The 60,942-nt window shown below is 38.9% G+C and overlaps 2 protein-coding genes and 1 non-coding gene across 7 annotated transcripts; all 3 read left to right on the plus strand.

The window, feature by feature from the left end:
• The first annotated feature begins 4,815 nt into the window (after positions 1 to 4,815).
• chd4b (chromodomain helicase DNA binding protein 4b) lies at positions 4,816 to 31,033 on the plus strand. 4 transcript variants are annotated; one of them, XM_042489286.1, is made up of 40 exons: positions 4,816 to 5,037; positions 5,307 to 5,520; positions 5,952 to 6,079; positions 8,173 to 8,427; positions 8,548 to 8,663; positions 8,797 to 8,896; positions 9,001 to 9,211; positions 9,337 to 9,458; positions 9,590 to 9,713; positions 10,600 to 10,772; positions 11,146 to 11,391; positions 12,314 to 12,517; positions 12,667 to 12,878; positions 13,887 to 14,018; positions 14,099 to 14,198; positions 14,414 to 14,605; positions 15,777 to 15,977; positions 16,584 to 16,721; positions 16,830 to 16,951; positions 17,040 to 17,213; positions 17,965 to 18,106; positions 18,246 to 18,495; positions 18,601 to 18,725; positions 18,817 to 18,909; positions 19,024 to 19,165; positions 19,789 to 19,958; positions 20,045 to 20,234; positions 21,295 to 21,381; positions 22,309 to 22,400; positions 22,512 to 22,645; positions 23,377 to 23,521; positions 23,621 to 23,777; positions 24,863 to 24,948; positions 25,038 to 25,290; positions 25,370 to 25,426; positions 26,456 to 26,626; positions 26,736 to 26,844; positions 27,563 to 27,695; positions 27,794 to 27,989; positions 29,769 to 31,033. In XM_042489286.1, exons 2-40 carry the CDS (start codon positions 5,457 to 5,459, stop codon positions 29,969 to 29,971), a joined length of 5,949 nt encoding a protein of 1,982 aa, XP_042345220.1. In that variant the 5' UTR covers positions 4,816 to 5,037; positions 5,307 to 5,456; the 3' UTR covers positions 29,972 to 31,033. The 4 variants fall into 4 exon arrangements, with proteins under 4 accessions (XP_042345220.1, XP_042345222.1, XP_042345221.1 ...); XM_042489288.1 differs by having other exon boundaries at positions 20,045 to 20,222; XM_042489287.1 differs by having other exon boundaries at positions 5,955 to 6,079.
• LOC121946391 lies at positions 14,671 to 14,814 on the plus strand. The gene has a single exon (XR_006106015.1).
• A 4,403-nt stretch (positions 31,034 to 35,436) lies between the features above and the next one.
• On the plus strand, positions 35,437 to 59,483 carry ptpn6 (protein tyrosine phosphatase non-receptor type 6). Of its 2 annotated transcripts, none has more exons than XM_042489338.1 (16): positions 35,437 to 35,784; positions 36,160 to 36,185; positions 38,113 to 38,235; positions 41,333 to 41,527; positions 47,273 to 47,456; positions 49,219 to 49,335; positions 49,595 to 49,723; positions 51,019 to 51,115; positions 51,255 to 51,334; positions 51,477 to 51,623; positions 53,407 to 53,538; positions 53,644 to 53,798; positions 56,307 to 56,374; positions 56,505 to 56,656; positions 56,989 to 57,053; positions 59,218 to 59,483. In XM_042489338.1, the coding sequence occupies exons 2-16, from the start codon at positions 36,178 to 36,180 to the stop codon at positions 59,312 to 59,314; spliced, it is 1,749 nt and encodes a 582-aa protein (XP_042345272.1). In that variant the 5' UTR covers positions 35,437 to 35,784; positions 36,160 to 36,177; the 3' UTR covers positions 59,315 to 59,483. The 2 variants fall into 2 exon arrangements, with proteins under 2 accessions (XP_042345272.1, XP_042345274.1); XM_042489340.1 differs by having other exon boundaries at positions 36,163 to 36,185.
• The last annotated feature ends 1,459 nt before the right edge of the window (positions 59,484 to 60,942 follow it).

Below are 60,942 nucleotides of genomic sequence, written 5' to 3' on the forward strand. Positions count from 1 at the left end.
TGCCACCTGTGGTGCAACAGAATTTTTTATTCATATGAACTAGAAAAGACCAAAATAAATGTAGTTAAAATGTTCAAGGTCCATGAATGCAATTCTGGCCTTCAGGGAGCAAAGCACGAACCCACGAAGTCAAAGGCTGTTAGCTCTGAGATTACTGATCACATCTGTGTTTAACAGTGAATAAATTAATATTGTTGCTAGTGTAAACCATTTTATCATCTGAAATGAAAGCTCATATCAGGGGTGCAAACAATAACAAGTAGCAAGGCTGCACATGAGCTATCCAACAATATGTTGGGCAGAAAACATGTAGAATTACAAATGATATTTTAGAAAGATGCATATTTTCAAACAAGAACTCACATTAAATCAAATTTTGTGCCATCTGCTATTTATACCATTGAAAAGACAACTTCATCATGGTTTTCACTTTTTTAATATATAAAATGGTTAGTGGCAACCTACAACAAAAAATGTTAAAAAATAATACTCTGATTCTAAATAATTTATAAAAATCCCCACAAAAAACACTGCATTAGGGCCCTTGATAGTAGCATGCACTAGTGCCCATTGTAATTTCCTTACGCCATTGACTCATACACATCTTTAAAACCAAAACACCCATGTAAAATGCAGGAAACTGGCTTCAAATGCTTTGTGCAGTAGTAATCCATGGTTGTCCGCCTCAAATTTGTCTTTTTGCCTTACTCAGCAGCAGCCTTCCAGTGGGTCAGTAAGCCACAACAAAGCTCCTGATGTGCAGCCAAACATTGTTCAAACCAGCAGAACTGAATTTCAAATTCTATCAGAGATCCCAAACTTTCTCCACGTACCACGACTGAATTTTGGGTAAATGTTCATAAAACTATGCTTAAAACATCAGTATGCTGCCATGAAGCACATGGAGTCTTTGGTTGTAGTTTTTCAGATTTATTTACTGTAGACCACAAGTCGCAAACAACTAGACTAAATTATTAACACAACCTGAGTCATTACTTAAAAAAGCACCCATGTGAACATCAAACATTGACGGGTTTTAAAAATATTTTGGCAAGTACTTCTTCCTATTCTTGACAATATTTGTGTTTTTACATTCAAACAAAACATGGTATTCATCCCTCAGATGGTTGTCAGTACGCAAATGATGGATCATTTAATTCTTTTCCGAGCCTTTTTATCCTCCTGTTAATTTTGGAATTCTGCTATTAGAGACTCGAAGATTACAAATAGCCCAGGCATTCCTCCGGTTTCCAAAAAGTTGATACTTTTCAAATGTTGGAGCTCATCGTGCCATTTCTGCAGGAACTGATCTTTTAACCTCTGCTGGACTGCTAACTTCAGCACCTGTTATTCAACCAAAGAAAAGCCGAATACTCAGTATTACGATCGTAAAGCTTCAATAAAGAGCTGAAACAAGATGGTACGAAATACATACTGTGTATGATACTGACAGAAAATGGACTGTTTAACTGTTAACTACTTAATGGGAAATCAAGTGAAAAACATGCATTTTAATGGGTTAATTCCTAATTTACTTAATTTTTTGGGAGGATTTTGTCTGATAGCAGCCAAAAACACATTGTACTCATCTTGTCACATTGTAGTAGATTGCATGCCCAAATCAGATTCAGTGTGATCAAGAAGTGGCATCAATGACTGAATGCTTCTCACAGTGTATGAGCAGGTCTGAACGCAGCATCATTAGACTCTTGCATGGCCTTAAGTGCTCCTTCAAAGCTTTAATTTGAGTTTTAACATTTCAAATACGAAGCATTGAATATTTAAGTGTTTTCGCTTTAAAATGCCGGTAAAGCCAAAAGCATTACGTGGTGGCGATTTTAATTTATTTATTTATATTTTAGAAATCAAGTTGCACAGGGCCTCCATGTGCTGCTGCGCCACAACCAAATGGAGAAATGTAAAGAGGCAGCATGTCATAGATATTTTAATTCATTATATGACTTTTGTCAGTAAATTTTGCCATCTGTGGTTGATATGCACCAATGTGCTCAGATCCTTGAGCGGCATTTCTGAAGAAGAAGATGAAAAACAGAACTTTTTATGAACCTCAGATGTGCTGCAGCTCTGGTTCAATTTTTTTTTCTCAGACAAAACATGGAGGCAGCAATTTGTTTATTTATTTTATGAGTTATTTTAACACTTTAGAGAAATGTATGCACCTCTGATCTGCACTTACTGATTCGACATAAACCTGTCATTACTTTTGTGCTCTTGTACACCGGTTTGCCTAGTTTGCTGTTAAAGAACAGTGTGTCTAAACTCGTGGATGTGTTGCTGTCTCGCTGTCAGCCTAATAAAACGCTGTGAGCAGGGTTGTAAGTATTGCACACACCCAAATCTGATTCAGCATGATGAAGAAGTGTAAGCCCGAGGGGGAAAATGAGTGCGCCTCTCTTGTTGTGTATCAATAAGTCTGTGTTTAGAAGGATTAAACTTACACAAGGCCTTCAGGTGCTCTCCCTCTGCGCTCTTATTTGGACTTGTTGCACATTCAAGTGCTTTTATTTCAGAATGTATAAACAAAACAGAACCCGCTGAACCAAAATAATCATTTGGCTGCCACCTTCATTCATTTTTTAAAAGACAAAGTAAGCAGCTGAAAGTTACAGTGTACTGCAGCACCAGAACTACTTGGACAAATGTGCAGCTGGAGCAGGCCTGTAAATGATGTTTGTTAATTTATTTGACACTTTTTCTCTTAAACAGTGGCCTATAATTGCCATCCACAACAAATGTGTTGAATGCCACATCTTGGTAACTCTAGTACCATTAAAAAATAATGTCAGAGTCATATTTACTGTTTTGAGGTGTTTCATGGCATATTTACTATATTACCTTGAAAGGAGCATTTTGTGTGTTTATGAATAAATTTTTGACCTGCATGCTACCACATCAGACCAAGATACTGGTATGCTGTACACCTGCCATTACTCTTGTAGACTTGCACACCTGTTGCCGTGTGTTGCACTTGAAGGACTTTCAGATGGTCAGATTACAGTCCTCTTGGTCCAGATGTGGTGCAGTTTTTCTCACAGCATATCAATAAGTCTGTATTCAGAATGATTAAACTCACGTGAGACCTTCAGGTGCTCCCTCTGTGCTCTTATTTGGACTTTTTAAGCATTCAAGCGCTTTTACTTTGAAATGTTGGTATAAACAAAACAGAACTTGCTTAACCAAAATGGTAATTTAGCTGCCATTCATTCATAAAAAAAGATCTTGCAAAGTAAGCAGCAGAAATCTAGGGTGTGCTGCAGCACCAGAATTACTTGGAGAAATGTGCAGGATGTTTTTATTTATTTGACATTTTTTTCTTTTTTACCGTAGCCTGTCATTGCTATCAGTAGTTGATGTGTTGTACCTTGAATGCCACATCTTGGCAACTCTAGTACCATTAAAAAAAACTTACTTTCAGAATCATAGTAACTGTTTTGAGGCAGCTCAAGTCTTATTAGCTTGAATGCAACATTTAGTGTTTTTATGAATCAGTTTACTCACTTTTGACCTGATTGCTCTCACATCAGGCCAAGATACAGGTACCATGCACACCTGCCGCTGTTACTTTTGTGGACTTGCACATGAGGCCCTCAGGTGCTCCCTTTGCGCTCTTATTTGGACTTGTTGAGCATTTGGGAGCTTTTACTTTGAAATGTTGTGAACAAAACAGATCTTTCTGAGCCAAAATGACAATTCAGATATTCAATTTCAAAAGATTTTACAAAGTAAGCAGCATAAAGCTAAACAATGCTGCAGCACCAAGAAAAATGTGCAGCTGGAGCAGCCTTGTAATGGATGTTTGAGTTAATTTATTTGACATTTTTTCTTTTGTATAATAGGCTGTAATTGCCATCTGTGGTTGATATGGTGCCTCTCGCATGTCACATCTTGGCAACTCTAGTACCATTTAAAAAAAAGCTTACTTTTGACACATGTTTACTATTTTGAGGTGTCTCTGATGTGCAGCAGCTCAAGTGATATGTTTTATGAATCACTTTACTCAGTTTGACCTGCATGCCACCACATCAGACTGAAACAGATGTGCGTTATGTGCGTTACTCTGGTGGACTTGCACACCTGTTGGCCTGTGTTGCACTTGAAGAACTTGACCACACACAGACAGTCAGATCACAGTCTTCTTGGTCGGTGAGACAGATGTGTTGCGGTCTGTCAGTAAACGCAGTGACAGGAGGCCTCAGCCTGCGTCAGGGATGCTGAGCTGCATCATCAAAGTATTTGACACACATCCAGTTCTCCAGCCTCAGCCGCAGGCCTGTGTGACCTGCACGCAGCACCGTACCTGCGTTTGGATCACAGGAACAAAACTGACGGCTCTTTGACTTCTTGGCATAGTCCTGCTCACTCCCAGGTGGATGCTCGGTGACTATTATGGTCTGTCACCAGTGGACTTGAGCTCCCCTGGAGACCATGTGACTGTTTTTTTCCCCTCTTTCTTGTCTTTTTAGGAGTTGTATATTATGGGATGTATGCTGCTACTGCTGGAATATTATGGTCTGTCTAGGAGCACAGGGGAGGGGGGGTGTCGCCATGACAACGAGGTTGCTAAGGGGGCTGGGAGTGGAAAGGGGAAGGAGTGTGCATGCAATGAGCCTGGTGCATGCATGTCTAGTAGGCTTGTGCGTGCGCGCGCGCGTGGTGGAGGGGGGTGGGGGCAGGCTGAGTATTATGGTCTGTCCGTTGCGAGGTAACTATGCAGAGTCCTGTGTGAGTGTGGGAGGGGGGGATTATTATGGGATGTCTGCCCCCTTTGTGTGTTTGTGAGGATGTTAGCTAAGCTCTGCCTGTAAGGTTGGGGGAGAGAGAAGAGGGTGACGGAGCAACGTGTTCTGGGTCATTGACGGTTCATTTTGTTTTTGTTTTTGTTTTTAATTTCGCCGATCATTGATCTGATAATGAATGAGCACTAAATGACAGCAACACAAACAGACTTCATTCTTGCACCGAGAGAGACAGAGAGAGAGAGAGAGAGCACCTCGACCCGGGACTACACACACTACAGTAAGTTTCCAATGTGTTGCAGAGCTTAAACTTTTATATCATGTGTTGTTTTAACTCGACTGGAATAATGATGGATGCCACACATAACTTCATTCACTCCTGTGTTGAAAAATACCTGCAAATCAATGACAGATAATGTCAAATCATGCATAATCTACTTATCCAACTTGTTTGCAGGTGCTCAATTAGATACTGTTTAAATAACAAAAAAATGAGGAAGGATTAGCCACCAGCCAATGCCATTTGTTTATTTATTTATTTATTTTCAGCACCCACCACCGCCCCCCTCCCTTCCTGGACACCCCCGGTCCATTCTCCAACAGTCCCACGTCATTTTCCCTCCTCCCTCGCCGACCGAGGAGCAAGGTTTAGGAGGGATTAATCCGACCAGCAAGACATAAAATTAAAACGCTGCGAAAATGTCGGGCAGCGAGGATGAGAGGGAAGACTTTGGAGCCGCGGACGAGCACTCACTTCTTCACGGTAAGCTCGTTTTTTATTCCTCTGAAGGAGGTCCATCTCTCTTTGTGACTTGAGCTCGCCGAAGCTAACGTTAGCTCGAAGCTAGCCAGTCCGTCACCCGCCATAACACACTAGTTAGCTAACTTGTCAGGCAACTGTTTATAGTTTTATCTTGTATTTTTTGGCACGTCTCGTCCCGTGAGCCCCCCCGCGTGTGTGCTCGAGTGCGGTCGTCAAGTGTCAAAGTTTCAGAGCCAGAGAAACAGACAAGTTTCAACCTGTTCTGTTATGGCATTCACAGCGCGCGCGTGTGTGTATGTGCGTGCACGAGCGTGTGCCAAGTCGTGCCAGTGCGCGTGTCTGCTCTGCTCTCCCCTCTGGCCTGCAGCACGAGCTACCGTCCGCGTGTCTACTCCTCCTCCTCCTCATTAATGACAGCATGTCACCCGCAGCAGGTGAGGACGAGCCGGAGGATGCTGTCTCTGACGTAGAGGAGGTACCCAAGTCCAAGAAGAAGAAGAAAGCCAAGAAGAGCAGCCGAGAGAGCAGGAGCAGCAAGAGGCAGAGACCCATCAGAGAGGTCAGCCTCATGCACTTTTCATTTAACCCTTGTGTTGTCTTAACTCTCTCTATACACCACTTGTGCCAATTGTTAAATATTACCTTACTTCACTAAATCCCTAAAATGAAGCAGCTTGATTGAATTTTAAACCCCAATTCTATTTTGCATGGAGAAACAACTTGTCATTCATCACAAACTTTGCGGATATTGAGGTTTTCCTGCTTAACAGTGTAGAAATACTGCATTTAAGCAGTGGAATCTGCTCGTTTTTATTAAAACACACCTGCCATAGTCATTTTCTTTACTAAAGTAGAGGTTTGTTATCATTATTATTATTATTATTATTATTATTATTAGGGGTAGACTGATATTGGTTTTTCATGATACCAATACCGATAAGTAGTATTTAATGAGATCAACAACCGATATTTGGAACCGATATGCTATACGATATAAAGTAAAAATGAGAATATTTCTGTCGAAATTTAGAATTTGGAACATAAACTCCAAAACAAAACTTTGTTCAAATGCCTTTAACAAAACTGAAACTTTCAACACCGTATACAGCAAGTTCCCAGCAACTTCTTTTTTTGAAGTTCAGTGAAAATTTAAACAAAAAATGAATGAATAAAAATAGCTCCCTGAGGTTTTATAAATAAAAGTTCCTCCCAGGCTGACACTTTCCTTGCATTTATTGCAGACTGCCCTCCCTGGTGTTTGTTGAGTGTTTTTCATTAACTGATTTTATCGGTGATCATAGATAAAACACTGATACAGATAATCAGCAAAATACCAAATATCGGCCCTGATCATCATCAGCGAGGACGATAATCTGTCGACCCCTAATCATTATTATTATTGCTAAAGGTGCTGCATTGGTTAAAACATATGTTTTTAGCAAGATATATCACTTGTGCAGCCTGAGAGTAGAAGACATTTGCAAAATGTAGTTTTGAATGCATTTTAATATAGGGAAACAATAACAGTATGATGCAACTTAGTATATTTTACTGTACAATGAGGACAGTATGCAATGTTTCACTCACTCATCAAATATCAAGTTGAAAAACGATCAAGTGGGGTTGTATAAGATTCATTTATGTCACCCAAACGGAGTGGAAAGAATGAAAAGGTGCCTTATTTGACCCCGCTTCAAAAAAATCTGAATTACACTTTTGAGGCTCTGACTCAGGGAGCCCTGTCAATGCTGTCAAGACGCCACGTGGATTCACATCTGGAGTGCATCTTACATTAATTAAAAGTGACTGTTGTCTCAGTTTAGGATCCCCAGATCTGCATAGACATGCACAAACATCTTAATGTGATCTCTGTTGATGTATGATTTAATTAATATAAAGGGGTCTGGTTGAAATAGGATGAATAAGCCACTTTCCCAAAATTTGGGCTGCATTTATCCTGTTTTGTTATTAATTAATCTACAGATTCTTTCCTGAATTTATCAACTAATGGTTTTAATCATAAAATACATGCAAATAGTAAATAATGTCCAGTGTAATTTTACGGTGACCAAGATGAAATATTCAAACTGCGTGCTTTGTCTGATAGTCCAAAACCCAAAGATAGTCAGTTTACACTGGTATGATATAGAGCAGCAATGATTTGTCATTTTGTCAATCAACAGAAAATAAATCCTCAACTATTCTGCTGTTAAATTCATCGTTATGAGACATTTTTTAAATAAAAAACCCCAAACTTCTTTGGTTTTAAGTGTGAAATTGTAAAATTTTCAGTGTTTGTTGTCTTAAATGACATTAAAATATTTCATATATTTGCTTCAACAACTATTAAAACCTTAATTGAATATTAACATAGTCATCAAGTAATTTTCTGCCAACTGACCAGTAGATTTCGTGACTGTTTGCTTCAATTATACCTAAAAAATGAATGATGAACCATGCACTAATGTAGCTCCATGGACAACAGTGCAGAGCAGTGTGGCTTTCCATGCGAAAGTCCCCATCAAAATATAGTGACATAATTATCACAAGAAATCAAATAAGATGGACAACACTAATTTAAATTTAACGCGATATATAAAAAAAATAGTGCCACTGTCTGTGTGATTTACGTAGTGGCTCTATGTTTTGCAGGAGTTGCCAGTCAGCTCCCCAGAGCACCTGATCGGAGTAGAAGCGGCAGAGAGGGATGCAGAAGAGGGAGGTGTGCGGTCAGAGAGTGAAGGAAGTGATTATGCCCCTGGGAAGAAAAAGAAGAAACGCTCCAGCTCGGCCAAAGATAAGAAGAAAGGAGGTGCGGCAGCAGAGAAAGGAGGCTCATCCAGCTCCAAGAGCAAACGCAAAGATCCAGAACCAGAAGACGATGACGACGATGACGATGATTGCCAGGTACGGATTCATTTAAACTCAGCTGCAACAAGCTGCAGAGTGGATAATTAAATCCCTCGGCTAGAGTGACAGACTAACCTCCCCGGCTGTTGTTTTTTGACCCCTCTCCTCCTGACTCAGCCTAAAAGCTCCACCCAGCTGCTGGAGGCCTGGGGCATGAAAGACATTGACCACGTCTTTACTCAGGAAGACTACAGCTCCCTCACAAACTACAAGGCCTTCAGCCAGTTTGTCAGGTGAAGACACCCCTTTTATATTAACATTAACATTAACAGTACATTAATTTTTTGCCTCCACCTCATTTAGTGAGATATGTGTTTATTAAAATGTAAACAATCACCATATTTCTTGTAAATTTTATGTCCTCAGGCCTTTAATTGCAGCTAAGAACCCCAAAATTGCTGTGTCCAAGATGATGACTCTAATGATGGCTAAGTGGAGAGAATTCAGCACCAACAACCCTCTAAAGGTACCCTGAACTACTGTGGTTTGTGATTAATCGTATATCGCTGTCCTCCTGTGCGTTTGACAGTAGAGAGCAGTTTTCTCACTCGGTGCTGTGTCACCCTGTAGGGTTGTGCCACTGCCAACGCAGCCCTCGCAGCTGCCAACGTGGCTGCAGCTGTGGAGAACATGGTGGTGGCAGGGACAGACGGAGGGGCAGAAACCACTGCTGCCTCCTCACCCACACCTGCTACTGCCCCCGCCGCTGCCCCGACACCTGCCACACCCCCAGCAGCCCCTGCACCGCCGCTCCGCAAGGCCAAGACCAAAGAGGGCAAAGGTAATGTAGGATACATATGGGGCGTAACAGGGATAAAGGTGTTTTTTAATTCATGAACTCTTTGAGATTTGTCTTTTTGATTATACAGTTTTCTTGATTAAACTTAAATGTCTGTGTTTTTTCAGGTCCCAACGCTCGCAAGAAGTCAAAGTCAACCCCTAAGCCTCCGCCCAAGCCCAAACCTAAGAAGGTGGCTCCGCTCAAGATCAAACTGGGGGGTCTCAATAGCAAAAGGAAACGCTCATCTGTAAGACATTTTTGCCTCCCTGTGTTTTGGTTGTACAGTATAATCTTTGCACTTGAGAATTAAAGGATTATTGATATTATTGACATACAACATAACAGTTATTTTTCTTGTTCTCACTGTTTCTCTGTCAGAGTGATGAAGACGACCCTGATGTTGACAGCGACTTTGATGATGGAAGTTTCCCTGTGTCAGATGGCTCCAACCGCAGCAGCCGTCCTAAGAAGAAACCCAAGAGTGCAAAGAAAAAGAAGAAAGGTTAGCATTGAAATATTATTAAAATAAAAAAATATCAGTTCTGTTATCTGTGCATCAGTGTGGGACAAAGATTTAAGAACATCTTAATGTAGGAGGTTTGTTTTATTGAATAAGACCAAAGCCTTAACTGTTTATGATGGCCTTATGCCATGAATTTTCAAGCAATTTCATTTTCAAAGTTTTACTATGGTGTTCGCTCCCGTGAACTAGATTCTTTGGTGTAAGGTGGTCATAAAACTCGCTGTCTCAAGCTTTTCTTTTTCTCATCTTGAAGCTCTGACAAAATCAAACGTGTTTTTAGTCTTAGTCTTTGCAAAAACTGAAGTTCAGTGTGAACATTGTCAACAACCGATAGCTGTAGGTTCTCCAACACCAAACAGCATTCAGTAAACTTGTAAACATGTAGGGAACTCTGGGAAAATACAAGAACTTGAACAAATATCGGTTGAAACAGGTCGCCTCTCATTCCCACGGTCTCCTTTCACAAACAGAGGCTGGTAGTGAGATGAGGCAAAAAAATCCAAAATGCACAGTTTTTGTGCAAATACAGTTTCTCATTATTGCTTATATTGATTACAATTTCACAAAAGTACTGTCAACATGTGCTTTTTATCTTGAGTTTCTAGAGTTTTGTGTTTTTGAGGATTCAGAAGAAACTGTGTAATATTTTGCTCCAGGAGCATGGTGGGAAATAACTGTCGTCTTGCAAATAATGACCCTGCAAGGTCCCCCGTCTTCGTGAAATCGTATTGTGTGTGACTAGAAACTCACATTGTCTCCACATGTGTCTGACTTCAGTCTTTTCAAAGTCTTCTAGTGTTTGTTCGGCATAATGTGTCCTGGTTCCATTTTTTCCTGCTGATTTCCTGTGGATGTCCTCTCTTAGTGGAGACGGAGGATGGCGATGGCTACGAGACAGACCATCAGGACTACTGTGAGGTGTGCCAGCAGGGAGGAGAGATCATTTTGTGTGACACCTGTCCCAGAGCTTATCACATGGTCTGTCTGGACCCTGACATGGAGAAGGCCCCCGAGGGCAAGTGGAGCTGCCCACACTGCGTGAGTACCCGTCAGCGCTGTGCAGAGACGGCTGTTAGGTCCTTCATTACAAAACACTGAGTGTGATTCCCGGAGTACGACAGAAAATGACACCTGTCTGTGAAGTATTGTTGTTGTAACATGGAGGGAGGGGGGGCAGCAAAGGACAAAGAGAAATGGAGAACACAATAACATTTTTAATCACCATTAACAAAGTCAATTTCCCAACAGGCTCCTGTCAGTGCAACTTTCCAGTAAAACACCTCCACCCCTCTTGAAAATCACCCCACACCCCTCCCTTTTTTTCCTTTCACTCCGTTCCGCATACCTTCCCTGCCTGTCTGCCCCCCTCCTCCCCCTCGCACACTCACACCACCTCCCTGTCTGCCAACAGGAGAAGGAGGGGATCCAGTGGGAGGCCAGGGACGATCTCTCTGAGGCCGAAGGGGAGGATGAGGAAGACAGGAGGGACGAAGGGGTGGAGGAAGAAGACGACCACCACATTGAGTTCTGCCGGGTGTGCAAGGATGGAGGGGAGCTGCTTTGCTGTGACACCTGCCCCTCCTCCTACCACATCCACTGCCTCAACCCTCCTCTCCCCGAAATCCCCAATGGAGAGTGGATCTGCCCCCGCTGCAAGGTGAGTGCTGCGCACCGGTGCCTGTGAGTGTGCGCGTGCATGTGCTCACTTGAGCGTGCACGCAGATGCAGATTCCATCTTGTGCACGCCTACAGTGGATAAACCATGTCAGCTTCTGTTACACAGATTTTTCATGTCTTGAAAATTTAAATGTTTTTAAAAATTGAATTCCCTTGATTAGTGTCAAATTGTTTCTGTCATTCAGATCCTTTACTTAAGTAAAAGTACTAATGCCACAACTGTGAAAATACTCTGTTACAAATAAAAGTCCTGTATTGCAAATGGTACTTTAGTAAAAATTAATTAAGTATAATCAGGAAAATGTATTAAAGTATTAAAAGTGAAACTATGCAATTATTAAACATCTTTAAAAAATGTGTCTAAAAAGCTCAAAATGATTAAAAATATTTGAAAAAAAAACACCACTAAAAACTCAAAATATTAAAAAAGAAAACAACTTAAAAAACCAATCCCAAACCTCAAAACTCTAAAAAAGAAAAAAACCCCCCCAAAACCTCAAAATTATATGTTTTAAAAAGAGAAAAAACTTCCAAACAAATTCAAAATTATAAAACTTTTTTTTAATTATTAAAGAAAAATATTCCATTCTATCTAAACTATTCTAAACACTTCTAGAAATATTTTATAAACACCTCATATTCTTGCAAAAATCATATTTTTTTAAGTAACTAAACGTGTTAGATAATTGTGGTAAAATAAAAAGTACAATCTTTCACTAAAATGTAGTGGAGTAGAAGTATAAAGCATCATGAAAAGAAAATACTCTGGTAAAGTACAAGTACCTTTGATTCACCTTTATTTAATACATACAGAACTTGGGTAAATGTACTCAGTTACATTCCACCACTGCAACTAACAAGCGTCCTATTGTAAATGAGTTTCTCTCCTGTCCTCTCAACAGTGTCCACAGATGAAGGGCAAAGTCCAGAAGGTTTTAACATGGAAGTGGGGCGAGCCGCCCGCCCCCACGCCCGTCCCTCGGCCTGCTGACCTTCCTGCTGATGCTCCTGATCCCCCGCCGCTGGCAGGCCGCAGGGAGAGGGAGTTCTTTGTCAAATGGTGCAACATGTCCTACTGGCACTGCTCCTGGGTGCTGGAGCTACAGGTACCACACACTGTGAAACCTCATGCACCTAAAGTTTAGAGTGTGGATTTTTTTGCACATTTATTTCATAAATGCACAACACACACACGCACACACACACAAACCTCAGGGTCCCTCTTTCTACCCTGTTCCCTGTTGCTCGTCCCCAGTTGGAGCTGAACTGCCAAGTGATGTTCCGTAACTACCAGAGAAAGACTGACATGGACGAACCGCCTCCTGTGGACTTTGGAGGCGAGGGCGATGAAAACAAAAGCACCAAGAGGAAGAACAAGGATCCTCTTTTTATCCACATGGAGGAGGAGTTTTGCCGCTATGGCGTTAAGATGGAGTGGCTGATGATTCATCGCATCCTCAACCACAGGTAGGGCACAGACAACCTTATATGATATTAGAGCTGCAACAATTAATCAGTTAGTTGTCAACTACTAAATTAGTCTGCGACTAATTTGATAAGCAGTTATAATCTGTTTAAAGAATTGTTTTTTTAAAGAAGGTCAAAATTGTCTGATTTCAGCCTCTGAAATGTGACTGTTTTCTGGTTTTTATTACTTCTCTATGACAATTAATGGAATAACTTTGGGCTGTAAACAAAACAAGACATTTCAGGATGTTGTTTTGAGATTCCAGAAACTCTGATCAATCTTTTTCATGTTTTTCTGACATTTTATAGACTTTGTAGACCAAAAAAAAAAAAAAATCAATTAATCGAGAAAATAATAATCAGATTAATTGACAATGAAAATAATCGTTAGTTGCAGCCCTATATGAAATACACAGTTCAATCTAGTACAAATATAAGAAGGAAGCATTCAGTAAATTTAATTTACTCTGAAAATGTGGAACAGTTAGTATATAAGGTGTTTGGAAATATGCCAAATATGGTGTACACTTAAACCGATATTGATTTTTTTTTTTTTTAGCTGGTTAAAATATGTTTACTTGCGGCCCCCGTCCACAACAATATATGCAGAGCTTCCATGTTGGTAGTTTTGCTCTATTAAAAATGACAGCAAAGCAACATAGTACATAAAATAGGCACAGCAATAACATCAGTGAGGTTGAACTACCATGTTAAATCTTCAAACTTTATCTTAAAACATTACAGTTACGGCTAAAATTGACAACAGAAAGATTTCACATATCTCCGCAATTCAAACCAACTGGCAGTTGTTCACCTGGAAGTGTCCCAGTGATTCAGTCTGTGGATCGCAAAAAGCATAGAATTGCCATATAATTTAATGCTATAAGAATAATTAGTAAGAATATAATGTTGACAAAGAGAATTCATCGTGTCAGGACAAAATGTAAGATGATAGTGCTTTATCCTAACGCCATCTTTCTTGTGTGTGTTGTTTTTTTGTCATGTTAGTGTTGATAAAAAGAACAACGTGCATTACTTGATCAAATGGAGAGATCTGCCTTATGATCAGGCGACCTGGGAGAGTGAAGACATGGACATCCCAGAGTTTGACACCTACAAACAGACTTACTGGAACCACAGGTATGCAGAGATTTTTAGATATCGGATAATTCTCATCTCATGGTAAATCCAGTTAAAAATCTGTTTTCATCTTCTTTAAGAGAGCTGATGATGGGTGAGGAGGGCAGACCTGTGAAGAAGCTGAAGAAGACGGTCAAAGTCAAAAAGGCAGAGCGTCCACCTGCTAATCCAGTTGTAGATGTATGTATTATGAAAATTTGAACCAAAGAAAACTTTTTTCCCAAACACAGTCGTTAATGTGAAACCGATCCTGCTATACATATATCTTTTTTTCCTCATGGACTAATAAATTATTAATGATAAAATGAAGCATCGCTGTGAAGTGTATTCCCTTGGCAGAATAAAGATAGCTTGAATCAGGTGTGGAATTGATATTCTTGGTTTCTTCCTTCCAGCCCACCATCAAGTTTGATCGGCAGCCCGACTACCTGGACAGCACAGGAGGCACTCTGCATCCCTACCAGCTGGAGGGGCTGAACTGGCTGAGGTTTTCTTGGGCTCAGGCCACAGACACAATCCTGGCTGATGAGATGGGTTTAGGAAAGACTGTGCAGACTGCTGTCTTCCTCTACTCTTTATACAAGGAGGTAAAAAAACAATACAAGTGACTGTCTTTAAAGAATCTCAAACATTTTTTTTTGTGGGTGTCATCCTGTCATGATTTGTCCAGTCTGCCCTCCGCTGTCATTCAGTTGTAGTGGGCGGGGTTTCAGACATGTGACACACAGTAACTCTGTCCGTTAAAGGGGATGAGTTCCAAGTAAGGAGCTCTATCCTAAAGGCAGGGCAAGACAAGCACAGCTGCATGCAGATCTTCTGTTTATGGCATATCTGAGAATGAGGCAAACTGTAAAATGCTGTCAGGGCTCAAAATACCATTTACATATGCATAGCAGTGCACCTAAAATTTGAGCTGTGCACATAGTTCTCAGCTCTACATGCACCGGTGCACGTAACTTGATATAGAAAATATGTTGTACATGGCTGTTCACTCTCGTCTTGACTGAACACTCACACAGTTTACATTTTTTTGACGCCACACGTCCATTTTCACAAATTTATAATGTCGCAGTGCAAATTCCTGCGTGTAAATTCCTGTTGTTACGTACTTGGAGCGGCCAAAAAGGACACAGAAAAACACATTACAGCAATAATTTATGACACATTATATCTACTCAGTCCTATTATGATAAAATACATTTCATATAAGGTTTGCTGAGAAGCATAATGGATTTCTGCACAAAATGTTCCTCTGACCATATAATATTTGAAATAGCTTCACTGTACATTACTCTTCAGGAAATGTCAGCTCAAATGGTATTATAACACGTCGGAAATGCTGAAATTTTAATGTAATCTTGTTCAGGATGATGCGGATTCTGACCATATAACATTAAAAAAAGTTATTTACTGTACAGTTTTTGGGAAAATTAAAAAGAAATCATCTAATTACGTCATGACACTGATTTTTTTTCTCATTTTTGAACCATCATAAAAAAATAAAATGTTGCAGCAGTTAATGTTGGGTTTCTTTTGGTCAATTCATGCGTGTTGGAAGTGCCAAGAGGGAAGGACAAATATATCAAATAGTGGAGTAAAAAACACTACAAAAAGTGTTGCATGTAATTTGAAAGTTGCATGCATTTAGAAAAAAGTATTGTGAGGCCCTGGCTTTGGATAAAAATGATATATAAATGCAGCCATGTAATAATAAATCTATAAAAATGCTTACATGTTAATGTTGTCTTCCTTCTACAGGGTCACTCCAAAGGTCCCTTCCTGGTTAGTGCTCCACTGTCCACCATCATCAACTGGGAGAGAGAGTTTGAGATGTGGGCCCCTGACATGTACGTGGTGACCTACGTAGGGGACAAAGACAGCAGGGCGGTCATCAGAGAGAACGAGTTCTCCTTTGAGGGAAACGCCATCCGAGGCGGCAAGAAGGCCTCCAAAATGAAGGTAAGAAAGAAAGTGGAAAAAAAGGGCAGCAGTTATGATACGAAATAAAAATATGAAGATCTTTAATAGTTGAATATTGATGGAACTGTTTTGTTCAGTGCCGTTACGAAAAGAGGCGTGTGTGTTTGTGTGTGTGTGTGTGTGTGTGTGTGTGTGTGTGTGTGTGTGTGTGTGTGTGCATGTGCATGTGCATTCAAACTTCAGATTTTGTTTGTGGAACTGCAGTATATTATCACTGGAAACATTTACTTTCAGTCTTAATAATTGTATTTTTGCATTCTGTTTATTTGCCTGTTTGGCAGCTTAACCATTGCCTCGGTCTAAATTCAATTCAATTCAATTCAATTCAATTAGCTTTATTGGCATGAATGTTTGTAAAACAATATTGCCAAAGCCTCAGATACAATTAAATGATGATATAAATAAATACAAGAAAAAAAGTAAATAATTATATTCAAATCAACAGCAACTGGATAAAAAAAATAGATACATAAATAAAAAAGAGAAAGGATATTTTGTTTTGTGTGTGCTTGTGTGTGCTTGTGTGTGGTATGTCTGCTGTGTATAAATGTAATATACCTCTCTGTCTCTCTCTGTGCTTTACAGAAAGACTCAACAGTCAAGTTTCACGTCCTGCTGACGTCTTATGAGCTGATCACCATTGACCAGGCTGTGCTGGGCTCCATTGAATGGGCCTGTCTGGTTGTGGACGAGGCTCACAGGCTGAAAAACAACCAGTCCAAAGTAATGACGCAATACTTTGGAGAAGTGTTTGTTCTAAATGATTCTAAAAATTTTGAAAAATCAGTTTCATCAATCCCCAAAATATTATGTTTCGTCTTCTTCTCGTAGTTCTTCCGCGTGTTGAACAACTACCCGCTGCAACACAAGCTGCTGCTAACCGGCACTCCTCTTCAGAACAACCTGGAGGAGCTCTTCCACCTGCTGAACTTCCTGACTCCAGAGAGATTCAAGTCAGTCGCCACCACAGAATATCAGCATGTATTGCAGTTACAATGAAGAAACCCACCCCATATTTATGTATTTTCTTTTTCTCTGCAGCAACCTGGAAGGGTTCCTGGAGGAGTTTGCAGACATTGCCAAAGAGGACCAGATCAAGAAGCTCCATGACATGCTGGGACCACACATGCTCAGGAGGCTGAAGGCTGATGTTTTCAAACACATGCCCTCAAAGACCGAGCTCATTGTCAGAGTGGAGCTGAGCCCCATGCAGAAGTAAGTTCCTGTCCCAGATCTGCAGATACTCTCTGAAAACAGATATTTTCCTCTTTGTGTTGGCCTCTCGTCCGAACTGAGTTTTATGTCACTTAAACAGATTTTTTAATACGTACTCCAAGATGCAGATTTACAAAACTCCAGTTAATTTTTATTCGTATAGACATGCAAAACGGAGAAACAATAACGTCATGTCCTCAATTAGGATTTGCCCATTGTCACTTTGTGTAATGAGCACACCAGAAAAAACTGTTTTGTCGAACCACTAGATGGGAGGACAATTTCGAGAGCTTGATTGTTGTTGATGAGGATTTAAAGAGTTTGTTTGTCCAGAGCATCACTGGTATCTTTAAGTCAGCTCCTCTATTGTTAAATCTAACTGATACCAACAGTGATGTAGATGAAAAAGATTTGAAAAAGGTAACTTTCACCTGAACACTTCACTGCCTTTTCAAAGAGTGGAGACTGCAATAGACAGCTAATGCCAGCATGTGTTTGGGGTTGTTTTTGCGACCTAGTGTGAACAGAAATATGTTTAATAGGAGGGTTTATGGACATGATTTCTTTTTTTAGCAGAGGGGGAAATTTCTGTTTTCAAAAATGTGTTTGTTTTTAGACAGTATTTTTAGAAAAATTCAGAGAAGATATGTAGCAATTCTGACTTCTGAACAGGTGTATAGTATGTTTCGCTTTGCCTAATCTCTGACGTCTCCTCGCATTTTTTCTACTTTTTTTCTTTGTTGTAACTAAGGAAATACTACAAGTTCATCCTAACACGTAACTTTGAGGCCCTGAACACTCGAGGAGGAGGAAACCAAGTCTCTCTGCTCAACGTGGTGATGGACCTGAAAAAGTGCTGCAATCACCCCTACCTCTTTCCTGCAGCTGCTACGGTAAGATCTAAATCTTTTCACACAACAATATGAGAACAAACACTTTATTTCTGGACTTCATTTCTGGGGGTGCACATTGTGTCGTATTGAAACAAATTAAATGCTGTCAGTTCATCCAAATTTCTCTTTCTAATTGTAGGAGGCGCCAAAACTTCCAAACGGCATGTATGAGGGTAACGCTCTGGTCAAGTCTTCAGGAAAACTGTCGCTGCTGCAGAAGATGATGAGGAAGCTGAAGGAAGGAGGCCACAGGGTTCTGGTCTTCTCCCAGATGACCAAAATGCTGGACCTGCTGGAGGACTTCCTGGAGAACGAAGGGTACAAATATGAGAGAATTGATGGAGGAGTCACCGGCAATTTGAGACAGGAGGCCATCGACCGCTTTAATGGTGAGCCATATATATTGACGCCTAAAAAAAGCTGCTATTGTTTGCTATCAGTGTTCTAATTTTCTTTCTCTCCGTGTTTCTGTTGCTGTTTTTTTATCCACACAGCTCCTGGCGCACCCCAATTTGCTTTCCTCCTCTCTACCAGAGCTGGCGGTTTGGGCATTAATCTCGCCTCCGCTGACACCGTCATCATTTACGACTCCGACTGGAACCCCCACAATGACATCCAGGTATGCAAACGGTGTTAACGTCAAATCCATGTCAGCGTGTTTGTGTGTTTGGATGATTATGCCATTTATTTCGTGCGTGTGTACTTTGTAGGCGTTTAGCAGAGCTCACCGTATTGGCCAAAACAGGAAAGTGATGATTTATCGCTTCGTCACCAAAGCCTCTGTGGAGGAGAGGATCACGCAGGTCTGTGAAAAGAAACACAACAAAAACATCACTCATACATCTTATCGACTATGTCAGGTTTCTGCGATCACCTGCTCATCACTTGTCTGTTCTCCACCTACCTCCATCAACCAGGTGGCAAAGAAGAAGATGATGCTGACTCATCTGGTGGTGCGACCCGGTCTCGGCTCCAAGACAGGATCCATGTCCAAACAGGAGCTCGATGACATCCTCAAGTTTGGAACTGAAGAGTTGTTTAAGGATGAAATCGGAGAGGGTGAGTCGACTTTAACCCACTGACAGGGGTGTCACGATTCCCCAAATACATAATTTGGTTTGCCTTCGATTTTTTGAGATCAAGATTCAATTTATTTCTATACCATTTTATGTCTATCGAGTCATAATTTGGAAAGCTCAAATTATTTGTGGTTTAATGCTCTGACTTTTTTGAAAAGATAGGTTACATGGTGTCGTGTAATAAATTTCTTTGGAACGCTCCACACCAAGGCCATATGGTCAAATTAAAATAATTTATTTAAAATGGGATAAATAACAATCCCTTATTTTATCAGTCAACTGGGAATAAAATGAAGAGCCACTAGATGGCAGAAGGGTACTTAAAAAACAACAGCCTGAATTTCCTCACCTGCAGACAGCCACCAGGCTAAAGTCTTCACTTCCCCCCACAGTACAGAAAGGAAGCCAAAATATGGCTGATTTGGCCGCTGCCGTCTTGCACTGGCAATTTCATTCATAACGTTAAAATCCCTTTTCAGCATCAAATAACTAAATGAAACCATACATGAACAGTCAAAAATACATCTGGGCGACGAGAACTAACTAAAATGACAAAAAAGTAACAGTATATGTTTTTTTATTTTGGCTTATTTTGCCCTTCAGGAGACAACAAGGAGGACGACAGCAGTGTGATCCACTACGATGATCAGGCTATTGAGCGTTTGCTTGACAGGAACCAGGACGCCACAGATGACACTGAACTCCAGAGCATGAACGAATACCTCAGCTCCTTTAAAGTGGCCCAGTATGTTGTCAAAGATGAGGACGATGAGGTATGAGCGCAAATATATAACTGAAAGAAACACTTCACCCCCAAAATGCCCATTTTCATGTCAATTAATTACTGTTCTCCTTTCAGGAGGAGGAGGTTGAAAGGGAGGTGATCAAGCAGGAGGAAAGTGTAGATCCCGACTACTGGGAGAAGCTGCTCCGTCACCACTACGAGCAGCAGCAAGAAGACCTCGCCCGAAATCTGGGCAAAGGCAAAAGAACCCGAAAGCCAGTCAACTACAATGACGGCTCCCAGGAGGACCGAGGTATAAGACAGGGTACAGAACAATATATAATGCAACCTCTTTTTGTGTGTGTGCGTGCTGTGCAATGCTGTTGGTGGAGTCTGTGGTGTAACAGTGGAAGATCCAGTGAGTGTAAAGCATGAAGTTTAATGTTATCAGTATTATAAGCCTGGATATACTGTAGAAGCGTTGTAGTTGCGTGTTATTTAGAAATTGATATTTTTCTTTTTTTCTGATCAGGCAGATAATATGAAAGAACAAGTGTGGATTGTAAAAACAACAAAACACAAAAAACTTTTTGAAATTTGGGACCAATGCATTTGAGGCAATAAAACAAAATTGTTAAATAACTAGACCAAAGAACTAGATAAACATGGATTTTTTAAAAATGATAAATTATAGTAAAATACATATAATACCAGAAGCTATAATACAAGCTAATAATAATAAGAATGTAATAATGTAATAATAATAATAATTACTATTATTAGAAAATAGTTTGATTAAAACTAGACAAAAAATAGATAAAAATGTATTTAAAAAATGATGACAAAAATACAATAATATACATATAATACTACAAGCTATAATACTAGAGCTTATAATAATAATAATAGTGATAATAATATTATATTACATAGTTAGAAGACTAAAAGGCTAGACTAAAACTAGATAAAAACAGATAAATAAAATATTAATAAAATAGATAAGAGAGATTACAAAAGACATTCATTAAAGATTTAAACAGAAAAAAATACAGTACAGTACAATAATGTCTTCAAATCTTTCTTAACTCCAAAACCAGGCTGAATAGCAAGATTTTACATCCCCATTTAGTCCGTTTGATACAGACTTATTTAAGCAAAGCGAATACAGAATTACAAGGGCAGCCGCAGCTGGCTGGTGAGCTATTAAATACAACAAATAATGAAAAGATATGAACCAAAAAATGGTTTTATAGAAACTGTGAAGCATTAGCTCCCTCTCCTGGCTAAAAGCCTGGTCGACAGTAACTCAGTGGGACTGCAGCTCCGTTGGGTTACGCAAGTTTATTTTGTCCGTCCTGAACAATTTTGTCTGTGCTCCCTTTTAGACTGGCAGGAGGATCAGTCCGATAACCAGTCAGATTACTCGGTGGCCTCGGAAGAGGGCGACGAGGACTTTGATGAACGGACCGAAGGTAAGGCTCACTGTTCAGATCAGTGCCTGTAAGAAAAGAGGTGTGTGTGTGAGTGTGTGTGCGAGCGAGCTTTGGTGGTAAGACAGTACTGTGAATGCCATTCAGTATTTATGTAGTTATATAGAAGTTGTTCATTTAAGTTGTTTGAAGTTATTACTTGAGTTTACGTTTTGGTCCCAGTTATGTTTGAGACACGGAGGTCGACCCTCCCGTTCGAACCGACTAACATTCTTCAAACCGCCTCTACAGATGTGTGCGCAGATTCAGACGACAGCTGTGATATCCTCATTGACAACTTGTACAACATGTCGCAAAAGGGCCGTTGCTGCTGCATCGTCTACTTTGAGCGTACAGAGAAAAGACAGTGCAGAAAGAGAAAGAGAAAGGAAGAAAAGAGAAGGTGAAAAGCAAAGAAACAGGCCATGGAAATTAAAATCAGTGGTTTCTCGGCCAGCTGAACTGTCTACATGCACTTTACAGAGATTGTTGGTGTTGAAGTTGTTTTGAAATGCACAGAACAGGATTTGTTTCAAAAGGCACTTCTTTCAGATCAGATTGTTTCCTGTGTGTTGATATGAAAGTTATCTATTTGGCAGTTCTTTTTTGTGCGTAGAAAGATGTATATTTTGATTTTATTTTGATTTTTTAATTAAATTATGTCTGTTTTACTTCAGTTTCATTAAATGAAGTATAACGCAACACCGCTTTCAGTTGTAAATGTTCTGAAAGCTTTAAAAACAATCATTTAATGTGAGAGTGCGGAGAGTTTGAGAGGAGGGAGAGCCTCAGCAGTGGAGCAACTTCAGGTCGTTAAGAGCACACGTGATGATAACATCAAAATTCAGTTTGATTTCTGACGTCATGGCCTCTGCGAAACTGTGACTGGAATGAATCTCAGATAAACGGACTGTGTTCATTTCATTTTAGCCAACGCCCGCAGACCAAACCGCAAAGGGCTGAGGAACGATCGGGACAAACCTCTGCCTCCGCTGTTGGCCAGAGTCGGCGGCAACATCGAGGTGAATTCCTGCAGATGAAACATCAGCACAAAAAGAGAAACCATCATAAATGCCTTTTGAAGCACTTCCTAATGTTTTTAAAGGTTTAAACACCTTGTTTTTACCCGCCAGGTTTTGGGCTTCAATGCACGGCAGAGGAAGGCTTTCCTGAATGCAGTGATGCGTTATGGGATGCCTCCCCAGGACGCTTTTACCAACCAGTGGCTGGTCAGGGACCTCCGAGGGAAGTCTGAGAAAGAATTCAAGTGAGTCTTTTCTGCTCCTCGGTAACACTGAATATTGTACCTCATTATTATAACTGTCAGGGCAAGAAAAACCTTGTATCTTAATCATCATCTTATAATTATATTAATATTTTAATATATGCTATTGGACAGTCTATTGGTCTGGATATGGGTTTCACTAACATTTAAGCAATGAAAAGTATTAAAAAGAGCTTATGACTGAACTGCATAACTCCATTGGATCCTTAAACTGTTGGCAAAAGCTCAAAGCTCCAAAATGTGTCTGTAACTGACTGTAACTGTAACTGACAAGCACAGAAAATTAGCATCGCATGCCAGCTCACATTTGTAATCTTGTGGACTTGATTTTCAATTATTCCTGATCCATTTTATAATTTTATTTTTTTTTATATATTTTTTTAGGAAAATATTTTTTTAACGTCTGACATTTAATGCTTGAACACAATGACTTAAAAATAAAAAGACTTTAAAATAAAATTTTAAAAAGTTTACATAGTGATATTATTTTGGTATAAAGACCAAATCTCAGGTATTATATTGGCAATATAATCCAAACATCTCAAACAATACGCAGCCCTAAAGAGTGTTACAGTTTACTTTGCTGAATCTGGAATATTTATCACTTTGTTTCACGTGAAGTCTGTTTTCTTTGTGCATTTCTGTGAGTTTGACATTTTTCAAGTGTCTGCACGGTGACGTTGCTCCACCTCCTTCTTCACTCATGTTCACAGGGCCTACGTGTCTCTGTTCATGCGTCACCTTTGTGAGCCGGGGGCTGATGGAGCTGAGACCTTTGCAGACGGCGTCCCGCGTGAGGGTCTGTCAAGGCAACACGTCCTCACCCGCATCGGTGTGATGTCACTCATAAGGAAGAAGGTAATGATCACCAGTTCTAAAAGAAACACTAGAAGATCTGTGCAGATAATTTGAGTATTTAATCATTGATTGAATGATGACTCACTTGTTGATGAACAGGTGCAAGAATTTGAGCACGTGAACGGTCAGTGGTCGATGCCCTGGATGGCAGAGCTGGAGGAGAACAAAAGGGCTGCAGCTTTGGCTGCTGGTGAAGACCCAAAGACTCCTTCTACTGGGACCCCTGCAGACACACAGCCCAACACACCTATCCCGGGTACACACGCACACACAAACACACACACACTCCATGTTAAATTAGGTATGATCTCTTACAATGTGCTGCAGATGTTCAGCTTCATGATGAACATACTGTGGTTCTGCAGTGAGAACCATTACAGAAACAGAAACTGTATGCAGTAAAACTGTCTTTATGAGGGTCCTTTAACAAAATGACAAGCATTTATATTTCCTCTTAGCCCTAACCTCATCACCACATGCTTTAACACAGTCATAACGCTGAAATAACCCTGAAAGCTGTTAGAACAATTGACCTGTCACAAAGCCCCGCCCCCTTAGCTCACATGGTCAAACAATCGGAGCGCTTCCTGAACGAACAATGACGGCTGTCAGTGTCAAAGACATATCCAAACATGCTAAACAGAACTCTTGGGGACAGAAGCTTCTTATTTCACACAAAACCCATTAAAAGGGTCGCTATGCAGTCGTGTGGTGACGTTACAAAGTTGGCCATAACGTTAGCTGCTATCAGCTAACTTAAACTAACTTTACGTAGCGATGTTTGCTGCAAAGTGACATTAAACACAATGCTGCAGTCATAATGTATGACGTTATACATACCTGTCACTTTGACACAAAAATTGTTGCCTTATAACAAATGTAGACATACTTGTTTGTTTATCGTCTTTACATTTAGCACACAACTTAATCCAAAGGAGACTGTTTGCTCTGTTTATTTGAGTTTAGGGGACGGATAAATTACTTCAAGTCTCCAGCCTCAGGAAACCTTGTATTAGTGTTGCATTAACCCTATGCACATCTTTAATTGAAATTTCTGATGCTTTTCTATGGAGGTCTGCAGGATGTTTGAGTGCATATGTAGCTGCACGAAATGTGATTGGCTGGTGGCGTTTGAGCGAAAGGTCAATTATTTTTTCTTCTTGTCGCACTAAAAAATATCATTCAGTCTTTCCTCAAGCTCCAAAATCATGAAAGAAGTAGTGACTGGCCACTTTTTCGCTCATTCAATGTGATATAGAAATGTGAAATGTAGTTTTGTTGCTGAGACAGCTTTAGCTTTCTTTAAATACTTGTTGACGTGTGCATTGTTTTTCTTTTCAGAGGATTTGTCGAAATCAGACGACAAGGAAGACATGAAGAAGGAGGGAGAGGATGGCAAAGGAGCCAAGAAGGCAGATGATCCAGAGGTATATTTTATATCCACTTTTAGCTTCTTTTGTTTTCAGCACAGGTCATGTTTTGAGCAGCAACATTAAACTGGCTGCGTCTCCCTTAGATTATTGAAATCCCAGACGAGTCTGAAAAATCCCCCCTCCTCGAAAAGAAAGAAGACGACGTAGACTCCACTGCAGGGAAGGAAGAGAAAAACAAGGAGACAGGAAATGGAGATGAGGGCAAGGAGAAGGAGGGTGAAGACGTGAGTAAGGACAAAGAAGATAGGGACAAGACTTCGGAGGCGGAGAAGGACACTGAGGTCAAAGGTGAGGGATCGGAGAGCAAGACGGATTCAGAAGAGGACAAGTCTAAAGGTGAGGCAGGTGATTAACTGTTCTGTCGTTTCCTTATTTCCTTTTTCTGTCATTCTCACTTTTGCTTCTCTTGTTTCAGCTGAGGAGGGAAAAGATGAGAAGATGGACACAAGTCCACAAACAGAGGAGAAGAAAGGTACTAAAACACACACACACACACACACACACACTCACACACTTGGCAATTAAGGTTAATTTCATTGTTAACTTTTGATGGAGACATCTTTGATAACTATATAACATTTAACCAAATGTCTGAATGTATATATATTAATGAATTTTTCACAGTGCCATCATAGCTGAATTTAACTTATGTGCTGGTTTGGTAATGTTAACTTTTTCTAACTGGCCGTCATCAGCCTAAAAACCAGTGATTGCAAACATACACCTACTGAATTCAGGTTTCTCTCTTTTCAAATCCAATCAAATCAAACTTTATTTATAGAGCACTTTTCATACATTTAATGTAGCACAAAGTGCTTTACAAGTTAAAAACATAAAAAAACAAACAAAAAAAAACATATGAACCACCCCCCCCCATCCCCCAGAACACAAATGCACTCGTTAATTGCCTCGTTAACTCATCGTTAAATACACTTCAAAAATGTTTTAGATTAAAGTCTAAATTGTAGTTGCAGTGACCCAGCGCCCTTAATATACCACAGACCACTGCTGATATTTATTTGTATTTTTATTTGTATTTATCTAATTATTTATAAATTGTCATTTCTACAAGTAGGCAACATGGAAACTTAAGCACACAACAAATTACCAACAACGTGAAGACGAACAAAACACAGGACAAGCATGGGAACTAGACTCAAACAAACCGAAACAAAAATAAATATATAAACAAATACAAGTGATTAATTACAACAATAAATGTGGGGTTATCAAGGGGAGAGAAAGGAAAAAGGAGGAGACAATAGTGTAATAATAGTACAATAGACAATAGTCTTTCCGCACTCAAGGAATCAACCACTCTGGTTTGGTGGAAATAAACCCTTAATTCACAGAGTTAGATACAAAAATCAACTGACAATGTACTCTGCCAATTACCGATAACTGATCAGTTTATCCAATCGCCCAGTCCTGGTCTGGATAATGAGAGGGTATCTTGGATTTCAGACTTTGTTTCTGACGAGTTTCTGTTGTTTTCTCACAGAACAAAAAGAGGAGAAGGACGCTGTGAAAACAGAGGATTCTGGAAAACTGCAGAATGGAGAAAACGCCAAAGAAGGAGCAACAGCTGCGCCAGCGGTTAACATCAGCGAGGAAAAGAAGAAAGCCACCAAGCAGAGGTTCATGTTCAACATCGCTGACGGAGGATTCACAGGTGGACACACGCACACACACTCACTCACTCACTCACGTGTGCACACACACTTTATCTCTCTCTTCCCTCTTTGGTTTCGGTCTGTTGACCTTTCTGTCCTTGTTCCCAGAGCTCCACTCTCTGTGGCAGAATGAAGAGCGGGCGGCCACCGTCACCAAAAAGACCTTTGAGATTTGGCACCGTCGCCATGACTACTGGCTGCTGGCTGGCATCATACAGTATCCTTTAAAAAGGACAGTTCATTAAATTCTTACATGTGACTGCTGTCTTAGTTCATCTTATTAGTCAATCATATGAAAATTTATCAGTAAAAGTTGCTGCAACTGCTTCAAACTTCTTAAATTTTTTTTTTTTTTTTTCTCTGAGTCCACGATAATTTAATGTTTGATATCTTTGTTTTTTTTTTCATAATGCTGGCTTGGCAGGATGAAAAAATTAATGGGAACATCTTGAGTTTTAGGAAGTTGTGATTGTTGCATTTTACCCTTTTTTTTTATATTTTACTGACTATGCAGTCAGTTATTTGGGAAAGAAATCTGCAGATTAATCAATAATAAAATAGTCGTTAGCTGCTCCATTATATCACATCGCTGCCTTGAAGATGGCTGAAGCTTGATGCTGCCAGTACGACGCACACCGAGACCATGCAGCATCATCAGCTGTTTGTTTCTTCCTTCACAGTTTTCTGTTATGAGAGTTAAGTGTGTAAAGGTCAGCTGATCAAATCATTCAAAGGATATCAGACCGAGTATTTCAGCCAGGTCGTGCAGTGAGGGGCCTTTTTTAAAAGAAGAGACAACTTACCCAATTCCTAAAGTGTACAGTTTTCTGTGCACATTGATTAGTATTTATTGTCCAAAAAAACTGCTTGAGAATATGATATCATGACCCTCACAAGACAAAAATGTTGTAACGCTTGACCTCAGCTTCTGTTAGACACGGCTACGCTCGGTGGCAGGATGTGCAGAACGATGTGAGGTTCGCCATCCTCAATGAGCCCTTCAAAGGGGAGATGAGCAGAGGAAACTTCCTGGAGATCAAAAACAAGTTTCTTGCCCGCAGGTTCAAGGTGAAAGCGCGCTCACTAGTATCGCACGTTTCCCCTGTGATTGTTTCTGTCTGACTCATACCTCACTGGGCCTGTCGTCTCTCTTTGTTTCTCTTCAGTTACTGGAGCAGGCGTTGGTGATTGAGGAGCAGTTGCGCAGGGCTGCTTACTTGAACATGACAGAGGACCCGGCCCACCCCTCCATGGCCCTCAACACCCGCTTCAGTGAGGTGGAGTGTCTCGCAGAGTCCCACCAGCACCTCAGCAAGGAGTCCATGTCGGGAAACAAGCCGGCCAACGCAGTTCTGCATAAAGGTAAAAAACCAAAAGAGAGAGGTGCAGGGAAGGCTCTCGTACACCTGAAAAAAAGGATTTTGTATTTCAGCAAGATTAAATTAGACTGTACATTTTTTAAGTTAATAACTGCAAACACAAGGCTCTGTAGACTTGTCTCATGACTCAAAGAAAGGGACAATGTGGGGCAACTGTTCTGCACAGTAGAGCTGCAACAATATGTCAATAAGTCGATGAATAATTGTCATTTTTTAAGCAAAAAAAAAAAAAAAAAAAAAATCAGACAATTGCTCGTTTCATGCCTCTTAAATGTGAGAATTTACGTGATAATAAACTAAATAGCGTTGGGTTTTGGGAGTGCTGGTCAGATAAAACACACAAACGTCTCTACACAAGGCTCCTTTCAAATTTTTTTTTTAGATTTATTGACAAAATGATTGATTGAGAAAATAGTTTGTAAATTAATCAGTAATGAAAAGAATTTTTGTTTGCAGCCCCACTGCACAGTGAGGTGCTGTCCGTTATTTTGCTATTATACCAAATGACATCACATGTAGCTTATTGCTTCAGCCAGCTAAACATTTAAGTTGTGACATACAAGTCATCAACAAGTTCACTGATTCATAAAAGTTACGTTTATTGGGCTTCGCATTGCGTACAAGTGTTACATCATCAGTTAGGACATTACTATGAAAAAAAGCACATTTGCCATCACTAATTGATCATATACAAAAGTTCATCCTACGTTCTGATCTTGGCAGGATACTTTTCTAAAATATAATGTCATCTCACAATAATATTACTGTAGCTGCATCACAACTATCTGTTGTGTCTCTGGAAACATTTTTCACTCATGTAATGAGCCTCTGAGCAAGAGACGCTCGTGTTTGTGTGTGAGAGAGAGAAGTGTTGATCGACACTGTGATAATATCAGGAGCCAGTAAAAGGGAGGTATTGTGTAAATGCAAATATTTAAATTTCTGGGCTCCAAATGTAGCTGCTAACGTGACCAGCAACAAATGTCAGGTGCAACGCTGTGGGCAGTTTCTATGTTGGAACAAGGACAGCATTTCATAACCTCTCCAGGAAATAACCATTACAACCACTCAGTCATCCACCTCTCAGGTTGAAGAGATGTTTGCAAAATACAAAGGTTTGCAGTTTTCAGGGCTGCATCTAATGATAATTTTCATCATTGATTAATCTGTTCATTATTTTCTGTTAATCAATGAATATTTTTTTAGATTTTCAAGAATCATGTAAATCAAAAATACCCAATACAGGTAAAAATAAAATGATTAAACTATAATGCATTAAAAAAAAAAAAAATAAAAAAAATAAAAATATACACACACAAACACACACACACACACACACATACATACATATATATATGTATATGTATATATATATGCACTGCGTTCATGGACCTGCAGAACCCTCAGATTTCGGGCACAGAATGTTCTTAAGGGAACATGCGCACAAAAACAAAATAAACAAACAAACAAAACAAAAAACCAGTAACTTTGCAACTTAGTGGACTGCTGTTTTTAGGCTGCTAGCCACAGTAGTTTCCAGAGTATATGATTGCAGCTCTACAGACGCTACATCCTGACCCCTTCTGCTTTATTTAGTACATTTTGCCTGCCAAAATCCGATCTAAATGCAGCTTAACACTAAAATATGGTGATTTTTATTCCTTGAATTTTACCAGACACAAAACTGACTAAAAAAAACTAAAATAGTCCTCATGTAGATTACCACGGCGGCGCTCAACGCTCATTTCCGTGTTTTATCCAGTTCTCAAACAGCTTGAGGAACTGCTGAGCGACATGAAGGCAGACGTCACCCGTCTCCCGGCCACCATTGCTAGGATACCGCCTGTTGCCGTGCGGCTCCAAATGTCTGAGAGGAACATCCTCAGCCGATTGGCCAGCCGGGGCCCCGAGGTCACCGCTCAGAACCAGTCACAGACCTCGCAGCAGATGCAGGTGCAGCGCTGACCCATCACCTCGCACACGTCACTCACACTGACTGAGGCTAGTCGCCCTCACCTCACCGCCATGTAGCAGACGTCCTCCCCCTCAACCACCATGTACAGCACAGTCAGGTTAGTCCTCCTCGTTCTGCACCCACAACCCATCTCCAGACTCAGAGGAGCATCAGCCACTGATAACAGCTGCTGGACTTTGTTTAGAGAAGACTGGAATGGCGGCTGTAGGATGGGAGCGAATGGAAACGAGTCTTTCTCCTCCGCTGGGATTCAGATTTTAACTCCTGTAACCTGAACACTGTCGTCACGACTGAACTGCGGGCAGCTCCACTGACCTGTCCTGTTCTGTCTTTCCAGCAGGGTCAAACGTGTGTATGTAACTATATGTAACATGAAGACGAAGAAGCTAGACTGGAGAAAAAGCAGCATGCTCGGAGTATACTGGTGCTTTGTAGTAATTTTTGGATTATTGAAGAATTCATTTTCACCTTTAGAAAATTGTGAAACCTTTTTTTTAAAAAAGTCGTCGACTCTAATGTCCTCACCTGTATGTGTGTGTGTGTGTGTGTGTAGAGAGGGTGTGTGTGTTTCCTGTATGTGTGTGTGTATAAAACAGGGCATATTAATGTGCACCTCTACTGCAGAATGCTCCCGACGTTGAGAGAGCGTTACTGTCACTTTTCTATCAGTCCGTCAGATCTGTTACCTCCCCCTGCGTCCTGACCCGCCACCGATCCAGGATCTGCTCTCTGTGCTCATGTCCCAACCAGCACCTCGACATTCCCGACTGCACCACAGATTTGCTCCCTGGAAACTCTCCCGTAATTCGGACATGCAATAGCTCCACAGCTTTTAGGTACATTGGATGGTTTTGAGAATGAAGGCAATCTTAAGTTAATTTAATTTCTTACTGTATATTGTTATGTTGTTTTACATTATTGAATATTATTATAATGGTTACCACCTTGTTGGTTTTATCATTGCTGTTTGTTTTTATGAACTACAATAAAAAGTCGGCAGTTAATTTCAACAGGTGATTTAAAAGCACTGAATAAAGCAGTTTAATGTTAAATGTTTTTCCGACGCTGTTTAGCTTGTCGTGGAGGGGCTCCTAACTACAGCGGCCGATGCAGGAAACACAAATGGCTTAGTTTGGATAGTCTGTTCTGGGCTGGCGATGCACATGATGGACTCCATGGACGAGGACTCACTCCCTATGTCGATATAAATGGCTCATTCTCAGGCACCGAAATTACAAACTAAAGAAACTGTACTTATTATATCATATTTCTGCCTATCTGTCTCCCTAAACCTTACATGCTAGATCTTTAAAGGCTTATCACAGGTAAAAAAACAACAACAGCTAAAACTGAATACAGTTTTAACATATCATAAAGTCATTATTCTTCAAGAAAAAGTCACATAAAGATGAAAGTAATATGAGCCTAAATAAATATAAAATAAAACAAATTAAGTGACAGCTAAGACTACATCACCTAAATACTAGTTCTAAGATTATCTAAAAATATTTTTTAATTTTTATTTTATTATTTTTTTATTTTTCTATTTTAAAATATTTAAAGGGGCAAACAAGGAGCTGATAACATAATTTCATATTATAGGTCCTAAATATTTTACAAAAATTAAACTTAGACGGGTTTAAGGGGAATGTGAAGGTGATAATAATGTCGGGTCTGATTAGAGTGAAAATCTGAGATGAACTAAGAACATTTGCAGAAAAAATTAGTTTTCAATCTGATGGTTGTGAACAAATCAGAAATCTGCAGTCTGATGATGTCATAAATTAGCCATTAAAAGCAAAACCTTTTTGTACGAGGCTGTAACCATGTTTATTCTGCTGTGAAGTCTGGCATTTTAACTTGTTGGTCTATGGGGGTTGACTTCTGGAGTCAGATGGACATTAGAGGAACTGCATTTTTTTTGGCACTGAAGTGTCAGCTTCATTTTTCTGCCCTTGAGGTTGCCCTTTGGTATAGCTCAAAGCACGACTGTGCCTAAGCCTCACAGAGCTGCTAGCATCGCCGAAAACTGTCCATGAAAGTGTGTGAGAGCCCTATATTTCCCTTCTTTTTATTTATTATTTTTCTGTATTTTTGGAGTGCTTGTTTTGCTTTCTTTTTTCAGCTTGTCATAGATTCATCAAGCATCTTGAGCTCTACCTGGTGAATGAACGCCACTTTTCCAAATGATATTCCCTCATATCCAATTTTAATGATGGAAGTGGAGAGCGCTGCTGGTCTTAATCTCTCCCACTGGTGTTCGGCTGGAGTGAGCGCTGGTGGCCGTCACTGGTTTTTCCACATACTTATTTTTACACCATACATAATTTGTCATCGTTGCTCACCTAAGAGACAGTTCAGTTGATGCTGAAGCCAGTTTAATAAAGTAACTGTTCATACAAAACAAGTGACAAGCTTGAAGAGATGAACTTTGCATGCAAACGCTGAAAGACAAGTTGGAATTTACATGGAGGCAAATGTTGACGTTCAGGGGGGATGGAAAAGCAGGAGAGCCTCTGCACTTAGAAGAGGTTGTGAGCAAACGAGCAGGGAAAGACAGGAACAGGCGCATTTTCTCCAGTAGATAGTTGTGCAATTAAGAAAATTAGAGTAAATTACAGGGTGGGAGGATTGGCTGGGCTGGTAATGAAGCCTGATAGCTTATCATGACAGAGAGTTAAGGGCTAAACATGAGCAAAGCGAGTGAGTGCAGAAAGTAGAGGAGCTAAACTGGACTGTCAATGTAACCCGACTCTTTCTGTGAGTTTTACTGTCTTTGGAAGGAGACTCAAACTACTGAAGATTATCACAGACGCGAGACTGGATTCAAAGCATTACGTCGTGGTGCAGACGAGCCCAGACTGCCATTGAGTCCGCTGTGCAAAAGCCCTGCAATGTCCTGTAGGTGAGTGTCCTTTATTTGCTACTCTAAAAACTTCCTGTGATGACTATTTAAACTTTTCCAGCTCTTTTCTGCAGTCTGTGTTAAGGTTTGGTCATTTTTTGACATGTTTTTTGGTGTTACTTACTTTGACTTGCAACTGAAGTGAAGAAATTATAGCTCCATGTTTCCCATAATAGTCTTTTGGTATGTGTGTTTTAAATCTTTAAATGCAGATTTGATATTTCAAAATATTTTCTATCAATAAAATAAAACTAATTCAAGCAGTGAGTACTAAAATAACCCAGAACCAAATAGTGGCTGTTCACCTTTGAGACCTGCTGTGGATATGGGTACGGAAAAGAAGGATGTTGAATGCTGTAAAGCCCAATGAGGCTAATTATAGTTTGTGATATCGGGATTTATAAATAAAATTGATTTGAATTTAATTTAATTTCAAGATTTCTGACAGTAAATTGAAATTGTCCCACGGACTCTTAAACAAGTCAAACAACTGCTCTAAACAACATTTGGGAGAAGTGCAATCATAATGCCCCCAAAACAGTAAAAAATGTCACAATTTCCCAAATGGACATCAATCCAAGTGCTGATCTTCAATTTACAAAGATGCAAAAAAAGGAAATAAGCAGGAAGCAGAATTATTTTTGCACTATGGAAACACACAACTTTGATACTCTGATAACTTGAGAAAGCTACAAAATAACACAAAATCGTCTTTGGGAGTGGTGTTGCTTAGTTGTGAGAGCGCATCCTCCACTTATCATAAGATTGGCGGATTGATCCACGGCTCCTCCAGTCTTGATGTCGAAGTATTCTTGGGATGAACCCCAAATATGAGTGTGTGTGAATGTTTAACTGATGAGCAGGTGGCACCTTGTGTGGGAGCTTCGTCCACGAGTGTATGAATTTGTGTGTGAGCGGGTGAATTCTCATGCACAGCTCATGTGGTGTAAAGCAGCAGTGTGCCCTTTAACTGGCTGGAAGACCACAGAGGTGCTACACAAATGCAGGTCCAGTTACTCTTCCTGTTTGGTTGTGCAGTGTTTGATGCACTTCCTTTGTGCTGTAAATCAAGACTTCATTTTCCCAGGAGGCAGAATTGCGTAGTGAAAGCGAGGATTATAGGAAACCAGTTTTAACGTTGATGGTGTCATTATTCTTTAACCATTAAATGCAATACAACATTGACTTCTTAAAGAAAAGTTAAACTTGTCTATTTCCTCTTTAATATTATTATAACATTCATGAGGTTAAAGCAGTGGAGGGAAGGAACAGAGCAGCATTTACAGTAAATTCCTCTTTACAATTTGATGCATTGCAACAGTTTGATGAGTTGCGACACTCAAAAGAATGACCAAATCTAGGAAACATCTTTGTTGTCACTCTGTGGCTGTGAGAAAAAAAAAAAACAGAATGTGTGCCGTTTGGCACATTGCTGCGTTCGTCCTGCAGCCTGAGAGTGGTGTCAGAGGGTAACAGAAACCAAACCAACTGTTTAATGTGAATCTGTGAGGAAAATAATGCAAACGGCAATGGCTGGCGTTAACCACGATGAACGACACCTGCGCTCTGCTGTGTGTGTGTGTGTGTGTGTGTGTGTGTGTGTGTGTGTGTGTGTGTGTGTGTGTGTGTGTGTGTGTGTGTTGGGGCGGGGCTATATACACTGTAGATTCTTCCCCTTATTCTGAGGGTTTTAGACAAAGGTTTAACAGTGTTGCTGTCACCTTTACATGTATTTGTTCTTCTTGCATATTTGCATCGATGCTATAAATAACATAGTTTACAGTCTAATGAGAAAATTGTTGCCTCGGGAAAAGAATTGACATTTTGTAGTTTCCATGAATTCAAATATGCCCTTTTGAACCTCTTGTAGGTCAGTATGATTTGCAAGTTAAATGCAGATTGTTCCTGTTTGTTCCACAGGTTGTAAAATGTCGACGTGTGTGTTTTTGGCATCTGTCAAACAAGCCTTCCTTGTGCTGCAGTGGATGTTGGTGTCTCTTACAAGCATCTGCGAGCTTATTGTGGTATCAGAAGAAAAAAATAAGAAAACACACTGTTTTATACTATCTGCTTCATGCCAATATTCAGTTATAGCTCTGGAGTTAATGCCTCAGTAGTCTGACAATGAAACGAGTTCACAGTTGCAAATGGCTTACCAGCTGAAAGCAGCTCTCTCACACACACACACACACACACACACACACACACACACACACACAGAGCACATATATAGAGGGGGGAAGGTTGAACTGCAAATAAGGAAGTGTTCTGTGACTCTGACCTTTGTGTGTTGCACACACACACACACACACACCTGGAAGTAGAGAACTAACAGACAACAGTGGCAGCAGACAGGTGGGCAGGCAGAGAGGAAAAGCTTTGCAAACGTCTGACTGAGAGACAAAGTGTGGGCTTGTTCACGAAGGCACGAGGAGAATCTCAAACTTTGTGGACTTTTTTTTTTTAGAAATGTTTTATTCCTGAAACAGGTGGAATTACTGGACAGGCACTCTCGCTCATGATTGGATGAAAGAGTTTGGACTATCTATTTTTTTTGTGTTGAGATCTGCACCGAAAACTAAGGAAAGTACTATCAGAGTTTCCAGAGATTAAATCTACTCTGCTCTTAAATATGATGAGTTTTTGTTTTGGTCGTCTTTAGAAAAAAAAAAAAAAGAAGAAAACCCAAAAAAACCAACATCTCTATCTGTTGGAGGAATTCCGGCCTGTCAGCTATTTTGGTTCCTGTCTTGCTTTCACTATTTTGTGAAAGGAGATGTAAGAAGGAAGGAAGGGGAGAGCGAGTGAGAGAGGACGACAGCGAGAGGAGGGGAGTCAGACATATACAGTCTGAGCGCCTCGGAGAGAGTCAGTTGTGTTCAGAAGCAGCTGAGAAGAGTAAGTGTTTACCTGCTTTCCTACTGGGATGGAGAGAGAGGGGTTGGATATAAGAGGAGGATTGGGTGGAGGGAAGCATGGAAGGAGAGGAGGAGGAGGAGGAGGAGAGCGGGTAGTTTAAAGGCTGTTTTGTAAATATGGTGTCATACAGAGACATAGAAGCGGTAATTTGTCTGTTAGATGTGAGTGTCAGAGAGTTCAGTGCAAGTGTGAAGGAGAAAAGTGAGTTATCTTAAGTGCTATAGAGTGAGGAAGTGTTGAGGAACTGGGTGTTTCTTTATAAAATTAGATATACAAATACTGTGCTCATGCTTGTGAGTCTGCACATGTTCAGCAACAACTCTCACCATTCACTCTCCGTCTCTTTGTGCCCAGAAGAAGCCAAGACACAACATGGTTCGGTGAGTCCCCCGCTGGACAGTGTGACTCTCCGTTAGTCGACTCTGGTCGTGCACTCTGTGTTTTTTATGCAAGGCGTGATGACAACTTCTCTGTTTCCATTCCTCCTTCTCTTTCTTTCCCCGGCTGTCGACTCGTCCTGCTCTGTTCCTCTATCATGTGATTTGTGATGTTCTGTGTCTGTTTGCGTAAAGAAAATGTGTCATAAAGGATGTTTTAGCTCAGTGGTTGAGTAAGAAACTTTTTTTTTCTTTTTCGAATGCTCAACACTCAAGGTTCCCTTTACCTTAAGCTGATGGCTCTTTCCTTCTGTGACTGATCAAATCTTTGTTTGTTGTTTGACGTTTTTTGTGGGAACCCAAAGTTCAAGGTGAAACACAATCTAATTCTCATGCACAGCTCAGGTTGGATTCAAAAGCTCCATAAATACAATATTTTCATGATACTGAAGTCATGATACAATATTATTGTGATTTTAAATGTTTGCAGACTATTGCGATAACATATATTGCTATTTATTACTTATTTTCGACTGCAAATTTTGTCCCAAAGGAAAACTTTGTGAACATCTGTTTCATCTAATAGGTTTTCAGTCTGTTTATCTCAGATCAATCATTTTTATTGCAGCAAATTGTTTCTGAAAAGCGGTTGATTTTATTATTCTATGAGGCTACCAAAAGTTTAATTGTATTTGCGATATTAATAATTTATGTACTAAAAAATCTATACTTGGTGTCCTTGAAATTATGCATTTCTATGCAAAATATTGCGATACCATGCCGCATCGATTCTTTCCTGTTCTTATAATACACAGGCATCCCCACAGTTTAACATTTTAAGCTTTTTATTGCACGTTTTCACCCTGAAACTGGAAAGAAAAATTGAAAATGATTTAACAACTAAATCTGAAAGCAGCTAGTTGGGTCACAGGAGAAAAAGCCTGTAGCTGATTGAACATTTGAATGATTTTCTCCTCGACTTTTAAAAGCATGTTGTAAGGGTTTTTTCTGTGTAAGCTTAGAAGCTGTGAGCCGCTTGACCACTTTTCCAACCTCAGACGGCTCCAGGAAGTGATAAAATATTAGATATTTGGTATGAACTGATGCCTTTATGTTACGCTGAGTAATAAAAGTCCACAGTTGTTGCTGAAAGGGCTTTTAACTGGAGCTTCACTGCATTATTTGGTGTTATAGTAGATGCACGGTACAATTTTAAGATCGCTGTTATTTTGGAATTTTATTCTTCACCACTGGCTCTTAACTGAGCCAGTGGTGAAGGTGTTAATTTTGTGGTTAAAAGATACTTAAAGAAGATATGCATTATTTTATCATTAATGTAAAGGCTGTAAAAGCTGCACCTGGAATGTAAACAATTAGTCTGAAAATCAGTTAGGTTATTATCAATTAATCAATTAACATTTTAAATAATAAATGTCAAAAATATTCGCAATTCACAATTCTTACCAGACACCACAGCGATATATTAATTCATAGGTTTAATTAATAAAATAAAAGAAATGGAGGAAGGAAAGGACATCTTTACATGTATGAGACTTACGCCCTAAAACAATTTGTACGATATTTATAACTGTAAATTTTCTGTTGACTAGAAGATTAATTGATTAATCATTTCAGAATGACACAAGACTGTGATAAGACCTGCTTTTCCTGCAGTGGAGATTTATTAATCAACATCTACTGTACTTTTACATTTCTATTAAAAAAAAGAACATTTATTTTATGTTGTCTATAAAATAAATGTGTACTTGTGTTGCAGTGCACTCAGAAATAATACTGGCTGTTTGTGTACGTTGATGTTAGTGTATGTAGAGGCGTATGTGTTTATATTTACAGGCTTGTGTGTGCACTGAGTGCAGTTATATACTAATATTGATTGTATTTTTCGTGTGTGTGCATGTGTGTTGAGCAGGTGGTTCCACAGAGACATCACAGGCCTGCAGGCCGAGGAAATGCTGAAGACTCGAGGCATCCATGGCAGCTTTCTGGCCCGACCCAGCAAGAAAAACGTAGGAGATTTCTCCCTCTCTGTCAGGTAATAAAAAAAAACACCCAAACTCTCTCTTAAACTCCACAGAAGAAAACGTACTGTCCTTTGCTTTAAAACATGCTGTAAGTTCGCCCACTGTGCTCTTCCATTTCAAACCCTAAAAGACATAATTTACAAAAAACTGTGTGAATACAGAATCTCATAGATTGTTGGAGCACATGGATGTTTCAGCTCATCAGACACTGGACTCTTTTCTTTATTACTTTTTTATTTACTTCCTTAACTCATCTGCCTCCTTTAATCTTCACCGTTCAGCACAAAACAACCTGCTTTACAAACTGATGGATTTGCGATATTTTTAGTGTAGATGACAATCAAACTTTCCACTGCACTTTGTGGGAAGGATAAAATCACACCTGGCATTTATGAACATGTAGGTAAAGATAACTGCTGATGCTTTTTTTTTTTATTTATCTAGATCTAAGGTTTAGTTGATTTGGTTGGTATTCACAATATGACAGACTGAAGTGAGGGTGACATTTTTTTACCTGTGAAAAAAATAGCAGGCATTACTTAAAACCTAAAAAAAAATCCTATCGTAATAATGATGAGGCTCATTGTGCTGCGGTCTGTATATTTGGATATGTAAGTGCAGCTGTATCTGTACAGATGTTAAACTGAGTAACTCGAGTGTTTCGAGATTGACACAGATATATTCTGGTTATATTTAGCATATGTACATTATATTGTGAGATTTTCTGTTATTGTGCTAATATGTCTGTTCAAGCCTTTCAGGCGAGAGCTGTTGATTTCTTAATTCTGAATTCTTGAACGTATCAGATGTATCAGTTATTGATCAGCAGTAGTAGTAGGAGGTAAAAGTTGAAATTAATTAACTTTTTTTTAAGAGTTTTTTGGAGTGGTAATTTAGCCTTTGTTTGATTAATGATAGTGACAGACATGCAACAAAGGTCCATAGACTGGAATCTAATGTAGTAGCGCTGCACGCGACTGCTGGCACTCCCAAATGCAGATTTTTTTGTATAACTGACCCCAAAAGTAAAAAAAAAAAAACAACAAAAAAAAAAAACAAACAAAACAAAAAAACCTCCACAGCAATTCATACCTTCCTTTAAAAAACACACATTTAAAAACCAACCAACCAAACAAAAAAAACAAGCTTTTACACTTTCGTCTAAACACATCAGGCGGACTTGAGACGTTAATGTGGAAATAGACACGTTTTTTACGTATCATTATGAGGTAAACACTGATTACACAATGTAATTCCTATAGAATTATGACACCATCTGTGTTTAGGTGTATCAGTGTCGCTTTCACTATGAAATTTTGTCTGCCAACGGACACGATCTCCCCTGATCTCCAGGCTCAATTCACAGCACAAAGGAAGTGTGTCAACCACTGCCCAACTAAAACAGGAAGACGATAGCGCTTTAGTTTATCCTGATAGCTAGGGCAGGGCAGTATCTCAATTTTAAATCAATATTGTGATATGAAACTAGATATTGTCTAAGGTTTTGAATAACGTAACATTGTAAGTTTTGTCTTCCTGATTTTAAAAGTTTCATTTACAGTAAAATGATGTCATTTTCTGAATTTACCAGATTGTTCTAGCTCTTCTCATTATTTGCCTTTGTCCACTTCGGCATTATATCCACATAGCTGATGATTATTATTATTCATAAATCTCATTGTGTAAATATTTTGTGAAAGCACCAACAGTCAACCCAAAAAAATGCTGTTGCTTTACCGATACTGAGATATTTGGTTTGAAAACACACTGCAAAAATGGCCTGTCAAATTTAAGGCCAAACACCCTAGATTTAAGCATACTTGCACTTAAAATAAGCAAATTTGGCTGCCAGTGCAGTAAGCAAATTTTGCTTGTTAAGATGTCTTAAAACCAGTAAAACTGTGTGACTCTCATTATAGCCCATAAAATCTTGAAATAAGATCAAAAACACTAATTTCAAACAATTTATTTAAGCCTAGTTGGACATACTAGTGCTTAAAATAAGATTTCTATAGACCTGAAGTGGATGTTTCCAGACTTGTCTCCTGTATCTAGTTAAAAATAACTCAGAAAAAGACAAAGATGCTTAACAAGACCAGGCAAGTGATATGTACTTGAATTAAGTCAAATGATCTTTCCTAGTCAGCACTAGATAATCCATTTATACTTAAAACAAGACTAACTAGATTTTTTAATCTAAATATAAGATTATTACACTTGGTTAGATCTGCAATTTTTGCAGTGCAGTGTGATATTTGATTTTCTCTAACTGTTGTAATAGCTTTTGGTGGCTGCCCCCAGTTACCAAAGAGTATCGATGTAAGTTCTTTGCAGTTATTATCAATAAAAATGGAGAAAGGTGGAACAAATGAAGTATCTGTAAAGCGATCTGTTTGACTCTGCAACAGCAGCGACAACAATTATACTAATTGGAAACTCTAGGGAGCGGAAAAAGTTGTCTGTTTCCCCTTTAAACCTCATGAATGTGATTTGTTAGCTTTGTGACAGACCTCTACATGTCACACTGCCATTGGCACTAAAATGTGTCAAACTTTAAAAAGGAAGTAAGAATTACAAATCCCAAAAGTTTTCTGTCATTTTACTTTAATCTTAGTTTTTGTTGTTTGTAGGATTAGTATTAAATGTTTTTCTCCAAATCAAGTTTAGCTGAAAAACCACGATCCACCATTAAAATGTTGATTTCTGGTCCTAAATAATAAGAGGAAATTCCAAATTCAGCTTTTTACTGATAAGACGTCAGGTAACTAGAGAACTACTGTATTAACTGCAGAACACAGAGGGCAGATACTGAAAGCTCGCATGAATGTGCCAAAGACAAACATACTATATACATACTACTATACAGAGAATGTACTGTATATATAGAACATATATTCAGTAGTACAGTGTGTGAAAGTCAAATTAAGCTCTGTGAGGATCTGATCTGTGGCCCAACGCTGAAACATTTCAGCATATGATGCAAATAAATGTCAAAGAAATTTTATTGTGCAGTTTAAACTTTCATAAATAAAAGCTCCTTACACAGAGAAGTTCTCTTTACGGTTATTATGAGGTTTTAAATTTTTGCTGGTTGCTCCGTCTCCTCAGAGTGGGCGAGCTGGTGACCCACATCCGCATCCAGAACACAGGAGACTACTACGACCTGTACGGCGGGGAGAAGTTTGCCACCTTGTCCGAGCTGGTGGAGTACTACACAGCTGAGAACGGCATCCTGCAGGACAAGGACGGCACCGTCATCGAACTCAGATACCCCCTCAACTGCTCCGACCCCACCACAGAGAGGTTTGTCACTCTTACCTGTCACTGTTAAAGCCCCTGTAGGTTAATGTGGCCCACACTAACCGTCTCCTCTGTGCTGCCTCCACCTACACTCTCAACGTTTGGTTAGGTGGTTAGGTCAATGAGCATTATTTCCTCTAACTGTAATTCAGCAGGGGTAATAAGTGTCATCTGAAGGTTTGTTATTCCATGGGATTTAAATATTTTCCTCTGGGGTGAAGATCATATGAGTAATAGATTTTGGTGTAAAAGCATCTTTGTCAGAATGAGTCAGTGAAAATAAACACCCATGCTCCAGACAAAAAGAGCCCACAGCTGTCGAGGCTTCGTTCCTGCATCTGCCTCTGCAGCTGATGGATTACATGTGATCAGCGTCGACATTATCAGGGGTGGGAGGCGTCGAATCAAGTACTTTTTTCAGGCACTTTAATTAAATATTCCACTGTGAGACTCTATCAGGGCAGCTGCAGGCGCTAAAAGGAACTCTACCCACAAAATGAAATTTTTTAATATCAATTACTCATTTAAGAAAATTGTTTCTCTTGCATGCCTCTGGGAAACGGCAAACATTTGGATTTACTAACTGATTGGGGACCACATTTAACCAGTTGAAATTTGATCTTATTGTATAGTTTTCTTTCCAAAACGTGGGGAAAAGGCAATGAACAACAAAAAAAGAAATGAGCCAAAAAAGACAGAAATTAATAATAATTCCACAAAAATTACCTGCAGAAATCATTTTTAAAAAATAGTTAATTTAAAAAATGGGGATAAAAAGAAATGACCCCTAAAAAGGGCTTAGAAAATTATATTTCTCTAACACAATTTTAAATGTGATATCATTATAATTAGCCATAAATACAGATTTCACCTAGCTTTTTTCCATTTTCCATTTTCTTGACACTTTTTGCCCTAGCTTTTTAAAAATAATTTTCTAAATCTGCTATTTTCATGCAATTTGGGGGATATTTCTTACCAAGTTGCTCGTTAACTTTTTTTTTCCAAATAGCACTGATTTGCAGAGTTCAGAGGTTTAAATACTTGTGAAAGGTGACTGAATGCAGAAAAAGAAAAGTGATGTTGCTCCAGGTTTCAAAGGGTTAACTACAGCAAACTATATCAACTGGTGCAGTATAATCCAAGTGATGTATGCTCAGCACATCCCAAAAACAAGCATTTCAACCTTACTATTTAAAAAGTAACTGTGAAACCTATCGATAATTTCTTCAAAGCCTGACTCCAATAATAAAAGTTTTTTTCCAGCAAAAATAAATATTTTTGGGAAATACTGAGCACACAACTGGATAAATGAGGCTTCATCATCACTGACTACTGTTTATTTAGGGAAAACTTAATCATCTTTTTAACAGCAATGCCCTAAATTCACATTTATATGTATCAACGGGATATATAATATATGATAACAACCACGATAAAATGATGAAAGAGTCCATAAAACCATATACTAGCAGCATTGTCTGTGTTTCTTGGATCATACAGCAGGAGTTGGGTGAGAGTTTGTTAATGGATATTTAATATAACTTTATTGTTAAATATGGTCCCCAGTCATCAATAAATCAACATCTTCACCGTTTTTTGTGGAGTAATGAGAGAAAAATAATGTTTTCTTCATTAACTCAAGGTAGCACGGCATAAAGAACTGATGTACAAATATTTTTATATAAGTATGGCCAAGTACTTCTTTAAAGAGTTCTGAAATGTCTTAAATTAGTATTATTTTTTTGTAATTATTAGGCTTTAAATCATTAAATAATCCTAATTGAATTGAATTGCCACAGACATTTTATCCAAATTTCTTATTTGCCTTTATACTTACCTGCAATGCTTGAATAAGAAAAAGATCATTTGTCCAAAAATCAATTTTGAAAAGGTCTTAAAAGCATTAAATGCAAGTGTCATGAAGACATCCTGTATATGTTTGCTCTTCTGCATTCCAGATGGAAGTATTTTTATTTTTTTTAATTTTTATTATTACCCTCTATAGACACGTATAACAATATAAAAAAATACTCGAATGAGTTTTTTGATTAGTTAAATCACCTAAAAGTACATATTCCCAAAAAATCCAGGTGGTCGGAGGGGGGCTTTAAATGTTTCAACACAATAATGCAGCACAAACCTTTACAGATAAAATATCAAATACTGATGAAGTTAGACCATCCAATAAAAAACAAACAGAAATTACAATGTGAACATAACAAAAATGCAACGGCACATTTCCAATGAGCAATAAGTAGACATTAACGTCCTGCTATGGATCATTTTTTAAGTACATTGAAAAATGAAACCAAACATGTAAATGTTCTCAGTAATTATCAGTCCTTGCGATCAGTGATTGAAAGTCTGGTTCCTCTAATGCTGGACAACAGAGCTGTGCTGATTAATCGATTAGTTGTCAATTATTACATTTATCATAAACAAATTTTATTATCACTTAATCCGTTCGAAAAAAAACCAAACAACAACAAGTAAAAAATCTCTTATTCGTGCTTCTTAAATGTGATCATTTTCTATTTTCTTTGCTCCTGTTTTCTTTACTGGATATCTTTGGATTATGGACAAAACAAGACATTTCAGGATTTCATCTTGGGCTTTGGGAAAAACTAATTGACATTTTTCACCATTACTCACCTTTTTTTAGACCAGGCAACTCATTGATTAATCAAGAAAATAATCCACAGATGAATAGAGAATAAAAATAATTGTTAGTTGCAGCCCCAATGGAGTACAATCCACGAAGACACAACAAACCTCCAAATTTATGTTTGGTAATAACCGGTGATCACTGTAATCTGTTTCCTAATAAACATGATGGGGGGGTGATGAGGAGATTCTAGTTTATGCAATCACTTGACAAAATGTAAGATTACCTGTTTCCATTTAACATTTAACATTAAATAAGCACATAAAAACATCATTATATTGGGGATACTGTTGTATTTCTATAATGCTTGTAACTTTTCTGTTTTTTGAGCATATGTAAAGAGTTTTAAAAACTTTTTTTACAATATAGAACATCATGTTGTTTGTCAAATATTGCAGAGGATATGCAGGATATCCATTTATTCAACTTATGCACAGAGCAACTGACAGAAACTATTCTTGGTCTTCAGATTTTAAAACTTAAACTAAAAGTATGCTGTGAACACAGGACTTGTACGTGCAGTGATGCACATTCCTGTTGTGGTATTGCTACTTTATGTACATTTTTTGATAGTCGATGTCAGTAACTTGTAAATGTCTCTTTGCTAATTATAGCAAGTAGATAATCTAACAGATATTTCCTTACGTCTGCGTTGCATGTAGAACAGACCACATCAAAGAATCCTCCGGGTTGCTGCCGTAAATACGATAAAAATCTGTTTACTGTGTGTCAAATGCAGGTTAAAGAAATACTTACTAGTGGGGTTTTTTTACCCACTTTGTACTTCTGACTTACATTACATGACTGCTTGAGGTAGTGTTTGTTTATTAATTGAGTTTTTTTCCTCCAAGCTGGAAACATTATGCAACTGTAGACTTCTTAAAGTGGGTTAATGTCCAACTTGTAGTGATAAACTCATACAGTCGCACTCCTTTTATGAGTCAAGGAGGACACTACTTTCTATCGTGTGTGTGTGTGTGTGTGTGTGTGTGTGTGTGTGTGTGTGGCTGTGTACTCATCACTAGCTGGAGGCTCTACCCTCTGGCCCCCCCCCCCCCCCCGCCCCTCCTCCCCTTTTCGTTTCTCTAACTTCCCTTTTGTTGCTGCGGTTGGAAACTTTAAGTTTTGACACTTTTGAAAGCAATGGCCAGACCCTATTTGTCTTCCTCTATTGCACACTCCATCATGTTCTTGCTCACTCGCTGTCTTCCTCATCTCACCCGATCTCTCTATCTCATCTCAGCTTGATCTCTCTCTCTCTCTCTCTCTCACACACATACACACACACATACACACGCACACCTCAGCAGGTCACCATTTATGTTTGATCTCATGTATCTGGGCGGCTTATCTCTTCTCAGAAAAGTGGATAAATATGGTGAGGCAAATGACGTGTTGACGTTATTTAGATGCAGTTATAGGTGGAGCAAAGCCTGACAGACATGATTGCACTTTAATCTTGGGTGTGCATGGTTGAATTGCATTAAACGTGCCCACTCACCGTGCAGGGCTTTAGCAATTATTCCCCTGCACAAGCTGTTCTTTAACTTCTGCAGAAGTGCACAGACACCACTTTTTTGTGCTTTTTCGTTGGTGCCTCAGGTGCTTTATGCAACCTGTTGTAACTAAAAAACCATCAGGTGGAGTCCAATTTTAGTTTCTGTAAAAGCAAACACTGATTTGACAAGTAAGTTAATCACAGAACTGAATCTTTAAAAAAAGATTATAAAGAGAGTTAAAAAAAGTTATAAAGAGAGTAGACAGTGTGTGACAGACAGAGGGAGGGGAGGGGAGGTGGTGTGTGTGTGTGTGTGTGTGTATAGGGGGTATCTTCTGTGGTTGTTAGATATCGAAGGGGGGGTGGGGGGCAGGCTATAAATACTTTGTCCTCTTCAGCCACGAAATCTGTCATCAGAAATTTTCCGACCGCAAAGCAGGAAGTTTAGAAGAAGAAATCGAGAACAGTGCCTAAAATTAAGTCACAGCCCAACACGGCCAAGTGTGCCTTAACTAATTCTCACACGCTCCACAAAAACACACCCAGAGAAATAAAACCTGCCTGTAACAGCAACATCTGTACATGCTCTTTTTAACTTTACATACAATGCACCTGATTGTGCTGCGGATTTCTATTTCTGCTCACAGTGTAGTGAGCACAGCAGTCCAGTGTACCACATCAGTGAGTGTCTGACAACCGCTCAGCCCTGAATAGACTCATGCATGTAATTCACAGTTAGTGGTGCTCTGCTCACATACAGTACATAGAGGTCAGTTCAAAAACAGGAGGGTGTTTTTTTTGTTTGTTCTGTTTTTAGTTGCTGTGTGCAAAATGTTAAATATTAAAGCACTGGGCCATGGCCCCCTGAGACGATTGCTGCCCCCTCCCCCAGGTGAAAATTATTGGAGGCTGATATTACTGCTTTTAAGAGGCTGTGGCATGCTCAATTTTACAGCTACCACGAAGGCAGCAGTTTATTGTGAAACTGGATGACTGTGAGCAACCTGTTTTCTGGAGCAGCTGATGACTCCTCAGCCTCTCTCTGAGCTGGCTTCCTGTGGCTTTCACAAAAATTTATTTGGAAATAAATGATGGTTTTATTTCAATAAATTTAATTTTCATTCATCATTGTTGTAGACCTAAAAATAGAACAAAGTTTTATTTAATGTTTAATCAGCAGTGAAAAAGGCAAATGTGCACACTTAAATCCATGCCAAAATCAAGTCTACTATGCAAGCTTATCGGTCAGAGACCTTCTTTAAGGCATCTGTGACTGAAAGCTTGCTAAACATGATTTTTGCATGGAGTTTAGTGTGTGGATTTGCTTTTTTCACCGTTAACAATTCAGCTCCAGCACCTTAGTCTAAGTCCAAACACCGGGTGAGAGGTGTTTTTTCAAGATTTTATGTTGATTAGCAACATTTCATCTCCTAAAACGAGCATTGTACATCTATGGCCTGCCGCCTTTATCAGGATATTTTTTCTTGCAGATCACAGCAGTGAACCACAAACAAATGCAGCTTGGGGCATGAACATCTTTAGAAATGTGTACTCAGTGTGAAGCATTAGTGCCTTTGTGTCACAGGTGGTACCACGGTCACCTGTCGGGGCCGAATGCAGAGAAGCTGCTCAGTGCACGAGACGAGCCGGGGACCTTCCTTGTCAGAGAGTCGCTGTCCAAACCTGGAGACTTTGTCCTGTCGGTTCTGACGGACGAGAGGAGCAAAACTGGAGGGAAGAGGGTCTCCCACATCAAGATCATGTGTCAGGTGAGTTTGTCTTTGTGCTTTGGTGTAGATTTTGCCCTTAATATCTTGGACACTCCCTCCGCCCAACCCCCACCCCTCCCACATTAAAAACATGAAAGTTGCAGAGGACTTTTATTTTGACAGATTTACAGACATTTATACCAAAAACTGATGCAAAAACGCACAAATTCTTGGATAAAAATTCCCCAGAATGTAGGAAATCAAAAATTGGATGCTGGAAATTGGACCCAAAACCCCCATTTCATATGTGCCCCCCCCCGGCCCAAGGTTTAAACCAAATCTATGTCCCTGTCCTTCTGTGTCTCGGCATGTGATCTTGAGTGTGTATGTGTGTGTGTGTGTCTCAGCGTATGACCACATATGTGTGTGTGGCATGCAAGATAAAGGGTGCATGAAACTTAAGTTTATTTTCGGTCAGTCTTATGCTTTGAATATACAGAATTAAGAGTCCCTGAAACAGATTCACATCATGTGAAAATACTGAGGGGTATTCCCACAGTTGTGCAGTCGCACTTTGAAATAGGTACAAAGTCTAATTTCCTCTGTCTTAAGCAATAAAAGGCTGTTGCTCTTATTTCAACTCTGCTTTTGTTCAGAAATGCCAGGCACAGTTTTACTAAAGATGTTCAGCAAAAAAAAGAAAAATGTTTTATTTCTGAGTTAAAAAGATACATGAAACCAAAAACTGTAACCTGGTGTTTAAACACTCCCTGTAAACATCTGTTGGTGGTATTCACAGTACAGCATCAAGTCAAACCGTCGTCCTCTCAAACTCGTTTTCATAGGTTGTGTCTTTCCGTCATCATCAGGGCTTTTGCGTTTTATATTTGGCTGTGGTTCACCTCATAGAAAACACAGTTCAGGCCTCATTTAAATGGAAGCCTTTGTTTGTGTGCAGCGCTGGGGTGCAAAGGATTAATGTGAGATTAGTGGAAGGGTCAAAAAGGTCTTTTCATGAGCACGTGGCAAAGATTAGGTGAGTTTCTGACAGCACTCAGCTCTAACCTGCAGAGTGTGTAAGCTGCTGCTGTAACCAGTGAAAACATCAGCACACATTCATGCCTTTTAAATAATCGCATGGCCAGTAAACAAACATTATCATTTATTTGATAAACCCTTTGAAACCTGAGCAAATTAGCTTTATTTCTTTCAAAGACATGGGAAGAAGGCGATGAGCAACTTAAAAAGAAATGACTCAAAAATATCTGATTAAAAGTACAACAAAATTACCTAAAAGAAGCAAAAATAAAAAGGATAATAAACAAACAAACAATGAAAATACTTGAAAAACAGCTTAAAAAATTACAATAATCCTATGACATAATTTTGCATTTTTAATACTGAGAATTATAAATATAGTTTTCTAGACATTTTTCCTAGATTTTTAAAAAATAATTTTCTAAATCTACTTATTTCTTGCAATTTGTTCCCCATGTTTTTGAAAAAAAAAAAAAAAAAAAACTAAACCAATTTGCTCAGGGTTCAAAGGTTAAAATACTTGTGAAAGGTGTCTGAAAGCAGCACCAGAAAAGCGATGTCGATCCAGCTTTCAAAGGGTTTAGCTGTTGTTATTATTGATGTTATTGGTTTCACAGTCAACATCAATAATAAGTCAATCAATAAGTCTCCTCTTTTTAAGTTCCCTTTTTTAATTTTTTGCATAATTGCTTCTTTTTTCAAACTTTGTTTTTACACCAAACATTTCTGCAGAACCTCTCTGCATGTGCTCATCCAGACCGATGTGTTTTTTGTGTTTCTTCAGAATGACAGGTACACAGTTGGAGGTTCAGAGCTGTTTGACACGCTGACAGACCTGGTGGACTACTACAAACGCAAAAGCATTGAGGAGATCTCTGGGAACTGGGTGCATCTCAAACAGGTGAACTTTTTTTTACACGTCGACAAAATGAGTTCGTTTTGTGAAAAAAACAAAAAACAGAAACAGTTCTATGTGAATTATTCAAACAGACGAGCAGCCCGGCCCACAGATAGGAAATATTACTCACAGCTCAGTCTTATGTCAGTCTGATGATGATGTGGATTGCGTGCATTGGCCTGTTTTTTTTCTCTCATCTCTATTATAAGATTTTTCCGCCTTTCTCTCTCTCACACACACTCTGTCTGTTTGTCGTCTCCAGCCGTATTACTCCACCAGAGTGAATGCAGCAGATATCGACAGCAGAGTGAAACAGCTGGATCAGACCACACAGCAGCAGCAGGATGGAGAGGGCGAGAAGAGCAAGGCGGGCTTCTGGGAGGAGTTTGATGTAAGATTTGACCCAACCTCGGTTACATTCACTGTGACTGTCTCTTATCACAGGGTGGTCTTAGAGTGGGAAAATGTAAATTATACAACAGACAACTTATTACAAATTGACTATCCATAAACATCTCAAGACTTACTTCCTGACTCAGGGCAAAATTAAAGGTGTCATACTACCATCTTCTGGTGGTGAAATAAATAACTATGTCCCAATGCCATACCTCATATAATAATAACAGGCTTTGAGGATATTGTGCACTGAAAGAGTGACCAAATTAATTTTACTTAAAACACTAATTAACACCAACCCAAATGATGTAAACAATAGGAAATGAAAATGGAACTTTAAAAAGCTATTTTTACTCAAATAAATTACATGTTGTGGTGACTAGGACTGCAGCTGATGACTATTTCCATTACAGCTTCATCTGATCACAAAACCCCAAAACCCCAAGGTGACATCTCAACTCTTGTTCAAAACCAAAGATTTGTAGTTAGTGTATAAAACATTAAAGCAAGACAAAAAGAGAGCAGCAAATCCTTAAAACTGGGAAGCTGGAACTATGGATCATTTGGCATTTTTGCTGAAAAAAATATTAATAAAATTGCCTCTTTTTCTCTCCATCAACTAATTGATTAATCGACTAATGTCTCACCTCTACTGCTGGCAAAGCTCCAGTAAGATCTTGTAAAATATTGTTTCTCTTTGTAAAGTTATATTGCTAGTTGCATGATAAAGTCTTACCTGTATTGGAAGAAGTATTCAGATCCTTTACTTACCCAAAAGAAAAAATACAACACAGTAAAATCCTGTACAAGTATAATAAAAGCATAAACAGGATGATACTTACAACATTAAAAATAGAAAATGTCCTTGATTATTGCACTATTATATATTATGTAATTACATTATTGTTACTTTTATTAAAATTATTATAACTCATGCATTAATGTAAAAGCAGGATTTTAGTGTTGGTTGAGGTGGAGCTCATTTTAAACTACTGTCGAATGATAATTTTCTTTATTGATTATTATTATTTTATGGGTATTATTATGGATTAATCTGCAGATTATTGTCTTCATTAGTTGATTATTTGGTTTAGAGAGAAAATGAGAAAAAATAAAATAAAATGATAACAGTCATTTAAAGGAGAAGCAGGGAATCTTAACATTTATGAATCTGTAACCATGAAACATTGTAAAAATGACAAATTATTCTCATCATGACAAGAGGTTGGGTCGTAATTTATAATAAAATTTTATTTTTTTAAACCCTCCATATTTTCTTCATATCTTCAGGCTCTTCAGAAGTTTGAGGCCAAAGTGAAAAAGAGCAGAGAGGAGGGCCAGAGACCTGAGAACAAGAGCAAAAACAGATACAAGAATATCCTTCCCTGTAAGTTTTTAATCTTCTCAGTAACATTATTCTCAAAAGTTAAACAAATATTATGACACATTTTGAAAGCACTCACATTAACTAAATTAAATTATTGTTTTTTCCACCATTTCCTTCCTCCATCCGCTTGACTCAAAAGTCAACGACACCAGGGTCGTCCTGCAGGACGCTGATCCTGATGTTGTGGGCTCAGATTACATCAACGCCAACTACGTGAGAGTAAGTCTCCAAAGTCTCACAGTTAGACTAAAGGACAAAAACACACCACAGGAAACTGTCAGACGTTCTCTTTTTATCTTTCTTTGAGGTTAATGTTGTTTGTTTGTTGAGCAGCGTTCAGTCGTTCACTGTGTGTTTATAGAACAACCTGTGGGAGTCCGGAGATCAGAAAGTTTACATCGCCACCCAGGGGTGCCTAGCAACAACTGTCAACGATTTCTGGCAGATGGTATGGCAGGAGAACACGAGGGTGATCGTCATGACAACAAGAGAGGTCGAGAAAGGGCGGGTCAGTATAAAAACACCATGCAAGAGAGCAGGGTGGTTTCCAGAAAGCAGGTTATGTGAAAACTCTGAGTATCTTAACCCCGAGATGAGAGTAACTCTGTTAAGTTAAGTCAAACTCTGAGTCAATCACCATGGTAACTGACTCTGTGAACATAACCTGCTCACTCGCAGGTTTTCTATAAGAAACACCACGTTGTATGTACCATAATCTAATACACAATCATCACAGTAATTCTCAGTCCCATGAAGGAAGTTAATATTGTATTCATGTTGTGTGCTTTATATCACTATCAAATGTTAATTCATTCATCAGGAAATTAGGCAGGAAGACATATATTATATATTATGTATATTATATATATATTATGTTAAAACATAATTCTGTTGGGGGATTAAATTCAGATTCAGACAACTTTATTTATCCCAAAGGGAAATTCAGTTTTGCAGCCCACCAGACCATACATACATCCATCACACAACAGTCAAGAAAAGAAAAGAAACAAAAAAAACAAAAAACAAAAACGACACAATAAACAGTATGTGACCAGGTCACCCCTCTGTGGCCCCTCTAGTAATGAAGCACACATAGACCCAAAGCCTTTCACGGCCGCAGCAAACAGCCGAGATAAATAAACACCTCAAGAGCATTGATAAATTCAAATACGACAACATAAATAAATGTGTTCCACCAAGGTGTACTGCACATTACATAATAAGTCTACATTCAGAGATTGTATAAATAGGCCACCAGTATATGAATTACAAGAAAAACCACTGTGTGGTTAAGCACAAGAACAGGAACCTGATAAATATAACACAAGTTTCTCATCCAAAGTGACTGCTATCAAGGTTCAACTGTCTGATGGCAGAAGGAATGAAAAGATGATCTAGAAAAGCGATTTGTTTTCCTGACAGGCGCTGACTAAGATGACTAAAATAAGATGACTGAAATAGCCACTGAATTAATATTCAGATGTGTGTTTTTTTTGTCTGAAATACCGAAAGTATGAACCTCAAAATACCAAAATATGGTGAAATGTGTGGTCATTATGGTGCACCTTTAATGACATTTTCTCCAAAATACTGTTGTTATTATTGTTTTAGTAATCACATAAATAAATTAGAGTTGACTTGACTTGACCCCACACAGCTTTTGACTTTCGTAAGGTTGTGTTTCACTGATATTTCCAACACTCAGCAGCTCACACCCAAAGAACCTAGATTGTTAACCCTTTGAAACCTACGAAAATTGGCTCGATGGCTTCAAAAAAAATATGGGTGAGCAACTATGTAAGAAATGGCTCAAAAATAAGCAAGAAATTAGTGAAACTTTAAAAGAAAATTAAAACAAAAGTTTAAAAAAAACAAAACAACAACCCCCAAAAAGAAACAAGAATAGTATTCAAAGAAAGTGTTAAAAATAAAACAAATTCAAATATTTTTTTCTGTCAAATAATTTTAAATATCTGGACGTTTTCTATTTATTTTGTCCATTTGCCTTTTTGTCTACTATCTGAAAGGAAACCAAACCAGATTTTTCACATCCCAGAGCTTTGAATAGCCCTACAGGTTAAAGGGAAAACTATTTTATTACTTTTTTATTTTTGGGTGAATTGTCCCTTTAACTTATTGCCTCCCAGCAAACAGTGTTAGAAAATGGCCTTGATGGACATATTACAATACACAAAGTGCACTAAATATCGAAACACTATACTTTAAAGTGGTAGCAGACAAAGAAATTAAACATATTAATAGTATGCAAAATACTATTTATTTTTGTGCAGAATAAATGCGTTCCATACTGGCCCGACCCTCAGAGCTCCAAGGAGGTGGGTCCATTCGTGGTGACCTCTTCATCTGAGAGGGAAGCTGCTGATTACAAAATCAGAGTTATGGAAATCGCTCCTATGGACCAGGTAAGCTCCAAACACCGACCTCTGACGTCACTGCTCTGATGCAAAGCTCTCACCATGACTCTGGTCTTGTTATTGCAAACCTGTAATGTTTTTTCTCTTTCACAGCCAAAACAATCTCGCATTATCTGGCACTACCAGTACATGAGCTGGCCCGACCATGGCGTCCCTCAGGAGCCAGGTGGCGTCCTCAGCTTCCTCAGCCAAGTGAACTCTAAACAAGAAGAGTTTCATGGTGCTGGACCCATGATCATCCACTGCAGGTACGATCAGCTGAGAGCCAAGAGTCTTATGGAACCGCGGAGGTCCAAGATTGTAGCGTCCCAGAGCTGAACATGCAAAACTTAAATTATGTATGATCTCTGCCAGACCTGGACGTGACTATGCATTCGGACATGTTTGTGTGTGTGTGTGTGTGTGTGTGTGTGTGTGTGTGCGTGTGTGTGTGTGTCTGCAGCTAATCTGGCTTGCTACTAGACCAATCATCCTCATATTTTGTGTGCAGTTTAACCCTCGTGTTGTCCTGGGGTCATTCTGACCCCAAATGAAATCTTTTGCCTTCAGAATATTTTTATTATACTTGAATATATGTGAACAAGGTCTATTGGCCCTAAATTCCAAAATGAAGGGAAAAGTGTGTGGTTATGGGTTGGACTGAAGAAGACTAAAGGTGTAACACAGGACTGATTGACAATTTGTACAATATGCTTTAAATAACAGTCAAACCAGGCGGGGTCATTTTTGACCCCAGAGGACAAAAGGTGTACGGCATTTGGGAGGACATTGACTGTATGCTCGAGGACCCTTCATGGTTGCAGAGATTCACATTTAAAAAAAACAAAAAACAAACTGTTTTATTGATTGTTTTATCCCATCATTAACTGCTGACTCCTTTTAACTGGCTGCTATTGGCCACGACTGAATATTTTTTTTTTTACATTTTTTAGAGAATCACAGAGCAAAAGCCATTTCTGGCAACTGTCTTGACTTAAAACAAGCCTCAACTTGTTGCAGGCCACATTTTGACCTTTGTCAAGTTTCAAAAACTGACTTCCTTTGAAAAGTTTGGTCTTATTTTGAACAGATGCATCTGTGGAATAATTCCATCCCAGCATGTTATTATCCACTAAAGCTGGAGAGCTGCACTCTCTACTTGCAGGGACACTCAACTTACTTTGCTTGGGGGCCACTTTTGCAAAATGACTGGAGGACAGGGGTCAGTTTCAGCAGCCCAATACATTTAGGACATTTCTAGGAATTTTTAGGATGTTTCTATGATTTCAGAAGGTTTTTAGGATTTTAGGGCATTAAGGGCTTAGCTAGGCCCTCTGTTGGTGGGGTGTGGGAGAGCTCTATATCGATGCTGTTTTATGCACTTTGGCACCTTGTGTTTACTAAATGTACAAAAATATACCCTGCTGTTTTCCGACCTTAAAGTTGAAGCGACAACTCTGCATGAAACCTGCATAAAAGCTACAAGCAGAGTCAAACTTTGGAGGTGTGAAAGTGAAAAAGTGCCTGTGACATATTCCATTTAAGATGATAAAATATAGTGAAAATCAGCAAATCTTTACCTTTCAGAGGCTTAGCTTATTTTTGCTAACTGATTATCAAAATCACCGTCATTCAATTTTTATGTCAATTGACTAATACATCACTTGTTTAAGCACTATTCAATACCACCTAATTCACAAGTCAGGATGTCCCTTCAAAGGTCTCAGTTCCTGAGAATCCAGATGTTTCCCAAATGAAGTTTTTGCCGAATTTCGGGTCACCGTCTGTCTCAGGGAGATCGTAAATCCTTTAAATGTGTGATGATCTGTGACTTGTGGAAGACATCTGTACTGGTGTTAAGTTGTGAAAAATGTCACAGCAACAAGTTTACCAAACCCAGGTTTCATAATTCTCTAATACTGATAACACTCAGAGGTTTAAGATTAAAATGATTAGATTTTCAGGATTAAGATAAGTAGCAGCTGAACAAAAGGTTTTGAGTCAACTGACAGTTTATCCTTATGGAATTTTCCCCGTGTGATGTGACGGATACTGAGGCCGCCTGTGCTTTTTTTAAAAACTTGTTGTTTAAATGATTATATGACCGTTGTGTAAGTATTTTGGTATGTGAACGTGTTTACAAAGCTGCACAGCAGTAACAAGATGTCCAAGAATCTCCCTTAACAAAACTGTTCTCAAGACGTGACCCCCTTAAATCCCATCAGCCTCTTCTGTACTTTGTGTTTTTATGCTTATTATCAAAAATTAGCATGCTGAAGATAGGCCTTCAACTCTTAGTTAATTTGCAGATTATTTTCATGAGTAACCCTTTGAAACCTCAGCAAATTGGCTTGACTTCTTTTAAAAACATAGAATGAAGGCAAAGAAAAAAATAGCAAGAAATTGGTAAAAAGTTACATAAAAATTGCATGTTTTGTAAGAAACAATAGCAAAGAAGAAAATGTCCTCAAGAGAGTGCTAAAAATGAATATATATTGTTTGTGGAACATAATTTTTAATTATAAGATGTATTAATGTAGTTTTTTGGACATTTTTCCCTGTTTTTTGAATGATATCTAATAATTACCCCCGCTAATTATCATGTCATTTCTTTGTCACCTTTTACTAATTTTTTGCTATTTGCAATTTGCATTTTTCTCTGGTTTTAGAGGTCTGAATGAAAGGTGTGAAAGGTGTCTGATTTTTAAATTGCTTACATTTCAGGCAGCAGCCTCTGACTGAAAGATACATTAACTGATTCCTCTGAATTCTTGCAGTGCTGGAATTGGTCGAACAGGCACGATCTTGGTGATCGACATGATCATTCAGAACATTGACACTATAGGTAAACCTTTTTTTTCCTTAACAGAAATCCGTTCTTGAAATGTGTATTGAGTAAAAATAAACCCAATAAAAATACAGTGTACTTTTTCTCACACTGCCTCCATATAATGCTTTCTTATGTCAAACTGTAGGTCTGGACTGTGATCTCGACATCCCAAAATACATCCAGATGGTGCGAGAGCAGCGCTCTGGCATGGTGCAGACAGAGGCTCAGTACAAGTTCATCTACCTAGCCGTGTCCGAGTACATACAGACCACCAAGGCCAAAACCTCTGCCTCCATGGTGAGCAGCAGAGAAGACAAAAAAACAAGTGTTTCCTTGTGGCTGAAATATAGATTGACAGACAGAAACAGGGAGATGTCTCAGGAAAACAAAACAGAGTAATGAATGTCAATAGGCCTTTGCTCTTTTAGCGGCTGATTTGATCATCACAGCCGACTAGTTCAATGTCAACAGAATGATACGTTATCAGACAGCTGCTTGTGAAAGATGAACATTGACCCGGAGACAGCAAACAATAAACCACACAGACTAAACCAGTCGCCTGATATCTCTCTCTGTTTGAGTAATCCTCCAGTCATGTCTAAAAGTCTCCGTGTTTCTCTCTTCCCCAGGAAACTGAGACAGAGTATGGAAATCTGCAACTCAAACATCAACCAGCAAGCAGGAAGGTCTCAAAGTGAGTGTCTGTGTCAGTGTGAAAACGAAAGATGTCCTTAATACATTCACATCGCTCCTCTAAACCTCACACTGACGCCCTACTTTCTCTTTTAAACAACCATCCTCAGCCTTCTGTTTGCAGACAGTCTCTTTCAGTAGAGATACAGAGTTTTGGGCGGAGTGAGCTGAACTCCACCTCAGTATCGTTACTGCAAAAAATTATATATTTGAGTCTTAAAATCTAATTTTCATTTAAGGTGCAATGTGTAATGCTTTTCAACTATAGCGCCACCAGCAGGTCAACGTTGTCACATATCCATTGGCACAAAATTTACAACGACATCAAGTTCCTGTTTGTCACGCACAGGCTGAGTTTAAGAAATCATTTGAATCCAGTTCAGAAGTTTGCTGTAGTTAAATGAAGCATGCCGACACACCGATAAACTTACAGACACAGAGTGGATCTGAGCCGATGAGATGACCCAGAGCAAATAAATGGATTTTTTTTAATACAGTAAAATAAAGCTGTGATTAGACAACAAGTAAATAGTAGTTATTGGGTGGTAAAGGAAGGCAGTGATGAGAGTGAATACAATTACAAAAGGAAACAAAAGGCAGGAAGGGGGCATTTGCATTCAGACCTGCATGCAACAGTCGACAGGATCAAAATGATCAAATTAGCAGGGGAGACAAAAAGGATACAGTTGGCATTTGACTCAAAGGGCCAGATTAGTAGGGGGGCAGGAGCTGCTCTCAGATGTCTCGATTAGTGTGTCTGCACTGCCCAAATGTGTATTTTCATCAGCTGGCTCCCGCTGTGAAGGATGGGTGTCCAAATCCAGCAAATCCACCGTAAATCTAATTCCAGCGTGGTTTATTTTAGCGATAGTGAGTAATGAAGCGTCTTTCTTTGTTTTATTCGCAATTTTCATCTTCAGGGAGACCTGCATTTATGCATAGAGGTGAAAATTAATTAATGCTCAGCAGCTTTGTCTCACTCCCAGAGTGTCAATACACGCTGCTTGGGCAGTGTCACTATAATGATGCACTGGGCTTTTATCCAACTTTAAATATCATTATTAGTCCTTTAATGCTGAAAAACATGGAAGTTCACTTCAGGTGGGCAGGGTAGGATATTACGCTAGTGTTGTATGTTATGTGACGTTTTTTATACGTTTGTCACAAATGTTCCTATTTTAAGCCAAACCATGATGTTTTTCTCTAAACATAATTTTGTTGCCTAAACCTAAACACGTGCTTTTGCAAACCTGGAAAACAGAGCTTTTTACCAACCTGAAAATGTTCTGTTTTGACAAAGACACATTTCACAAGCTAAAACTGTACATTTCTTGTAAAAAAAAGTTAAAGATATATGATATATACGTGTAACAAGCTTAAATTGCTGTTTAGAATTTCCCAAACTGACACAGAAGGGGTACCGACAGTGTCACTGTTTGCTGTCTAGGGCCACTGACTCGTCGTATTTCAAAAACAGTCTTTCAGTGAATCACTGTTGCACTTCCATAAAGATTTAATTCAGAAGAGACAGATTTTTACAACAATCAAAATCAAAGCAACAGAGTCTGATATCCTGACTTTTACTCTCTTGTATGAGTCACACTCCCATAATGCAACTTTTTCCTTATACACTTCATCAGGACTGAGTTCATCAGGGTTCCTCTTTTAAAAAACTTTGACTGCTTTCACTTCTTTTTGCAAATAAATTTAACTTCATGCGTAAAAACAGTGGAATGTCCCTTTCATGAACGACGATAGATTTTTTTAAAAGTGTGCAAACAATTTCAGACACCCCGCTTGTCTCTGTTCTGCACCTGAATATCATAATTCTTGAGCTCTGAGCGCGGACATCACTCATGTATGAACTGAATAATGCTCTAATTAGCCAATTAGGAAAGAAATAAAACAACACAAACCATTCAGCCTCGAACACAGTAAACTTTGACCCACTTGGAGCTCTGAATAGTTGGCTGCCAGCTTTGAGTGACTGATTCACGGACGGTTGGTCTGTTTAAATCGCTCCCATGCAGCGGCCCTGCTCATTAACCTCTGCAGCGTCCCTGATTCACTTCTAACAGAGCTGTGTCGAATCAGTATCAGCTGGTGTATAAAAATGGACATGAATAAAGAAATCACTAATCAGCTCATTCTTTGTCTATTTCCAGAAATAAGGAGGACGTTTACGAGAATCTGTCAAAAGGGAAGAAAGACGGGAAGAAACCAAAGTCAGACAAGAAAAGTGGCTCCGTGAGGAAAAGATAGAAATTTTTTATCAAAGTATGTCATGTTTTTATATTTATGAAGGCAAGAATTTGTATTTTAAAAGAGATAATAAAGTTACAGTGTGAAATTTAGAAATAAGGTAATCGTTTGACATCACAGTTGTCATACAAATACTCGGCTGAGAATAAAGCCAGAACATGTGTGAACACTTTGTTGTGCAATTGTCTTTTTTAAAATTGCAGTCATTTCTACAAAGACACCGAAATGTTGGGATGCTTCGATATTTAGAATTGGAAGCTTCTCTATTTTATCAGTTCTTAAATGAAAAGTTATAATGTTTTATTTATTGTTCATCGGTCATTTTTAATTTTTGTTGTCAATTCAGTTTAATTTCAGTTAGTTAGAGTGGATTTCCTCATTTTAGTTTAGTTTTTTGTCTAAAATGTTTAGTTTTAGTTTAGTTTTTATTAGTTTTAGTTGTTTTTTTGTTGTTTTTTTTAATAATATGGGGCGTACTCTTCAGGGGCAAATAAGAAGTCCAGCATTGGTATTACAGTACAAACCCAACACTTTGTAAAGGCATGAGGCTACGTATGATCCTTATTTTTAAAACTGTAGTTTTTATGTTTATTTAATTCAATGTAATTAAAAAGCTTTTTCACACCTAGATTCAGTTCATATTTTAATCTGAGTGTACTATATTAACTTTTTCATCAGTGTTGTGTAAAGCTGTCAAGTTGATTAAATGATTTTTGTTTTTTTTTTAGTCCTGTAGCTCAATAATACACAATATATTTAGATGCAGATAAATTAACAAAAGAACATCAGAAGCAGGAGATGAACATTAGAGTGTTTATAATTTCAAGTTTTTGTACTTTGGGAAATTTAATGAAAAAACAGATAGATCTTAAATTTTCCCTTTTTTGTTCATCTTTTGTTATTTATACACTTCAACTTTTGTATGCACCAACCAACCAAACAATGTCATTTTTTCATATACATCCGGATTTATTGGCCAATTTCTTTTTCTTTAAATTCACCAGTCTTCTCTCTCTCATATATCTGAGCTACATTTCTTATGGAAATTTGCACCTTTCTCAAATGCCAACCCTCCACAGAACACAGATAAGACTTACTGGCTCACATTTCCACACTGATTGATTAATAAAATCTTTTAATACAAACACCAGACGGTGTGGTGTTGTTGAAGGTTTGGTGACATCAGTATTTCAGACAATGATTAAGAATTATTAGTGTTTTTTTAAACTGCTCTTTCTGGGGACAATAATGAACTTGAACCCTCAGCTTTTTTTCCCCTTTCAACACCATCAAGTGTTGAACCTTTTGGTGACATAATCTCTATTACACCAGTATTGTTTAGGGCATTATCTTATTCACTGCTTAAAATTCAACTATTGAATACATTTTGAAATTAGCCTATTTGTTAGTTAGTTAGTTAGAGTGTATTGGTGCCCAGGGTTTGAAGAGGATCGTGCCTCCCTTAAAGCTGAAATAATACTTTGTTTCTTGTCTTGAGATAGCCTCATGGTGGAGAGTAACTACGAGACCGATACTGTGCAGACTCTGGCTCCAAACGAAATAACCATTTCAAGTGTGGCAGCAGCCATATCCGAGATATTTTGGCTTCATTTTTGAGCAGTTGGAGG

This window comes from Plectropomus leopardus, chromosome 7 (assembly GCF_008729295.1).
Source record: "Plectropomus leopardus isolate mb chromosome 7, YSFRI_Pleo_2.0, whole genome shotgun sequence".
NCBI lineage: Eukaryota > Metazoa > Chordata > Actinopteri > Perciformes > Serranidae > Plectropomus > Plectropomus leopardus.

Bases quoted from the DNA above. Each gene is read 5' to 3' on its own strand.
- chd4b (XM_042489286.1), top strand. From the start codon at position 5,457: ATGTCGGGCAGCGAGGATGAGAGGGAAGACTTTGGAGCCGCGGACGAG. The intron at 22,646-23,376 runs GTGAGTCTTTTC...TCATGTTCACAG, and splicing joins AAGTCTGAGAAAGAATTCAA to GGCCTACGTGTCTCTGTTCA. The intron at 25,427-26,455 runs GTACTAAAACAC...GTTTTCTCACAG, and splicing joins ACAAACAGAGGAGAAGAAAG to AACAAAAAGAGGAGAAGGAC.
- ptpn6 (XM_042489338.1), top strand. The intron at 49,724-51,018 runs GTAAGATTTGAC...TCATATCTTCAG, and splicing joins GCTTCTGGGAGGAGTTTGAT to GCTCTTCAGAAGTTTGAGGC. The intron at 57,054-59,217 runs GTGAGTGTCTGT...GTCTATTTCCAG, and splicing joins GCAAGCAGGAAGGTCTCAAA to AAATAAGGAGGACGTTTACG.